The sequence below is a fragment of the Populus alba genome, chromosome 4, assembly GCF_005239225.2.
Source record: "Populus alba chromosome 4, ASM523922v2, whole genome shotgun sequence".
NCBI classification, from domain to species: domain Eukaryota; kingdom Viridiplantae; phylum Streptophyta; class Magnoliopsida; order Malpighiales; family Salicaceae; genus Populus; species Populus alba.
This window is the reverse complement of record NC_133287.1, coordinates 9762397-9824623: the sequence shown is the minus strand read 5'-3', so window position 1 is coordinate 9824623 and position 62227 is coordinate 9762397. Positions and strand designations below refer to the sequence as shown.

Genomic DNA, 62227 nt, shown 5'->3' with positions numbered 1-62227 from the left:
CAAGTCATTTGACTGGAGGAAAAAAAAAAACAAAGAAAAAATCAAAAGATATATGTTATTAAAATGTAAAATCATCATAACAATATTATTTAAACAAGAAGAAACAAATCAAAGAGGAAGGGCCAAACCCTTTCACGCTAATTAAAAAAATCCCTCTTTTTTCCTCTCCAATCTTCCCTTCACTTTGTTTTGGAACCGCCGCCACACACCTGCAAAGAAAAAACCCTAAACTTGCTTTCAATGGCGACTGATCCAACTCTGTTGCATCAACTCAGTCTCCTTCTCCAATAAAAAAGGAGAGATGCAAAGAGAAAGGGAATGGAGAGATGCATAGAGAAAGGGAGGGGGGAGGTATAGAGAGAGGGAGGGGAGAGAATGAGAGATGCATAGAAAAGAAGGGGAGCGGCGGCTAGAGAATGTAGAGAGCAAAGTTTAACTTTAGGTTTAGGGTTAGAAAAAGCATCCTATTTATAGGTGTTTTTTTTTTAAGTGCTGGTTTGGTTGAACCGGTTCGGTTTGGTTCGGTTCAATCGGTTTTAAACTTTGAAAACCGAAACCGAACCGAACCGAACCGGAATTTTTTTGTGATTTTTTAATCGGTTAGTTCGGTTTTTTTTTTCGGTTCGGTTTTTTTTGTTATTTTTTTTCCGGTTTTCTCGGTTTAATCGGTTTATCGGTTTTTTTGCTCACCCCTAATTGTAGTTGTGAAATGATCCCATACCAAGTCCATATACCATCCCACTGTGTTTTGAAACTCAAACAGGACATAAGGTTTCTTTCTTGAAAACCATTAAACTTGAGAGGTGGGTGTATCAGTATATAGAGGACCTTAGCTTATCTGGGTCCATGTTCTATTTAGATGAATAATATTATATTAGTCGCCAATACTATATGCTTTTCAAGAAAAACTCAGTCCATGAGATCCCTTCTATCATATTTTGGAAGAATATATAAAACAATTTCATTAGCATACAATTTATAATACATCCAATACTAATATACCTTGTGACCATGTCAGTTGTCCATCAGTTTTTTCCTGCGTGCTTGCACGACATCTGGCTTAGATCTTTTTCCTAACCTGGTGGTATACTAGTATGTAACCGATATTTTATTTTTATTTTTAACTTTTAAATATCAGTTAAGAGTTTCCAGTTAGATGATAATTTTTTAAAAATCCTTTTTACTTGTAGCTTGTTTTAATATTCCTGCAATAAAATAAAAGTTCCACTAGGGGATTTGGGAATTTATATCATTGAGATTATTTTACTATTTATATCATTGAGATGATAGATGTTAGGGTAATTTAAGTTGCTATTTGTGAATTGAAATCATGGTTATTAAATTTGATATAGTTGAGTTAAAAAGGTTAAATAAATTTTTATTTTTAAATGTCAAAATAATATGGTTTTGAATTTTTTTCTTTAAAAAATTAAACAGTTTTTTTAATAACTTAATTCTCCTATATTTATTGAGAAATGTAACCTCGGTCTAGCCCTTGACCCAGTAAATGATGTCAAAATTTATTGCTTGTTTGAGATTGTAATAGCGGTGGTGGTTTAAAGTATTTTTCATTTTAAAAATACATCAAAATAAATTTTTTTTATTTTTTATAAATTATTTTTGACATCAGCATATTAAAACGATATGAAAATATAATTTTTATTTAATTTTATATAAGAAAACATTTTAAAATTTTTTTAAAATCATGATTTATACTATATTTCCAAACACTCGCTTAATCAAGGCTAAAATTGTTCATAATTAGGTTTACTTTGTCAGAGCTAGCATATTTTTAATTAATCACTTTAGGGCTATAACCTCAAGTAAGTGGTGAGATATAATCTTCTCATGTATATGTATCTTTAATCGCTCTGTAGAGAAGTAGATATTGGTTTTATTGTGCGAATTACTAATTTAAGGATGAGAGATGTTAAATATTAGAAAAAACACCATTAAAAAAGCTTTAAAAAACACACACGAATCATTATGTCAATGAAATTCATCATTGTGTTCTGCTTTAAAATCATGATTGAAAATCTTTCTTGTTACTTCTTGTTATATCTCGAGCCATAAAACTGATAAACAAAAGGCAATTTTAATTAATTTGATAAAACTGAACACTTTACTTGAGGATTATCTAACCCTTTCAGCGGATAATTTTGCTTCGGACAAGCAAGTATTGGAAGCATATTCTACTTCAATGGGTTCTTACTCTGTGCCCCTTTAATAATCTGTTGTTTCAAAGCAAAATTCAGGCAAAGAAATTACTCCAAAATGAAAGAAAACTAGTCTTTAAATGTTTAGATCATTAATAGATCACTACATATATACATCATATGCATACATACATACATACATACATATACATACACACACAGCTATCAAACCTGGGATGTCTTAGCGGGTCAATTCAAGAATTGACGTGAGTTGTGTTTTATAAATCTAAATTGATTCATGATTCGGCTAAAAGTTAGTGATTTTTTTTTTAAAAAAATAATATATAATTTTTTAAAATGATATTATTATAATTTTAATTTTTTTATGTTAATTTAAATTAACAAACGATCTGTTACTCAATCTTGTGTTGGGTTAACAATTAGATTGAGTTTAATAACTGTGCGCATGTATATCATGATGTATTGTTACAAATAAATACGATCTCAAAGTTGCTAGGAAAAAGTAACACCACAATCATAATCAACGATTTTAATTGATTAAGCCATAACTTCATTATTCATAAGGTAGAAAATGATGTAAATCGCAAGCATGCTCGACACTAGGAAGATTATGGGAGTGAAGTTATGGTATTGTATCCATGACCCAGCAGCTTAGCCATGGAAATAAAGAGGACAAAAGGAGGTAATTATGTGACAGCTAATTAAATATTTTCAATAAAAACATGCTTAATTAACAATTGAGAAACAAAACCATGAGACACACACACACATTGTAGCAATTCAACACATGAGAAGAGAAACTCAAGAACAGTAGTGATCATCAAAAAGCATAAGTCTTGGTGTTTGGCGAATCAGCAATTTTTAATGTCTCCTCAATGAGCTTCCTGGCCTTCCTGCTTCTCACCTCAACTCTCATGCTCTCACTCTTCTCAATCTTATCATAACCCTTCTTCATCTTCAAGAACCTTATCTTGGAATTCAAGATCATCACCAGCCTCCTTATTCCCATCATCACCATGGCCACCGTGCTAGTAGCTAGCTAGCTACTTAAAACTTCCTGCTAATTACTGAAGAACGAAAAGGATCAATAAGCACAAAAATGCAAGGAGACTGACTACCTTGAGGAATTACTAGCAAGAAGATATATATAACTTGTAGGCAGGTTAATTAGGTAGGAAAATCAAGAAATTAGAAGGAAATTCTACTGCGATGGAAGGACTAAAGTCAAGGAGTGAATGGTGGCGGCACTTGAGAGAGGGGCTAATTAGTGGGAGTGAAGGAGACGAAAAAAGTGAGAGAGATGCATGTAGCTGGCGGAGACACAACACCCAAATTCCAAATACTTAAATAGCCAAATTCCTATACGTTTAAATTTAGTCCCTGTATTTTCAGTGATTGATAACTCTGGTCCTCTAATCTCAGACCTAACTCTTTGATTTCTTATACCAGATACATCTTTTAAATCTCTGTTAATTAGTTTTTTAGGAAATGATCAAACTAGCTCCAGGCTTCTTCTCTTTCAGTTTATATATATAAATATATATAGTCCAATGAAAGGGTATTTTGAAGAAATAATAATTAAATTGCTTGCAGCTCACCATGCTGTTAACAAACATTTACTGAAAGAAATAAGTTATTAAACAGAAATTAAAAATAATAATTGAAATGCAATATAGTTAAATACTTAAATGAGAATGGCTTGATAATTAATTTGCTAAAAATAAAGGAACTAAATGAATATCTATTCAAATTCTTATATTTGGAAATTACTTCTTTCATGGGAAGCCTATCGTTTAAAATTTATGGGACTCATGCTTATCATTTACAAATTGGTACTTCATATTTGTACGGAAATAATATGAAATTTTTTTTTGTCAATAAATCATTTATAACATTTATAATACGTGACATTTATTTAATAGAATTTAGGAGAAGTGTTTTTTTATTTAAAAATATATTAAAATAATATTTTTTTTATTTTATTTTTTAAAATTTATTTTTATATTAGAATATTACAATGATTAAAATAATTAAAAAAATATGAAAAATACCTTTTAAAAAAAATAAAAGTAAAAATACAGCCTTAATGGGGTGTTTATTTTCGTACTAAAAATTAGGCATGAGCTTGGCGGAAGAGACGGCCTAATCATTAATGTGCAAAGCCAAGACAATGAAATTTCAAGTTCTAAAGAGGAAAAAGGTAAAATCATTCGGTTTGACCTCCACAGGGTGTTTGCTAATGGAGGCATGCCATTAGCTTAATGTTTTTTTTTTTTTTAAAAAAGAATTAATTCAAGAGGGGAAATTATTGTTTCCCTCCTCACATACTATTCAGAAGCAACATTTTTTTTTTTTGTCTTTTTCCTATTTTTAATATATTTTTATATTAAATTTATTGAGAATTAAACTTTGCTAATTTTTTTTTTATATAAGTTATCATGATCTTGAAAAAGTATTTTGGTATTTAGTTATATTCAGATTTACAATTATCTATTTTTTTTTATCATATTATTAAATAAAAAATAATCTAACATATTGTTAATTAAAAAAAGAAATTAATTGAGGAGGGGAAATTATTGTTTCCCTCACATGTTACTATTCATTGGAGCAAAACATGTTTTTTTTTTTTTTTCTTTTGCTTTTTCCTTTTCTTTCTTTTATATTTTTTTATTTTTTTTTTTCATATTGAGTTTATTGAGAATTGAACTTTGTTATTTATTTTATTTTTTTATAGGAGGCTATCATGATTTTAGAAAAACTTCCTGATATGTGATTGATGCTTAGTTTTATGATCATCTACTTTTTTTACCATATTATTAAATAAAAAATAATCTAAAATACTGTTAAATTAAAAATAATTTTAAAAAAGAATTCATTGAGGAGGGGAGATTATTGTCCTTTCCTCACATGTTACTGTTTATTGGAACAATAACATGTTTTTTTTCTTCGTTTTGCTTTTGCCTTTTCTTTTTCTTTCTTTTACATTTTTTTTTTATTTTCATATTAGGTTTATTGAGAATTGAACTCTGCTATTCATTTTATTTTATTAGATGGGGTTATCATGGTTTCAGAAAAATATCATGATATTTGGTTGATGCTCAATTTTATGATTATCTACTTTTTCTATCATATTATTAAATAAAAAATGGTCTAACATATTGTTAAATAAAAAATGATTTTAAAAAAGAGCTAATTGAGGTGGGGAAATTACTGTCCTCTCCTCACATGTTACCGTTCATTGGAATAATAACATGTTTTTTTTCTTTTCCTTTTTGCTTTTGCTTTTGCTTTTTATTTCTTTTATATATTTTGTTATTTACATATTTCCATATTGGATTTATTAAAAATTAAAAATTTTCTATTTATTTAAGATTGTCTACCTTTTTCTTATTAGATTATTAAATAAAAAATGGTCTAACATATTGAAAAAAAGGGTTAAAAAGTGGAAGTATTATGAATTGGATTTCATGATTTATTTTGATTGACTTTCTATGTGGTTATCGCGATTTTAGAAAAATATATCGACATTCGGTTGGTGCTTAGTTTTTTGAGCATCTATTTTTTTTCATCATATTATTAAATAAAAAATAATTTCAGAAAAAAACATAATTATTGACAATTAGACCTCATGATTTATTTCAATTTATTTTTCATAAGGTTATCGTAATCTCATAAAAACATCCAAGTATTGAGTTGGTGTTTGGTTTTACAAGTGTCTATTTTTTTTCATCATATAATAAATATAAATAGTTAAGAAAAAAAAATAAAAAGTTATTAAACTCAATGGAGTTCATGATCTAGGTCGCGAGTTTAATGGGTTAACTTAGGTTAATCAAGGCTGATCTAATACGTCTTTATCTCAATATTTTTTTTAAAGAAAAGATGTCCTTTTGAAATATTTTTAAAGACAAATCATGTTTTTATTAGTCATCTAAATTTTCTTTAACCCACCAAGTCAAATGGGTTATGTTTAAACAACTTTTATATAGTTTAATTTGAAGTTTGAGCTAGAGAAGGAGTATGGTTGAGAGGTTTCAAATTTGACCATCTGAAAATTTAGTCCATAAATTACTTGTAGAACCAAATTAATTAACACCAAAATTAAACATTAAAACATGATTTACACTATTTACATGCCTTTAATTACTTGTAGCGCAACTATACATTTGAGATGATGATAACGACCAATAGAAACACTAAAAAAGTATAAGTTTGGTCTTTGGTGAATCTGCAATTTTGAATGTCTCTTTAATTAGTTTCTTGGCCTTCTTTCTTCCTATCTCAACTCTCATGCTCTTACTCTTATTAATTTTTTTAGCGTGCTTTTTATGTCAGTAAATCCATCGGTAATAATAATTTTTTTATATCCGACAAATGATTCATCGATTGAGCATTTTCGTTTATGATCTTGTTGATAAACTAATTACCAACAGAATGATAATATAAATACCGACGGAAAATTCCATCTGTAAATATAAGAATTCTAGTAGTGTTTATTGAATATGAAACAATTGAAAAAGAAAGTTTTGAGTTTGAAATAACAGAATTAGAAAGAAAAAACTGAGATAATAATCCCTAAACTAAATTTTCTGGGTAGATTCGAGGTAGCCCGAGCCTCCTTGGGTGAATGTGATTTGCTTTGAAGCAATTTCTTGCCTCTACTAATCCTCCCCTAGTGTTTATTAACTAAATCTTAGAATTAGAATTTGAATTTGAATTCAATAAGGAAACTGTCTAGCGAGAATTCTAGATTGATTTGTATGTTGACCACTTCTCCTATATAAACGATGTCATTACCTATAACTGATGCTTCATTGTTTGAGGGAAATAAAATATCATGGCATTCACATCCATGGATTTCATAGAAGGTTTACCGAATTCTAACCAATATTTAATAATTTTGGTGGTTGTGGATAGGTTTATCAAATATGCTCACTTTATTCCAGTGTCTCATCCTTATAATGCTATGAAAATAGCCAATTTGTTTTCACAACATGTAATAAAGCTTCATGGATTACTAGATAGTATAGTATGTGACAAGGATCCTACTTTCACTAGTAAATTATGGGGAGAGTTGTTCCAAGATCAAGGGGTTAAGCTATTGATGTCTACGACGTACCAACTACAAATTAATGGTTAGTCAAAGGTAACAAACAAACCCTGAAAGCATATTTAAGGTGTTGTGTGGGGGATAATCCCAAGACTTGGTCAAACTGGTTGACCATAGTCGAGTACTGCTATAATACCAGTTATCATGCTTCCCTTAGAGCCACTCCATTTGAAGCAACCTATGGCTACCTGCCCCCAAGCCTTATGGATTATATTCCAGGGTCTACTAATAATCAAGTTGCAGAGGAACAATTGCAACAAATGACAAAACAAATCGCAGAAATCAAGTTCAGTTTAGCTAAAGCACAAGAGAGGCAAAAGAGACAAGGGAAGAAAAGAGATCCAACTTAAAGAGGGTGAATGGGTTTACCTCTGACTCTAGCCATTAAGACAATCCAACATACCGAGAAGTGAGAATAAAAAATTAGCATATAAATATTTTAGGCCATTTAAAATCTTGAAAAAAGTAGGAGAGGTAGCTTACCAGTTAGATCTTCCAGAAAAAGCTCGTATTCACAGTATGTTCCATATCTCACTACCAAATAAATAGGTTGGGAAGAGTACCACTCTTGAACCAAGGCTACCTATTTTTTATTCTAAGCAAGAGACTTAACTTGAACTTGTGAAGATCCTTGACAAAATAAGCCAAATCTTAAAGAGGAAGGTAAGAGAAGAGGTGTTGTTAAGGTGAGAGGTACAACTTAGAGAAGATGCAGTATGGGTTGAGGAATCCTGGCTAAAAAGTGCTTACCCTCACATTGAGGCAAGGTTTTTTAAAGGGAGGGGCGTTGCAGTGGTTCAGTAAGGTACCTGGTATTTGTGGTCAATTTCTTTTGTTTTGCCAAAAGAGGTACAATGAAGAGTCTGCTTTGAAAATGAAGAAGACATAGTGGTTGAGAGACAAGAGAACCTGTAAAAAATAAAAGAGATTAACACGTGTATGGTCTGGATGCATGAATGGAACTGGAGACATACATGGAATGCTGGAAGAGACTCTTTCATCACTGGTTGACATGTGATAATGGTATTTTATTTCCCTCAAATAATGAAGCATAAGTTATAGGCAATGACATTGTTTATATAAAAGAAGTGATCAACATACAAATCAGCCCAAGATTCCTACTAGATAGTTTCCTTTTTGAATTCCAATTCAATTTGTAAGATTTAGTTAATAAATAGGAGGGGAGGATTAGCAGAGAGCCAGAAAATTCCTTTAAAGCAAATCACATTCACTCGCTGCCTCGAATCTGCCCGAAAAATTTAGTTTAGGGTTTATTATCCCAATTTATTCGTTATAATTCTATTCTTTCAAACACAATACTTTCTATTTCAATTGTTTCAGTTTCAATAAAGATATCCCACCAATTCTTGTTTTTTAATTCTCATCTTAAGAAACAATAATTTAGAATCATTATAAAATGGGACTAACACAAAGTTGAAAAAATTATGAGAGTGAATATATGGTTGTACAATAAGAATTAAGAGTTGGTGATTAGAGGGATTAGATTAGAAGAGGTGCGGGAAAGAAGAAGTGGAGGGGTTTGAGAAGAACACCAATGCCTTTCTTTGGCTTCCTAATTTTCCTATTGTATAGTTGTTGGAGGAAATTAAAACTTGTGTTAATGTTCTCTAATAAATACTCGACCTCTATATAATGTATATGAACACGGATGCCACCATATTATATGTCATTGTCCCATTATTATGAAAGCTTGAATTATTCTTAATTTTCTTGATTTTAATGAAAACCTGTATATTGCATGTGATGATCTATCAATAATTATTTAAGAATTTATTCCTAAATTATGTTTCCTTAATTAAAAAGTTCTAAATGTTAAATAATTCTTGCAATTTTAGCTTTTTTTAAATCTGGATTTATTTATGATTATTTGAAATCTTTACAAGAATTTCTTTTAAATTTTGGATTATGGTTTATTTTTTTATTATTTGAAAAGGATATTTACAAGAAATATTGGTAGTTAGATTCATCTTGCCAACAAGAAAATGGACCGTACCATATTTTAATACCTGTTTTTGCTTGATAATTTGCTCCCAAGTTTAGTTGGTTTACCTTTTGTTCCATCATGTTTTGGGATTTTTCTTATGTTTTAGTATTTTTGTTCGAGTTCAAAGATTATACACCCGAGTTCAAAGGCTTCCTTTATACTTCTTTTTCATTGATTCCCAAATTTGTTTGGAAGTATCCTTTACAAGGATGGTTTCCAATATCGTCCGATCTATAGCTTGAAAAAGATAATTTTTTATCTTTATTTCTTTCAGCTTTAACTCATCAATCCTCTTTCGTTGCATTTATGTTTGCTTTATGCCACTTTCAGCTTCAACATTACCATTTTCTATCAACCCCTAATATTCCTTAGAGCGCAAGAAATTCTCCATCAACATGTTCCAGGTTATAATGGCCATCAAAATGAGAAATGACTGGCTGCACAAAATTTCCTTCCAGTGTTATATTTCTTTGCTGCCGCAAAGGATACTCAAAGACTACTGCTTTGATTTAATTAGAGAGGCTCAGATACCACAATGTCATGAAAAGTGACAATAATACAGGATCAGAATCAATGATTTTTATTGAAGCAGAAGGTTGGCTTTATACAGCCTTACATAATATCAGCAGAAGAGATATTCACGTAGAAAATCATGCAAAATATAAACTAACAATCATATAAACTAAGACTTATTAAAACTAAATACAAATCCTAACTACTTCCTTAATATAAGCCTAAACTTTCTCTTCAAGAGGACCATACGCAGAGGCTAGAGGTGGAATACATTCACAGGTTTCCTTTCTCAAAGAAAAACTATCAGAAGGCCACTGTTTCCTAGAACAGAGACTAGACATAGGAGTGACCACAAAAGTCTATTTAATGGGGATTTTGGTGAAGATCATTGCTGCAATTTGCCAATACTTTAATCTAAAGTGATGGAAATGATTTATCTTTTTTCCGTAGGATTCCATGCAATGCTTGCATTCATTTTCTTGTCAATAAAGACATCACGGGATGGCCTATCCACACATAAAGGCAGGCTAATATGACAACATAAATTATTGCAAATCTTTGTTGAAGTGAGCATTGCAAAACGACCCAGACAGCTCAAGGGATTCCTTTTGAGTTCCACGACAAAGGATTTTTTTCATCATCAATTTCGTATAATCATAATTTTTCAACAAGAATTTGGGTCCGAGAAAGATGCCATGAGCTGAAGCTTGTATTGCTGTGGTTCTTGGATTCGCAGAAATAGTAGGAAACCGAGGCCCTTCAATTATCTCACATTTTAGGCTTCCTATTTAATCCAAATTCTTTGGATTTGGATCATCATTATCGTTGGACCTAATTTCGGTAATCTAGCCCTTAGAGCCCAGTATGCAATGCTAACAACAGCACTTTGTGTTTTGAAAATTTATTATGTTTTCGTTGACTTTTTTTTTTTAGAGGAGGGCCGTGGTTATGGTAAGTATTTTTTATTTAGAAATATATAATGAAATAATATTTTTTTATTATTTAAAAATTATTTTTAATATTAGCATATTAAAACGATTTGAAAATATAAAAAAATAATTTCAAACAATTTATTTCTAAAGTTTTTAAAAAACATGGTTTTAACTGTATTTTTAGATTATGTGTTATTCCTATAATGATGACGTGCATCAACGATGAGTCTAGATATATATATATAGATGATATAAGAAATCAAATAACTACAAAAAATAATAAAAACCACATCCCCTCCCTTAACTAGACAGCAGAGATGCCAAGGGGCATCGACTGGAAGAGGAGGGCCAAAAGAACTCTATTATTAGGAGTAAGAACCCATCAGAGAAAATCATAACCCATCAGAGAAAAAGCTGGAGAAATATAAAGATACGATGAATTCATGTAAGATTCGAAATTTCACTTCATTTCCTTGTTGTTAAGCCGACAGCCTGGCAGATGGAGCTGGACAATGGCCTGGCTAGATAATCGGCCGACGAACGTCACAGTGATTATGAAAATGAAAACCCAACTACATTTCTTGGATTAATATTAGGTCAAAATCATCAAGTATGATTGGCATGTAATACCAACTAGTGACGTGATGATTTGTATAGAGACAGATTTTGTGTATATAATGCGAGTGTGTGTATTTGTGTACAAAATCTGCCTCCACTCAGGGGCGGAGCCAGGGGTGGCAAGCAGGCCCGGTCACTGCAAAACATTTTAAATTTTTTTATTATTTAATATTTTTAATTTAAATAAATAAACTTTTTAATAATATATATTATTATATTAATTTTAGCCTCCCCTGTAAAAGACGCCTCGCTCCGCCCCCTGCCTCCACTGACACCTATTTTTCTACCTAAATTTTTTTATTTATTGTATTTGCTTGGTTTCTATGCAAAAAGAATGGAGAAGGATGGACTCGACTTTGAATCATATAATATATATATATATACACACTACTTTAAAACTTACAAAAAAACAAGAGTTTAAGAAAGAAAGAAAAAAAAGACACGGTCTAAAATCCTTTCTAAGGTGCTTTGATTTTTTTTTTTTCATTAAATAAAAAACATTGAGTGTGCCTATAGGTGATCGAATCTAATCATAGTTTAATTAACTATTTATATAATTCACGGTCTAAAATCCTTTTTGCATAATATCCATAACTATCAAATCCCAACAATCTATTCGAAAAGATTAAAAAAAATAAAATTAAAAAGGGTAAATTGTTTTAGGAGGTATTGAAAGAGCATTTTCCATAAATTGTTTTAGGAGGTATTGAAAGAGCATTTTCCAAATAAGTACCCTAATATAATTAAATGTGTTTTTGGTATTGATATAGCTTTTATACTTTGGTTTTAAAAAATAAGTTTTAAAAAATATATATTTTGTTAAAATGATAGTAAAATAAATTTTTATATACAAAATAAATTTTTAAAGTAGATCTTCATAAATAAAAATTAAGTATGTTATTTAAACTATCATAATACCAAATATTCTTTGAAGTACATAACATAGTAGATGTTAAAAGTAGTAGTTGAGGGCATGGAAATAATTATATAACAAAACCATACAACAAGATAGAGAAGATATAAATAAATTGATGGAATATGACATATTTATCATAAACATGCTATCTTTTTGTCATTCTTAGTAATAAATTTGTATAATTAGGGTAATGTTTAATGTAAATAATAGCTATAAAACTTAGTAGGATGTATTTGGTGACCCATCAATTCAAAGCACAATTTAGATTTTAAAAAAACTGAATTCATCCCATCAAACCGCGAACTACATCTTAAGCTATCGGGCCTTCAAATTAAATAAAGAAAACATTAGTATATCATTTCTTGTCTTGTAGAAAAGCTCATTCGATGAACACAAAGCAAATGAAATACACGGCTATATTGGCTCTTTTCAACCTCACAAGTTCCAGATGTGGCTGGCCCCTTCTCCTGCCATGAGAGCTATTCTTGAAGCTGATAGAGCTATTCTTTCTATATCATCATTTGCACGAAAAAAGAGAGAAAGAAAAAGTTGTATACTCACCTGTTGAGCTTAATTATTTTTGCTTAGCCCCACTCCACACAATCTAAAGTGAATGACAGTGAAAATGTATAATAATTAGATTGATACCTAACCCAAATATTAATCAAACGAAAGGAAAATAACCATCCCAAGGTAGCTTAAATTACCTAATCGCACAGTCCAGATATCACTTGAATCTGGTCCTTGCCAGCCTAGTATTAAGCTCTCCTCCAAATGGCAATGCTACACGTTAACGGCGTTGATCTTTCTTATGATGATCTGAATTAACCAACATGGTATGATCCAATCTCGACTGAATACACACACACACACACACACACACACACACACACACACTGTTTCATGGATGGTTATTTGTAAGAATTTGAGGTCGGAAGATATAACTTAGTTATCCTTAAAAGAACCACTCCCACTCCCCTTCACTAGTTTTGGTCTCAACTGTCCTACCTAGTCATTGCTTTTTGAAATAAACAAAGCCCTTATTAGTCAGGATTTGGTGATGTTTAGGAATTAGGAACCTCCTCAACAATTTGATTATGGCATGGTTAAAATTGTGTTTTAAAGTGTCTATGAAAAAAATTAATTTTTTTTGTTTTAAATTAATATTTTTATGATATTTTTAGATCATTTTGATATGCTGGTATCAAAAAATAATTTTTTTAAAAATAAAAAAAAATATTATTTTAATATGTTTTGAAATAAAATGTATTTTAAAAAATAATTAATACTACACTTCTAAACATATTCTTGTTTGACTTGCCCATCACTTACTTACTTGCACGTATATTGCATCTCATCATTTTTCTTTTGAGAGGTCACTTGAAACTTGGGATTCAAGATTTTAATCTCTTTTGAGAAATAAAAAACAAGTGAAAGAGTACAACAAAGACCCACCAGCAAACTATAGATTTGTTTTCTTTTATTTGTTCATTTTGAACTTATAATTATCATCTTATAATTTGATAATCAAGGAAGTTAAGCACTCCCAACAAGGCGAGCCACAGCATAATGTTGTGGGCTTGAATTTTGATCCACAAGGTGTTTTACCTAATGCTCACTGTCAATTACCTCATTATCATTTATAACTTTTTTTTTCCTTGCTAGCTTGAAGGGGGACATCCCTTTAACGTAATTATCAATTTAATAATAATAATGATAATAAAGAAAGAAAGAGTTCATGTGGATATAAAACACACCAGAAATTGAACGATACAAAATAAAATTTCCTAAAAGATGCATTAATTTAGTTATCAATTGCTAATATTTTACTCGACAACATGCATATCACACATGTTATAAGATCCTTCCAGGGATTAAAAAGGTAATTTGCCTTAAATATTATTGAATTAATTTACAAGAACATTTATAGCTGTACTTGTTTAAACTAGGCAGCCACAATATGGATAAATAGGTGAGCAAGCCAGTCTCTTTCCAAACCCTTGCAATCCCATTACCTCCCACCCTCTTTCTCCTTTTCTCTCACTAAAAATGAAGGTTTATGCCATGAATCAGCTTCCCTTTGGCAGCAAGCACCATGCTCTACGAAAAAGCACACCAACAATAGCCCTAACAGTAACCTTTACCCTGGTTCTTTTCACAGTTTTTCCTCTGTGCTACCCTTTGCTAGGGTACCCTCTATATTTGTTGAAAAGCTTTTCCAAGTCACAAATCTCAATATCATCTTATGTTGCTGTGAAGTATGGCTCAATATATGAGAATGAAAGTGAGCAGAAATGTGACATATTCACAGGAGAATGGATACCAAATCCTCATGCACCGTATTACACAAACACAACATGCTGGGCAATACATGAGCATCAAAATTGCATGAAATATGGAAGACCCGATACTGGGTTCATGAAATGGAGATGGCGACCAGATGGATGTGAGCTACCTGTTTTTAATCCTGCTCAGTTCCTTGAAATTGTTAGAGGCAAGTCTATGGCTTTTGTTGGAGACTCTGTGGGTAGAAACCAAATGCAGTCCTTGATATGCCTTCTATCCAGGGTACGCCTCCTTTTTTCTTTTTTTCTTTTTCCCGCACGCTAATTAATACTACAATTAAATATTATTTTGAATTTTTACAGATTGTTTCTCATTCTATTTTATTATTTGTAGTTTCAAGTTTTTCTTAAGAGGTTTTCAGGAGTATAGTAATGATTGCTTTTCAAAGCGCTTTTCGTTTAAAAATATATCAAAATAATATATATATATATTTTTTATTTTTTAAATATTATTTTTGAAATAAGCACATCAAAATATTTTAAAAATATAAAAAAAAATTAATTTTTTTTAAAATACTTTGAAACTATAAAAATAAGTAGATAATTAATTCAGGGAATACTATTACTAGTTGAGTTACAATTTCGCTAAATTCACATGATAATCACTACAACAGTAAGTCACGGAGCATTGTGCTTGGATTTATTGCTGGTTAGTACAAGAGATTACATTTTATTGGAAGTGGTGATTCGAAGAAAAAATAGAACAAATTAACTACTTACGTTGTGTCAATAAAAAGTTAGACACAGTTCAGTTTAACTAATCATGTTTGAATTACCAACGAGTTAGTTGACCTAAGGCATTATGTATCAAAGATTTGGTAAAAAGGATGCCTCTAGGCCCCAACACATCATATCTCTTGAATTTCGGCAACCTAATGTCCCTTAATAAATTAATCATGCTTTTTGTATATAAAAAATTAAAGATTATTGGAGTTCATTTTATTATAAACATTGTACAGAAAGGGAGAAGGAAATAGGTTTTTAAGTAAGCTAGTCTTGCCCTTGGAGACTTAAGCTCTCACGTAATCTAATAATTTGCCTACAAGAGCCGTCCTTCAGCCAGTTTTAGCCAAGAAAGTGACCATCAACTCATTATAATATAGAATCAAGAGAAAAACACACTGTGGGCTGGGTGGCGTGATATAGTACTTGAGAAATCAAGTAAACCAATGGCTAGTAGCTTGGTTTTGTTTGCTTACCATTTTAAATTTACTCCTCCAATTTCCTCTTTCAAGGAACCATCGAAGGGTGAATGTGTCTCGATGAAGCGTCATCGAACTTACTTGTAGAAGGAATTTTCTTTTTCAGAAGGGTTCTTGCTTTAACCCTCAGTACTTTGTGTTTGATTAGTATAATTCTTTGTTGAAAACAAGTAACCTCAGATGCCTTGTTATTAGAATAAAGAATAGCTTAGAGGTCTCTATCTTTCTATTCGAGACATTAAAGATCACGAAAGAGATAACTTGACATCCAACCAATCTTCATGAAGTGGATGTGTTAATTATGATTAGCACACTAAATCATCATCTTATTACACTCAAAATTAGACCTACTATTTAGAACATGAATCCAAGTTTGACTTGGTAACGAGAAGCTCCTCGTAATCTTAGATAGATTATCAATGTGGGCCAATTAGGTCATTTTCAAAAAAATTAATTAAATAAATACTTGATAATTATCTGGATATATGATCTATCTAGTGGCTACTGAACTTTGTACCTGCCATAGTGATCGATGTGCTATTTTATATATATTTCATTTAAAAAAGCTATCTAGATTAAGATTGCATTAAGATTGCCCCAATAATTTTGCCTCAAGAGCCCTAGTGGTCATCTCATGCCAATTATTTTTCTTAATTATTTATTTGATGGTAGTCTCTACTGATTTATTTCAGGTGGAGTATCCCATTGATGTTTCATATACACCAGATGAACACTTCAAACGGTGGAGGTATCCGTCATACAATTTCACCCTCGCAACGTTTTGGACACCGCATTTAGTCAAGGCTGAGGAGACAGATGCCTATGGACCGACTCACACTGGCCTCTTCAATCTCTACCTCGATGAGTTTGATGAAGGATGGACAGCCCAAATCGAGGAGTTTGATTATGTGATCATCAATGCAGGGCATTGGTTCTATCGTCCAAGCGTTTATTATGAAAATCGCCAAGTAGTTGGTTGTCGATTTTGCCTCCTAGAAAATGTGACAGATTTGCCTATGTATTTTGGGTACAGAAAAGCGTTTAGGACAGCTTTTAGAGCCCTTAATAGCCTAGAAAATTACAAGGGTATAACATTTCTTAGGACATTTGCACCATCTCACTTCGAGAATGGGGAATGGAATAAGGGTGGGGATTGTGTGAGAAGAAGGCCTTTTAGAAGCAACGAGACGAGTTTGGAGGGTGTAAATTTCGAGCTTTACATGACACAATTGGAGGAGTTTAAGCTTGCTGAGAAGGAAGGGAAAAAGAGGGGTTTGAGATTTAGGTTATTAGACACGACACAAGCTATGTTGTTGAGGCCAGATGGTCACCCTAGCATATATGGGCATTGGCCTCATGAGAACGTGACCTTGTACAATGATTGTGTGCATTGGTGCTTGCCTGGCCCAATTGATACATGGAATGATTTCTTGTTGGAAATGTTGAAGATGGAGGGTGTGAGATCATACGAGGAGAAGCTTGATTTAAGTGATAGAAAAATGAAGTTAAGATAAATTCATTTCTATTCTTCTCCCAAACAGAAAATCAGTCCAATCGCCCTTTGTATTTATAGGTTCTTTATTATATTATTGGAGTTGTGCATTGATTTATATATAAGACTTTATCGATGCCCTTTTTTTTTTTTTTTAATTTCATGTTCATATAAGTTTAAATACCTTGTAAACCATCGGTTAAACACAATTTAATTCTTGATTTTTCAATCTTTTGACTATATATTAGGAACATGGATTTCTTTTCAATTTATCTTGGTATATTGGCATTCCCTTTGAATGATAAATTAGCTTAGTGTAGCCCTTGACAATGACTTAACCCATCATGATTATGCATATAATAAATCTTAAGGAATACTTTATAAATAATTTTTTTCCATGATTTTGGATGTAAATTTAGAGAAGGAGCAGCTTTACGTGTTCTATATATATATATATATATATGGTAAATCATCGTAGTTATTTGTTTATTTATTAACTTGTGTCTCCCATGACTCCAATCTCCTCGTTGAATCATATTACCTTTGATATTCTATTATTTTGCACATCACTTCTATATAAATCATCATTTGTTAATTTGTTAGAGTGAGGAAAAATCATTATGCCAAAAAAGGAAAGAAATCTATATATAAAAAAAAAGTCTCACAAAAACACATAAATAAGATTTTATGGGGGAGATAATTAGATTTCGCAACATTAAGACATTTTTAAACATACCAAAAATTTAACTTTAAACAATAATAATAAAAAATACTCATATTCAATAGAAGCTCCTTCATCTTAATTTTCCTCGATAAATTCTCTTCAACAACATTAACATCAATAATTATCGAATCAACTATAAGTGGTAAGGTTATCAACAAAGAAAATCATATATAAAAAATCGATAATGCCTAATCAGGATATTAAAAAAAATATAAACACCAAATTTTTAAGAAATCCAAGTTCTAATCATGTAGATATAGATTTTCAAAGAAACAAACAAAGAAAACACACAGGAAGACATGATTTTTAAGAATGCCTGGTTGAAATAGTTTGTTAGCTCAATTTTGTCATCTATAGTTTGTCCCGATAACTTAATTTGGTAAGGGAAAAAAAAACTTTCATTTTTACTTCCTTTGTAACTGAGGCGGAAATAGAGTAAAATAAATAAGCATCAAGGAAATGACATCTAAATTATTTAGTATGGGTAAGCATTGTAATAGTACTGAAATAGAAGAGTTTTGCTAAGTTTTAGTGCCCGCGTATGAACCGCAATGCCATTTTTAAGAGAAAATTTTTGAAATTAAAAAATATTTTTTTTTATAAAGAAAAGAAAACACAAAGAACACATATGGATGCATGTATATAAATTTTCAAGTTCATTAGTGATTTATGTTTGTTGATTTATTTGTGTTGAAGAATCAACCTATGACACCTCAAACTCCTCAGACTTGCAGCAACCTCAACGATAAATTCCAATACTCTAAGAGAATAACTGCTAGCCTTTCAAATATTCTAATTACTTGCTGATAAGATATATGTATTGAGTTAGGAAACTAGTCTATATTTTTCCATCTAAGAAGAACTCTAGACTAGATAATAAAATATTGTACTAAACCATTATTTCTTATAAAGACTTCAAGGCATAAGGAAACTTTACATGGTAACAGAGCCACTCATAAAACCAATGTCCCTTTTTATTTTCTAATCCACAATGGCCTCTCCATCATTTTCTACTTCTAATACCACCTTTAATACTCCTGCTATTCCAACACTTTCCAATCTTCCCATGACCATCAATGTCAAACTTAATTTTTCAAACCACCTTGTCTAGAAAGCACAAGTTCTACCCTATTTCAAATGCCAAAAAGTTTTTGGTTGCCTTGATGGTACTATACCACCACCACCTCCTGAACTTATTGTCTCTTCTCCCACTAACAATATTGTCACTACCACTCATAACCCTGTTTATGATCTCCGGTTCTAGCCACCATTAACTCTTTTCTCACTAAAGATGTTCTCACACAAGTCTTATCCTACACAGCTTCTCTTGAGGTATGGCTTACCCTTGAACATAATTTCTTTTTTTTTTCTTGTGCCAAAACCATCCAAGCTTGCACACAACTTGCCAATGCCAGGAAAGGTGCTATGTCTGCTCACTCTTATTTCCTTCACATCAAACATTTGTCAGATGAACTTGCTCTTACTGAATAGCCCTTAACTTGTGATGATGTCACCACTTATTTGCTTGCTAGCCTCAGTTAAGAATATGATCCCTTGGCTTCAAAAATCTTTTCTTGTCTTGATCCTATTATGTTGGAGGAATTTTATTCCCTGCTTCTTCTCTATGAGTCTCGTATCACTCAAAACAATCATCCTACAACACTTGTTACCTTAGTCTATCTTGCTGCTAGATAACCTTTAGTGCATCCTTCATCTCAATTTCGATCATCTCATGTTATGCACACTTGTGGCCGTATTCCTTATCGTGGTCGAGGAAGAGGTGCTTAATTCTCCAATAGAGATATCTCTCAGTCCACTTATATTATCTGTCAGGTATGTTTTAAACAAGATCATATTGCCCATAAATGTTATCATTGTTTTAATGTCTCCTATTAGGATCAACAACCTTAAACCATGATCGCCGCTCAATTTCCATCTAATGAGAATGACTAGCATCCCAATACAAGAGCCGCCCATCACCTTACCAATGATGATAATAATCTTTATATTTCCATTGATGATTATTAAGGCTAGGATCATATTTCGACGGCTAATGGTGCAAGTTTGAAAATAGTAAAGAGTGACACTTCTAATTTTTCTTCTCCTTCCAAATCTCTTATTCTTAACTAACTACTTATTGTGCCTGAAATTCATAAAAATCTTCGTTTTTGTTCATCATTTTATCTTGACAATAATGTTTTCTTTGAATTCAATGCTTCTTTATTCTATGTAAAGGATTACTTGAGGAACATCCTGCATCGTGGACCACTCAGTTATGGTATTTACAACCTCTTTGCTTCTCTTGCACATCTTCAGCCACAAGCTTTCTTTAGTGTTTGCGTGTTTGTTTCTCTTTGGCATCATCGTCTTGGTCATGCCTCTCTTCTTGTCATTAATAAAGTTGTTTCTTTATTTGTAAAAATAACAATTTTTTCCATTTGTTCTGATTGTCAATTAGCCAAGAGCCATTCTTTACATTTTAAACTTATACATGTGTCTGTTTTAAAACCTTTGGAATTAATTTATAATGTTTGGGGACTGGCCTCTCTCTTGTCTACTTTTGGTGCACATTATTACATTAGCATTTTAAATGATGCTACCAAGTTTCTATGGTTGTTTCCTTTAAAACTCAAGTCTGATGCCCATCATACATTTATTCTTTTTCAAGCAGTTATGGAATGTCAATTTAATAGAAAAATTAAAGCACTCCAATCTATTGGGGTGGTGAATTCTGCAGCCTTAGCACATGTTTATACCACCAAGGCATTCAACATAGAATCACTTATCCTTATACACACTAACAAGCTGGTGCCATTAAAAGACATCACAAACAAATTGTTGAGATAAGTCTAGCTTTACTTGTTATTTCCCATCTACCCTAAATGTTTTGGGAAGATACATTTCACGTTGTTGTTTTTATCATTAACAAATTGCCAACCTCAATCCTTTATAATAAATCTCCTTTTAAAATGGTTCATCATTGTAAACCAGATTACAATTTTAAGTGCTTTTTGATGTGCATGTTGGCTTTATTTGCGTCTTTATAATTAATACAAAATGGATTTAAGTTTAAAAAATTGCATATTATTTGTTATAACATTGGTCATCGCGATTACAGATGTCTTAATGTTTCTACTGGCAAAGTGTATGTCTCTTGTCATGTTGTCTTTGATGAATCTATTATTACTTACCAAACTTATATACTAGTCCAGTCTCCTCCTCATACTCCTTTGGTTACTCTCCCTCATTAATTAAGTATGTCCTGGACTAGTGTTGCACCTTCTACAAGTACCATACCTCCCTCAACATCTTCATCATTTCCTTATGAATCCATCATCATGTCCAAACAATTTTATTCATATTACTATTGTTTCCCCCATCATAGATGTTGTTATTGCTGCATAATCCGAAGACCAACCTTCACTTCCATTATCCATCTCCTCACTTCAAACGACTCACAATTTTCATCTTATGATCACTCACAACAAAAACTACATTCACAAATCTAAATTGATTTTTGACTCCCACGTTCGCTATCCTTTTCCCAAAGCTCTCATGGCTACATTTTAGTCTAATGACTTAGAACCTTCCCGCCACTCTAAAGCTATCAAACATCTATATTGGCGGGAGGCTATAGACAAGTAATTTGATGCCTTGTTATCTAACGACACTTGGATTTTGGTTTCCAAACCACCTACTGCCAATATCATTAGCTGCAAATGGTTGTATAAAATTAAACATAAAGCTGACAACATAATCAACAAGTACAAGGCCAGGTTGGTTGCTAAAGGGTTTCATCAACAAAAGGGCATTGATTTTGGGGAGACTTTCATCCCTATTGTCAAACCAATTGTTGTAACCCATTTTTGGGTCCCCATGAAAAATAAAATAAATGGCCAAAAGAGTTTAGAAAAAATAACAGGAGGCAGAAGCGCTCAGAAAACAGTCAGAAAATTTGTCAAGGAATTTAAAAAATACAAGGATTGAATTTTTGACAATATATTCTTGAAGGATGAGGACCCTGGTGGATAAGAAAATTTGAATTTTGAGGAGAAAAGCCCAAATTTGAATGTTTATGGACTTAATTGGATTTTTGATTGAATTTATAGAAGATTTGATGGCAAGAAAAATTGATTTTTAAGTCAATTTGGGCTTTAATTAGAAGAAATTTAAGTTCTGGGGCCAAAATATATTTTTTAGGAATTTATTAGGTCAAATCAGGGGCTTAAATGCATAAATATTGAAGTTTAATGGCCAATTAGGGACTTAATTAAGAAAATCCGAAACCAGGGACCAAATTGGAAGAGGCGCGTAAATGGAGGGGCTGCAATTATTCGGTTCAGGGGCCTAATTGAAGAAATTGAAAGTTTATTAATCAATTGAGGGCTCAATTGCATAAATCAGAGGCCAAGGACTAAAGTGAAAAAGGCGGCCAACAAGAGGGGTGGGGACCGAATTCGGAGGACTGATTTGAAGTTTGCCCATTTAAATGAAACGGCGCGTTTTATCCAAAACGACGCCGTTTCATATATGAAAAAAAAAAAAAAAGAGGAAGACCAGAACGGTGTCGTTTTGAACGACACTGTTCATCTTCCTCCTTCCCCCCGAAGAAGAGCAGCAGAAGAAGAAAACCATTTTCTTTTTTTCAAATCTTCCCGCCTCTCTCTCTTCGTCCCCACCACCTTTAAACATTGGCCGACCAGCCGTTGCACCGCACTAACGATGGTCCCCCGCAGTTCTGACCCTATAAATAGAGAAGAAAACCGAAGAAAAGAAAAGAAAAAAAACCCGAAAAACCGAAGCCGAGGGAGGCCCGCCGCTCCCCGACAGCCGCTCCTCAACCCGCTCCTGGGTCCACGTCGAAATCGCGCCATGGTTCTATAAATAGAGAACCAAAAGGGAGAACGAGAGAGGAAAAAAAAAAGAAAAGAGAAAAAAACCCGAGAGAGGACCGGGAGAGAGAGGAGAGAGAGAGGAGACCGAAGAGAGAGAGCGAACCGAACAGCCGTAGCGCCGCCTAACGGAGCCTCCGCGCACGAGCCACACCACCGCCAGCGACCGCCTCCTCCACGCCAGGTACGTTTTCTTCTCCCCCCCTGTTTTCTTTGTTTTCTGCAAATATTTGCCTCCTGCATGCATTCTACATGCAGGAGGCGGGGGGGAGAAGATTAATTCCCCCCCCCGCTGGGCCTGGGGCCGCTGGGCCAGCCCGATGCTGGCCCAGCCTTGCAAGTCTGGGCCGGTCTTGGCCCAGACCATAGGAGCTTTTCGGGCAGAGATCGGCCCACTTGAGTTTGCGGGCCGAGATCGGCCCACGTTTGTTTGCGGGCCGAGATCGGCCCGTCTCTTTTTTGGGGGCTGAGCCTGGCCCATTCATTTGGGCCGGCCCAGCCCTATAATATATTATATTATTATAAATTATAATATATATGTGTGTATATGTTATATATATATATAAAAAATATTTATAAAAAAATCTGAAAAATCTAAAAAAAAATGTTGTTACTTTCCTTTCATATATATATATTTTTTTAGGGGGTTTTGTATTTTTTTTTATATTGTGGAGGCATAAATTCAGTATTTAAAATATCTGATTTTCGTCGAGGCACCCGAAATTTTCAAAGATAAATTTATTTTTTGCTTTAAAAAATTTCTAAAATTCCTTAAAAATATTGTTGATTTTTTTTACATCTTTTTTAAAATGACTTAATATTAGTTTGTATTTTTTATGCTGTGGAGATACAAATTCAGTATTAAAAATACCCGATTTCGTCAAAAAAAATATATTGTTTTAAAAAAAAAAAAAATATTTTCTTGCGTGTTGCATACGGCCAATACTCTAACATGTTTTGAATGTTCTTTTTATATAAAAAAATATTGGAAGTTTTGAAAATGTGTTTTCGCATAGATTTCTTAAACACAAATTATTTTCTTGCATTTCTGGATTTTACAACATGTTTGTAAAACTCCAAAGGGTATTGGCCAATATTCCAAAAACTATAAAAATCTTATTTTGGGGGAATTCATTTATTATTCACCGTTAATGTTTGGATAAAGAAATCCTTAAAAGGATGAATATCCAAAATATTATTGGGAGTAATAAATCCGCACACATTCTTGAAAGAAGCCTTGATTATAATCGAGGACATTTCAAAATTTAATTTTTTTTTTATTATTATCCCACGATTTATGAGTCGCAAACTCTTGAAATACTAAGGGAAAAATGAGCTTTCAAAGCACATGGAGTCTCCTTAGATTTCTATCCAAAATCAATTGACGAGCCTAGAAAATATCAACATCATAGCAATTATAAAGCAAACCAAACACCAAGCAGCTTACCTTAGGTAGGGCGTACTAGGGGTGCTAATACCTTCCCTTTACGCAACCAGTCCCTTACCTTTAGAATCTCTGAAAGACCAGTTCGGTTTCCTAGTGACCAAAATACTAGGTGGCGACTCCAAAGAACCAAATCAGTAAAACAGAACAAAACGAAAGTCGTCAATTGAATGTCGCAAAAACAAACTTTTTTTGTTTGATTATTTTTTTGGGGGTGCGACAGGATGGCGACTCCGCTGGGGACCCTTGGACTAAGCTTGATTTGTTTGTTTGTTTATGTTATGTGTTATTGGTTTTTGTTTTCTTATGATGCTTTGTTTAAAAGCTTTAACATATATCTTTACATTCTATCATACATGGCATAGTCATGCATCACTTTATTATTATTATTATTATATTTTGGAGTGCACACACATGTAACTCTAAGTTTAAGTGGGGGACTAGCAGCTTGCCTTATGACTTGAGTCAAGGTTTAAGTTTGTGTAAACCCCAACTCTTTGTTGAGTGTTTAGACTGATTGTGATTGGTACACGTATCATCCCACTATCTGCTAGACCTCCATATCGCCTTTACGAAGGTTGATCACTGGAACAGCAAGAGACCATCTTTTAGAGACCCAGTAGTAAACCTACCTTATGTCTCACGTAGAAGAACTAGAACCTATCCTTGCTGCATCCATACCCAATAAAAGGCTGTATCCATACCCAATAAAACATGCATTTTTCAATCATGCATCCATCACAATCATACATTTCTCTCATACATCTATGCACGCATCGTCGCAGATCGTGAAACATAGGTCCCACATCCAAAGTCCACCAAACCCGGTCCAGATCAAGAATGGAAAACGAAGAAAGAGCTCATTTAGAGTCGCACTACCAGACCGAGTTGGAATCTGTGAAAAATGAAGTTTCTAGACTGACCAATCTGCTTGAGCAACTTTTAAGAGTCAAGAACGGGGAGGGAACGTCTACCCAACCACCTATAGGAGCACCGTCAGGGATATATCAGAACTTGGGGGTAGATTCAGTGACGGGGTAGCACTTTGCGCCTGCCATTCCCATTCAGCCCCCTCAAGCTCACATCACTGTAGACGGGCCTTCCAATAATAGGTCCACTAGTTTTATGAACGATGACAAGATATCAGCTTTGGAAGAAAGATTAAGAGCAGTCGAGGGAAATGACTGGTTTGACCCCATGCGAGCGTCTGAAATATGCTTGGTACCAAACATCACGGTACCAAAATATTTTAGGATACCAGAGTTTATAAAGTATAGTGGGTTGGAATGCCCAAACACTCACCTTCGATCTTATTGCAATAAGATGACTGAGGTGATTCATGACGATAAGTTACTGATCTACTTTTTCCAAGACAGTCTATCGGGGTCGGCGCTAAGTTGGTACATGAGGTTGGATAATGCCAAGATCAAGAAATGGAAGGATTTAGTTGAGGCTTTCCTTAAGCAATACAAGTTCAATTTGGAAATTGCTCCAGATCGAACGAGCCTTATGTCAATGGAAAAGAGAAGCCAAGAATCAGTAAGGGCTTATGCGCAAAGGTGGAGGGACGAGGCCATGCATGTGCAACCCCCTTTGATAGAAACGGAGATGGTGACTTTGTTCGCCAACACATTCAAGGCACCCTACTATGAGCATTTAATGGGTAGCTCATCTCAACATTTTTATGATGCTGTACGCATAGCGGAAAGAATAGAGCAAGGGATTAAAGCTGGACGCATAATTGAACCATTGGAGACAAAAGGTTTTTTTTCGGGAGAAAATTGAAAGGTCCCGTTAACAACTTTGAAGGTGGGTCCAATGACAAGATAACAGATTCATATCACCCACAAATACCTACCTCCCATGTGGCCCACATAAACTTTAACAAACCTTTTTCCCCTAATCGAGCAAATGGCCAGTCAAACACCCAAAACAACCACCAAAGACCAAACACAAGATACATTTCAGAACAACTACCGCCATTACCCATGCCTCTGAAGGACATATATGCCAAACTACTGAGCATTGGACAAATAAATCATATCCCTACATTACCACTACAGCCACCATTCCCCATCTGGTATAAGCCCGAGCTGACTTGCGAGTACCATGCTGGTATTCCCGGGCATTGTCTTGAAACGTGCTATGGTTTCAAGAACAAGTTATTGAAGCTCATCAAGATAGGATGGGTGTCATTTGAAGACACACCCAATATCAGTTCAAATCCATTGCCTGGTCATGACAAAAGTGATAGGGGATAAAGGGTTGGAAAACCTTGGTCAAGAATCTTCGATAATGAAGAAGGCGAGATCGAAGGAGAAGACAAGGAAACGCAAGTAGGGAAGGAAGATGAAGCATTGCCTCGGTTCACTTTCCACATACTAGAAGAAGTTTCAGAACGGGTTGACCCAAGAACTTCTCGTAGTTTTCAAAATGTAAAACAACTTCATTTGCCTTAGCATGTTTTTGTCATTGCTTTTGTCATTGCTTTTATTTTCTCTAGTGAGCATTCAGGGCTCATATTGTCAGCCAGATTTTTGTGTTTGAGCCTACCTTTTTCTTTAAATAAATGATGAGATTATGCACTTTTTAAACAAGGTTTAGTGGTTACAAAGAATGTATCATAAAATCATTTGATATGAGATTTAAGAAAAGCTAACCCTAAAGTACAACCCTTCACTCACTAAAAAAGTTTATCACTGGCTGAATGAATTTCTTCTCTATATAAAAGCCTAGACTAGGATCACACCCCTACACTGGGGGCAAGACGAGATGTGTTATGAAAAGTCTTACGTGTTTAAAATTGGATGTAAGCTTATAGATTTGAAAACCAAGCTAAAGCATTTGACAAAAAGCATGACAAAAAGGCAAACACAAGTCATACATTTTGAGAAAAGGACTACTTGAAGAAAGTCAACGACTTCTTCTCCAAGAATATGATAGGCAACACGAGAAATGAATCCAGCATACGACTTCAAAAGCAAGTTCATGTTAAGAGGGAGTCTCATGAACTAGAAGAAGAGGATGGGACCTATGTTTCAAAACCAGGTACGAATACATGCATTGCATCTAATCATAAATCATTGCATGTATGTTTTTTTGGATCGTTACAAGAGGAGATTTTAGCGCATTCCAACAAGATTATGGACGGAGAAAGAATCATTGAGTTGATTCTAGAACAACAAGAAGAGAAGATAATATTTTTCAAATCCTGCCAGCAGGAAGAACGACATCGATAGCAATCAGTAAAAAGGAATCGCCAGATGGGATTCCAAGTTGTTTGGTGAAAAGAGATCGCCAGGAGGGATCTCATATTTCGATAAAGGTCGCCAAGAGGGACCTCATATTTCAGCTTTGAATAAAAGGGAATCGCCAGATGGGATTCCAAGTTGTTTGAGATCGCCAGGAGGGATCTCGTATTTCGATGAAGGTCGCCAGAAGGGACCTCATATTTCATGTTTGAATAAAAGGAATTGCCAGATGGGATTCCAAGTTGATGGAGATCGCTAGAAGGGATCTCGTATTTTGGTATTTGGAGGTCGCCGGATGGGACCTCATATCTCATGTTTGTTAAGAGGAATCGCCAGATGGGATTCCAAGTTGTTTGAGATCACCAGAAGGGATCACGTGTTTCGCTATTTGGAGGTCGCCAGATGGGACCTCATATTTCATGTTGGTAATAAAAGGAATCGCCAGATGGGATTCCAAGTTATCTGAGATCGCCAGAAGGGATCTCGTGCTTCGACATTCATCAAGGAAGGTCACCAGAAGGGACCTCATTTTGAAACCATTTCTTAGAAAAGCATTGGAGTTTACTAAGAATTCTTCCCCCTGGGTAGGTCACCCATACAATGAGACTATCATATTTTTCCTAGGTAGGTCACCCATACAATGAGACCACCATTTTCCTCTGGGTAGGTCACCCATAAGAATGAGACCATTCTCCATTTTTTTTTTACCTGGGTAGGTCACCCATAAGAATGAGGCCATTCCTTCCCCTGGGTAGGTCACCCAAAGAATGAGACCACTCTTCCTTTTTTCCTTGGGTAGGTCACCCATCACAATGAGACCATTATTTTTTCTGGGTAGGTCACCCATAAGAATGAGACCATTCTCCATTTTTTTTACTTGGGTAGGTCACCCAAAGAATGAGACCACTCTTTCCCTTTTCCATCGGGCAGGTCACCCATCATAATGAGACCATACACACATTTTTTGTATTGATTATGGGTAAAGGAATCGCCAGATGGGGTTCCAGGTTAAAGGAGATCACCAGATGGGATCTCGGATGGATTTCCATATTGATCAAACTAAAGTAAGAATTCAGAGGATCGCTGGATAAGGATCTCGAGATGACTAAATTTGGATCATAGTTTTTGGGCTAAAGAGGATTGTTGCAAAAGACAAGGTTTCAGATCAATTAAGCTTCGACCAGATCAGTTTCGGGAGTTCCGTTGTGGGTTTATCTTTATAACACTTACTGCGCAAAACCCATGCTCCGTAAGTATTATAAAGAGGGGGCATCTGTTGTAACCCATTTTTGGGTCCCCATGAAAAATAAAATAAATGGCCAAAAGAGTTTAGAAAAAATAACAGGAGGCAGAAGCGCTCAGAAAATAGTCAGAAAATTTGTCAAGGAATTTAAAAAATACAAGGATTGAATTTTTGACAATATATTCTTGAAGGATGAGGACCCTGGTGGATAAGAAAATTTGAATTTTGAGGAGAAAAGCCCAAATTTGAATGTTTATGGACTTAATTGGATTTTTGATTGAATTTATAGAAGATTTGATGGCAAGAAAAAATTGATTTTTAAGTCAATTTGGGCTTTAATTAGAAGAAATTTAAGTTCTGGGGCCAAAATATATTTTTTAGGAATTTATTAGGTCAAATCAGGGGCTTAAATGCATAAATATTGAAGTTTAATGGCCAATTAGGGACTTAATTAAGAAAATCCGAAACCAGGGACCAAATTGGAAGAGGCGCGTAAATGGAGGGGCTGCAATTATTCGGTTCAGGGGCCTAATTGAAGAAATTGAAAGTTTATTAATCAATTGAGGGCTCAATTGCATAAATCAGAGGCCAAGGACTAAAGTGAAAAAGGCGGCCAACAAGAGGGGTGGGGACCGAATTCGGAGGACTGATTTGAAGTTTGCCCATTTAAATGAAACGGCGCGTTTTATCCAAAACGACGCCGTTTCATATATGAAAAAAAAAAAAAAAAAAAGAGGAAGACCAGAACGGTGTCGTTTTGAACGACACTGTTCATCTTCCTCCTTCCCCCGAAGAAGAGCAGCAGAAGAAGAAAACCATTTTCTTTTTTTCAAATCTTCCCGCCTCTCTCTCTTCGTCCCCACCACCTTTAAACATTGGCCGACCAGCCGTTGCACCGCACTAACGATGGTCCCCGCAGTTCTGACCCTATAAATAGAGAAGAAAACCGAAGAAAAGAAAAGAAAAAAAACCCGAAAAACCGAAGCCGAGGGAGGCCCGCCGCTCCCCGACAGCCGCTCCTCAACCCGCTCCTGGGTCCACGTCGAAATCGCGCCATGGTTCTATAAATAGAGAACCAAAAGGGAGAACGAGAGAGGAAAAAAAAAAGAAAAGAGAAAAAAACCCGAGAGAGGACCGGGAGAGAGAGGAGAGAGAGAGGAGACCGAAGAGAGAGAGCGAACCGAACAGCCGCAGCGCCGCCTAACGGAGCCTCCGCACACGAGCCACACCACCGCCAGCGACCGCCTCCTCCACGCCAGGTACGTTTTCTTCTCCCCCCCTGTTTTCTTTGTTTTCTGCAAATATTTGCCTCCTGCATGCATTCTACATGCAGGAGGCGGGGGGGAGAAGATTAATTCCCCCCCCCCGCTGGGCCTGGGGCCGCTGGGCCAGCCCGATGCTGGCCCAGCCTTGCAAGTCTGGGCCGGTCTTGGCCCAGACCATAGGAGCTTTTCGGGCAGAGATCGGCCCACTTGAGTTTGCGGGCCGAGATCGGCCCACGTTTGTTTGCGGGCCGAGATCGGCCCGTCTCTTTTTTGGGGGCTGAGCCTGGCCCATTCATTTGGGCCGGCCCAGCCCTATAATATATTATATTATTATAAATTATAATATATATGTGTGTATATGTTATATATATATATAAAAAATATTTATAAAAAAATCTGAAAAATCTAAAAAAAAATGTTGTTACTTTCCTTTCATATATATATATTTTTTTAGGGGGTTTTGTATTTTTTTTTTATATTGTGGAGGCATAAATTCAGTATTTAAAATATCTGATTTTCGTCGAGGCACCCGAAATTTTCAAAGATAAATTTATTTTTTTGCTTTAAAAAATTTCTAAAATTCCTTAAAAATATTGTTGATTTTTTTTTACATCTTTTTAAAATGACTTAATATTAGTTTGTATTTTTTATGCTGTGGAGATACAAATTCAGTATTAAAAATACCCGATTTCGTCAAAAAAAATATATTGTTTTAAAAAAAAAAAAAATATTTTCTTGCGTGTTGCATACGGCCAATACTCTAACATGTTTTGAATGTTCTTTTTATATAAAAAAATATTGGAAGTTTTGAAAATGTGTTTTCGCATAGATTTCTTAAACACAAATTATTTTCTTGCATTTCTGGATTTTACAACATGTTTGTAAAACTCCAAAGGGTATTGGCCAATATTCCAAAAACTATAAAAATCTTATTTTGGGGGAATTCATTTATTATTCACCGTTAATGTTTGGATAAAGAAATCCTTAAAAGGATGAATATCCAAAATATTATTGGGAGTAATAAATCCGCACACATTCTTGAAAGAAGCCTTGATTATAATCGAGGACATTTCAAAATTTAATTTTTTTTTTTATTATTATCCCACGATTTATGAGTCGCAAACTCTTGAAATACTAAGGGAAAAATGAGCTTTCAAAGCACATGGAGTCTCCTTAGATTTCTATCCAAAATCAATTGACGAGCCTAGAAAATATCAACATCATAGCAATTATAAAGCAAACCAAACACCAAGCAGCTTACCTTAGGTAGGGCGTACTAGGGGTGCTAATACCTTCCCTTTACGCAACCAGTCCCTTACCTTTAGAATCTCTGAAAGACCAGTTCGGTTTCCTAGTGACCAAAATACTAGGTGGCGACTCCAAAGAACCAAATCAGTAAAACAGAACAAAACGAAAGTCGTCAATTGAATGTCGCAAAAACAAACTTTTTTTGTTTGATTATTTTTTTGGGGGTGCGACACCAATAATAGTCCATTTGGTTTTTTCCTTGGGTTTCACTAACACTCAGCTACCTAATCATATTTGCAAATTAAATAAGTCTCTTTATGGACATGATCATTCACTTCATGTTTATCATCATGGATCTATCACCATCTATTTATTAATCTATGTTGATAATATAATCTTAGTTGGCTCTAGTGTTCATTCCATTGGCAGTATTATTCATTTATTATAGAAACATTTTGTTGTCAAAGATATGGGTGCACTGGGTTTCTTCTTGGGCATTGAAGCCATACGAGAGGATTATGGCCTATTATTATCTCAACAACATTATATATTGGATATTCTTGTCCACGGCAAAATAGATAAGGCAAAGCCTTGTATTACCCTCAATGTCCCCATCATAATCTGTCATCATTTTTTCCAACACTTCATTTCATGACCCATAATTGTATCGCAATGTTGTTGGTGGCTTATAGTACTTGTCATTTACCTAATATGATCTTGCCTTTACTATCCACAAAGTGAGAAAAATATATGCATCATCCTATGGAGGTGCATTGGGCTGCAGTTAAACGAATCCTATGTTATTTAAAACATATTATACACCATGCTTTATTGATCTAGCCATTATATACTCTTCAGCTTCAAACCTTTAATTATGCTAATGAGGCAATAGATCATGACAATAGACGATCCATTGGAGTTTAATATGTCTATTTAAGCTCTAACTTAATTTCTTGGAGTTTCAAACAACAACACACAATAACTTGAAGTAGCACATAGGCAGAATACAAAGCTCTCGCTAACATTGCTGCAGAAACTCAATGGCTAAAGTCTTTGTTGATTGATCTTCATGTTTCAATTACTCCCTTTCTAATTCTATGGTGTTATAACATTAGGGCCACACATTTATCCAATAATCTATTGTTCTATACTCATACAAAGCATATTGAAATAGATTTTCACTTTGTTAGAGATCAAGTTATACGTTGTTAACTTCTTGTGAAATTCATCTCTACCAAAGATTAGTATGCTGATGCTCTTATCAAGCCTCTACCTTCTGTCCAATTTCAGCTTCTCCATGACAATCTTAGGGTTCGTTCCTTACCCTTTTGATTATGGGGGTGTGTTGAAGAATCAACCTATGACACCTCAATTCCTTTAACTTGTAGAAGATTCTTCAAGCAATAGAGCCCTACAACAATCTCAATAGCAGATTTCAATACTTCAGGATGTTAACAAATAGCCTTTCAAATATTCAAAATACCTGTTGATAAAATATATGTTTTGAGATAGGAAACTAGTCTATATTTTTTCTATGTAACAAGAACTCTAGAGTAGATAATAAGATGTTGTACTAAACCATTATTTCTTGTAAAGACTTCAAAGCATAAAGAAACTTTACAATTTGGAATCCTTTTTAGATTTAAAAAAAATAAAAAAATAAAAAACAATGATTGGAGTTTTGGCATTTCTTACCCATTTAAATTTATAAATTTAGAATCTATATGAATTTGTTGAGTTAATATTACTTAAATTGAAAGATTGAATTAGCAAAGACCACAAATTATAGCGGAGATAAGTTTCACAAATTATAATTAGAAATTCTTAAGCATACTAATTTTATTTTATTTTATCTTTCACCAATAAAAAAAATTGAAGAGATTAATATTCAAAAAAATCTCATTCATCTTGGTTCTTTTAAATAAGATTCTCTTAACAGCATAATTTGTACAAAGAACATCATTATTAGGTCTACCAAGAGAGGTAAGGTTGCTTGAATCTATATGGACAGCAAAATAAAGAAAACAATGTCAAGATTGAAGCATGATTGATCATGCAAATCAAGTATTTTATTGAGAAAATCTATGCAAATCAAGGGTTGTTGATTTTTTTTTCTCAATAATTAATAACAAAGAATCTTAAAATTCTTTATTTTCATCTCTATAATAAATAATGGAGCAAGAATAATAATAAATAAAATAGGGTGGGAATAAGACAAATAGCACCACCCTAACAGAATTTTGAGGGAAAATATATAAGTAGTCCCTTAACTAGGATGCGCATTTCGATTTAGTCAGTGTAAATTAAAACATAAGGAATTATCACCAATTATTCAAATTCAAGGAAATAGCGAGGAAGATTATTGGATCTTGGAGAAAAGGAAACAGTATACCTTGTGAGGTTTGGTGGAACATCTTGTTCCATCACACATCACACACATCAAGTAGCCTTCACCTTTCTTTCACGGCTATAAATTCAAGACTCCTAATTGAAACCTTCCAGCCTTGCATGACTTGTGTCATACTCTTTTTTCCTTTTCACCATTTAATACAAAGAAAGGGAAATATTGGGCATACATTTAACCTTCAGAGACATGATTAAGCTGTGAAAGGGAAGATTCGCAACTGTTGATTCATTATAATATTTGTTTTCAGCTTCCAGGCATATAAAATGAACTGATACATAAAAAAAAAAGATCAAAAAAATAAAAAGAACTCTCCGTTTTCTCTCTAATTATGATTCATGTACCTGAATTTCACCTTGGCAAAAACTTTTTAGACAATGGCATGACCAAACTTCTCATAACCCTTGTTCTAATAATTCTTGCCCCCATGATTCCTCTCTACATCCTGAATATCTCACCACCAATATGGCTGCCTTATAAGAGCTCTGAGAGCAGAAAATGTGACATATTTCGTGGGACATGGATTTCGTATCATAATATGCCATATTATAATAATGCAACCTGTCGAGAGATCTTTGATCAACAAAACTGCATGAAGTTTGGCAGACCAGATACTGATTTCATGAAATGGAAGTGGAAACCAGACAAGTGTGAGCTGCCTCGCTTCGAGGCGGAGCAGTTTTTGGAGCTTGTAAGAGGGAAGTCAATGGCATTTGTTGGAGACTCCTTGGGAAGAAACCAAATGCAGTCACTGCAGTGTCTCTTAGCCAGAGTAAGTGTTCAGAATTAGTAAAACATAAGTAGCTGTTCATTGAAGCAGGTGTTTTTTTGCATGATAAATTCACTTCTGTACTCACAGGTAGTCTATCCTGAAGACATTATTTCTTACACAGAAGATAAAAGATTCAAGAGATGGTTCTATGTTAACTACAACTTCACACTAGCATCCTCTTGGGCACCCCACTTGGTTCGAACCATTGACACGGATCCTAATGGCCCGACCAATGACCGCCTTTTGAATCTTTACTTGGATGAGGCCGACGATGCCTGGGCAGCTCAAATTGAGACGTATGACTACGTGATCATCTCGGCTGGAAGATGGTTCTATGGACCACAAGTGTTTTATGAGAATGGCAAGGTTGTTGGATGCCATCGATGTCTTAAGAACACCATCAAGAACCTCACAATGTTCTATGGATACAGGAAGGCTTTTAGAACTTCTTTCAATACCCTGCTCAGCCTTGCAAGGTTCAGTGGGGTAACATTTTTGAGGACCTTGTCACCGGCACATTTTGAGAACGGGGAATGGAATAAAGGAGGCAATTGTGTCAGGACGCAGCCCGTTTCCAATGGAGAAATGAAATTGGAAGGGGGTGATTTGGAGCTATACTTGACTCAAGTAAAGGAGTTCAGAAGAGCAAAAAGGGAAGGAAAACGGAGGGGCTTGGATTTCAGGTTGCTAGACATAAGTGCAGCAATGGTTGTGAGGCCAGATGGACACCCAAACCATTATGGACACTGGCCGCATCAGAATGTGACCATCGCCGATTGTGTTCATTGGTGCTTACCAGGCCCTATTGATACTTGGAACGAGCTCTTGCTTCAGATGCTGAAGCGGGAAAGGCACTGAAGAACCATTCAGTAGCAGACTACAAAATATTCAGCTCAATGCAATCTGATGGGTTTGGATCAGGCAAATGGTTGGGGGGAGTCATGTGGAGTGTGAATAGGCATGGTATCTGATTTCCAGTTTTTGTTGTTTATTATTTATTTCAAGTTGCCTGTCGTCTCCGAGTCAATATCTTCCATTTGTTTATGGTCCAAACTCCTGAGAGACGGACGGTAAAAATTATGAAAGCATCATTAGAATCTGTTGAAGGGATTCTACGCCCAAGTGCGATCAACCATCTCAATCAGGATGGTGTTGTTTCTAGTTCTAGTTCAAAACGCCCTGTTCAAATGCAGAAAAGATAGAAAAAAACAAAGAAACTGAGCACAAATTAATCACCGGGAGCTTTGTATTTTCACAATGAAGATGTTTAACTAGTATCTCTATAAAATGTTTTCATATTTTAGCAGTGAGCATCTTGCATAAGATCACTGATAGGCAGTAGCAACGTTTCCTGGAAGCAGGGGAAGAGGAGCAGGATTCTTCTTCTAGTTCTGCCCTTGGTCACTTACTACCTTAGAAATCATTATAGAAAAGGAAAAGCAGTTTCATGTATTAGATCTTAAAATATCGTGGTATAAGAGCAACCCTAGCAGTGATAATCAAAGGTTCTTAGCATACCCCAGTAACCCCACCGCTAATCCTAGATAATGCCAGACATGTAACCCTACTTCATCATCACCTTTTGACCTAAATTATTGTTCTTCTTAAATAAGCCAGATAATTAATTTTCTTAACATTTTCCTTACTGCTAAAATGTTTCTGTCCAGGTCATCACTAGATAAATAAATGCAGTCAAGTCTTGGACTTAAAAAATGCAGACAAGTCTTGGACTTAAACAACGCAGACAGGTCTTGCCTTGATAGCCTCCCTGGCCTCCTACCCGAGCTTGAACTTCCAATCTCAAACCTGTTCTGGACCTTGAAGTGGAATCGTAATAGCAAGATTTGTCTGAAATGAAAAAAATCAAGGGAAAAAAAAAGAGAGAGAGATCATGATCCCAATTGTGAGTTTTTACACGTTTATAAGGATTCTGGTGTGGTTAGACAACTATTCCTTCTAAATTCCAACTGCTAGTTCCTTCTTCTCAAATCAATTTAAATGGGAAAAAGATTTTAAATCACATAAAGGAAAGCATATAGAATAACCCAGAAGCCTCCGAAGTCCCACCAATCTTGATTGTCACACTAGGTGGGGGCGTGTAATAGGGTCCCAGCCGATATTTTAGTTTAGAAAGATGTAGGTAGCAGTCGACTATCAAAGCAAAAGGTTAGCTTACCTTTCCTCTAAGAAAAATGTGTTGAAATGTGTCCAATCTCACAGAAGGTGTTGTTTCTAGTTCTAGTTCAAAACGCCCTGTTCAAGTGCAGAGAAGACAGGACAAAAAAAAAAAAAAAAACAAAGAAACTAGGCACTAATGAATCACCAGGAGATTTGTATTTTCACAATGAAGATGTTTAACTAGTATCTCTATAAAATGTTTTCATATTTTTATTATCTTCTTCCTCACAAATTCAACTCAAAGCCTTTTGTGATCAGTCACAGGTTATTGCATATTTCTTGGAGACTCTCTTATTTCTTGGAAGTCCAAGAAACAATTTGTTGTTTCTCGCTCCTCAGCTGAGGCAGAATACTGTTATATGGCCTCCACCTGTTCAGAACTCACTTGTCTTCGATATCTCCTTCAGGATCTCTATATTTCTCATCCCCAAGCTGCTCAACTTTACTGTGATAATCAGGCTGCTCTTCACATAGCTGCAAACCCAGCTTTTAACGAACGCACAAAACATTGAATTGGATTGTCATCTCATTTGTGACAAGATACAGGAAGTCTCATCACCACTGCTCATGTTGCTTTTCAATGTCAGCTAGCAGATATTTTTACCGAAGCTCTTTCTTTTTCTATTTTTCAGCAGCATTTGGTCCAACATGGGAATAGTTAATCTCCATTCTCCATCTTGTGGGGGATATTAAACACCACATCAGCAGCATGCCATTTAGAATAGCCAGCACCACACCAACAGAAGAACATTAGCACAACTTGCTGCAACAGAATGAATTATTTGTAATTATTCCTTCTTTGTTTTTATTTAGTTGAGGGCCTTTTGTCATAAGGAAAAAGACAAAATAGTTTGATAGATAAGCTGTGTATAAATGATATTGTACACCATTGTTCATTTTAAGCAGAAAACTAAGAGGTTCCCTTATCCTTCGTGTAAAAGCTCTCTCTCTTCATCATTTTATTTTTCCTCCAATTTGTTACAGGTTAGACAACTATTCCTTCGAAATTCCAGCTGCTAGTTCCTTCTTCTCAAATCAATTTAAATTGGAAAAATATTTTAAATCACATAAAGGAAAGCATATAGAATAACCCAGCAGCCTCCGAAGTCCCATCAATCTTGGTTGTCACACTAGGCGGGGGCGTGTAATGGGGTCCCAGCTGATATTTTAGTTCAGAAAGATGTCGGCAGCAGTCGACTATCATAGCAAGAGGTGCGCTTACCTTTCCTCTAAGAAGAATGTGTTGAAATGTGCCCAATCTCACAGAAATGCGATTTGCAATCATGCGTAACTTTCCTCCTAAGCCACGCCTGTGTCACTTGGCACTGAATACAACCAACAGAGCATTCCTGTACTTGTATTTGAAGATACTCTTTTTCTTTTTTTCTTTTTTTTGGATTTAAGAAAACCTCACCCTGAAGTGCACTTTGTGGGCTCAGGTGAGCGAGTAAAACCCAGCTGTCCCAGGCTCTTACAAGAAGTGCACGCCCTGACTCGAACTCGAGACCTGGTATGTAGATTTCATGTCCTTTGTCATTACGCTGCGCCTCTTGAGATTTGTATTTGAAGATATCCCATGTGTCCCTAGACAAAACTGTGCACGCATTTCTGTGCCTAGAAAATAAGGAATGAGAGCAGCTGCAGAAAGGAATGCAGTCCATTTCCACCTCTATTTCAAAACTTGGCTGGAGTCATTTCCAGCTTCCAAGTTCATCAAAACTGTGTCATAGCAAATTTAATAGACATGGCTTTGATTTCCATTATGATTTTTTTCTGGTAAATACGATTAGGGCACGTTTATTAGACAAACAAACTAGTAATGAAGTCTGTACAGGCAATATTATCAGTATCATGATGCTAACATTTTTAGGTACAAAGAAGGCTGCTGGAAAAATATAAAATGACAGAGAAAAGTAGTGCTCAATTATGATCACGATGGTTAACCAAAACAAAGGGCATTTACATCATGATTGTGATTTAATACTCAAACTTCAGCTGTATTAAGGTTGGTAATGACAGAATTGATTGGAAAACGAAAAGGTTAGGAATTTCCAAAGCTAGCATTCATTGTAGATAATGATGCTACACCAAAGACAAAAGGTGTATTAACTGTGAACCAGCAAGAACTCTCCAACCTCGGCTCTAACAGCTGTTACAACTAATAATTGGTCAACGTTTGATACATGTCCAGAAACATTATAAAACCCATAACAATTGCTCCTATATGGTATTCACTAAATGCGAAGTTACTTGTTTCACTTCACCATGAAGTTTAATGACATTGAGTTTTCCAAAGAAAAGAACTCACAGCACGGCACCTCCAAAAAGTTGCTGCTGCTAGCCTGCAGTCTACTTTTCCTCACTATAATCCCTCTCTACCTGTTTTCAACTTCACATTCTCCACTTTCATCTCCTAAGATTGATGTCGGTGATTTGAGAAACATAGGAGTGGTGAAGGAATGTGACATCTTTAGTGGAAAATGGATTCCTCATCCTAAAGGGCCTTACTACACTGATGCAACTTGTAGTCTAATCATCGACCAGCACAATTGCGTGAAGTCTGGGAGACCTGATACAGAGTTCATGAAATGGAGGTGGAGACCAGACGAATGTGAGCTACCGTTCTTTAATGCAAAGCTGTTCTTGGAACTTGTTAAAGGGAAGAAGATGGCCTTCGTCGGAGACTCCGTAGGTCGGAACCAAATGCAATCATTGCTGTGTCTCTTAGCCAGTGTAAGTGCTCAATCACTGCTCATAGCATATATCCATAGATAAGGATTGAATCACCAAGAAACTCGAGTTATAAACTCCATGTTGTAATAACCGACACCATTAAACTTAAATATCTTAAAATTAGACCAGAATTTGCTAGGATGTAGTTATTTTATTTACCAGACAATCAGTATCAAGAACTCGACAAGCCAAATTAGAGGCACAAAATTGAGCAGCTTTTCTAATATAAATTTGATTCTCATTCCTGATCTTCATCTTTCAGGTGACCCAGTCCGAGGATATTTCTCATAGATATGCAGTAGACACGGCATATTTCAAACGCTGGTTCTACGCTGATTACAGGTTTACCCTGGCGACTCTTTGGTCTCCATTCTTGGTTAAGTCCCGTGATGCAAACCCCAGTGGTCATTCCCTCAACAGCCTGATGAGCCTTGACTTAGACCAAGCTGATGAGGCATGGGCTAGCGAGATTGAAAATTTCGACTATGTGATCATCTCAGCTGGACATTGGTTCTTCCGTCCTCTGATATACTACATGAATGGTCAGGTTGTGGGTTGTCATAACTGCTACTTGGACAACATTACTGCTATTACAAAGTACTTCGGCTACAGAATGGCATTTCGAACTGCCTTTAAGACCCTTCAAAGCCTAGAGAACTACAAGGGCATTACATTCTTAAGGACGTTTTCTCCTTCACACTTCGAAAATGGAGCATGGAATGAAGGAGGGAATTGTATGAGGACAATGCCCTTTACAACCGAGGAAAAGAAGCTTGATGGTTATGAATTGGAATTCTACCTGACACAAGTTGAAGAACTAAGGAAAGCACAGAAAAAAGGGAGGAAGAGTGGCTTGAAATTTGAGCTGCTAGCTACAACTGAAGCAATGCTGCTGAGACCAGATGGGCACCCAAACCATTATGGGCGCTCACCTCATAGCAATGTGACTGTAGCTGACTGTGTTCACTGGTGCCTGCCGGGCCCCATTGACACTTGGAATGAGTTCTTGCTTTATATGATGAGGAGGGAAGCTCGGGGATCTTTCAATGTGAAGCTACAGAAAAATATTTCACGAAAAATATGAATACAATGGTATATTATCAACACCATCCATTTATTATTCTTTGTAATCTTTGTTTCTGTAATTATTTATCATTTACAAGTAAATGAAGTTGTTAAGTTCCCTCACATTACTCAGAAGAATAGTCACATCAATCGGAGAAGCACCTGACACTGTCAAATAACTGCATTTTGAGAAGCCATGGACCAGCATATTTTGCAAACAATTGAAAAGCACAGGCTTCTAAACCTTTTGAGTTTGGTTTTTAACATAAGAACAGAGTACAAATGAGAAACTAATTTTGCTAGAATCAAGATCTTTATTCCTTGACCCGGACCCGTTAATCCTCTTCGTCATGTTTTACCCACTGTACTTCACTGATTATGTCTCTCTACTTGAGATAATGATGAATGTTTTGGAATTGGATGACTGTCATGATTCATGAAGTTCACATTCAACAACGTTTTGCATCTCGTAGGTCAATCTCAATTTGAGAACATCAAGAACTCTACGCATGGCAGCTATAACGTTGTTGTTTCCTCCCTGTAATGCCATTATCTCATCCTTTTCCCTCAATGGTCCACCCCCTGCTCATTACTTTCTTGTCTTTGTCCAGGTGTGCTGTACCCTCTCTTTACTAGATAGTTTTATCTCTTACCCTAACATTTTCAACAAGTATATTCTTTAGAGCCACTGAATTCAGCAATTAGCAGAATCATTAACTTTGGAAGTGGTAAGCTTCATTGTATATATATTTTGGGAATTTAGTCCATATTTTGGAAGTATTATATTATTTGTTTCTTTACAAATTATGAAGATAGACAACGAAATTATCTCACGTTCACCAAAATAGTTATTTTATGAAGACGACCAGCAGTTTCTCTTGATGCTTCTCAAAATGAAAGTTTGATTAAGACCACAATGTTCAAGAATAAAATGTACATAACAAAAGCTGACCGCAGAAGCATGAGTCTCTGTTGGTGCTCAGTTCGGCCACCAGTGGAACAAGGTAGCTTGTCAACCATATAGTCTGTAGAAGCAGAACCCTTCTCTGAGGTGCTTCTTCCAAACCGATTCCTGGCGGTATTGCCCTCTACATTGCTACTCTCAATCATCCTCCACAATCCTTTCAACCTTTCTAGCTCCATCTCTTTCAAATGAATTTCACCGACCAGGCCTTCTGCTTGTGCCTAAAAACAAGACAGCATTTAGAAAAGTTGGTGTTTATGCCATGAGATATCCACTCCACATAGATCCAGAAGTCACAAGTAGCAGTCAATTTGTAATAAATTGTAAAATCCACCTGTTTTACTGCTAGTTGCTCCATTAGGCTATGAAGCTGTTTATCCAATAACTTCTCTCTCTGAGCTGTGGCAAAATTACTTTCATGTCAAATTCCGTTGAGCAAGTGACTACTTCAAGAGAGGGAATTTTTCAACTAAATACTGGTTATAAAGGTTTTCTTCTCACTGGTTACAACAAGGTATATGTTTAACAATTGAAAATTAACAAAACTCTGCTAGGAGAGTTATTGGAAGAAAGATCATTCAACAACCAACTCAAGAGCTCATCATGGAACATCTACTGTAGACAAATAATCTAACCCCACCAGCAGGGTGTAATCCTCCCTGCAGCCTCACATACATAACTCTTTCCCAAGTGTCGTAATCCTATTCCAGTGAAAGCCTAGCCTGTAATATATGTTCTCAATGGCTGACACCTGAAAAACAAACTGAAGTTTGTCCCTTTGACAACCTTCCAGAAAGCAAGGAAAGAAATGTAAACTAGAATCTAATCTCAGTTCCCTCTTTTACTTTGACCCACCCAAAAAACAAAAAGGAAAAGAAAAAAAAAATGAAGAAAGAAAGAAACTCAAACTTTAAGAAGATTGATAATATTAGAAACCTGGAGTAGGCTGCTTCAGTTCATTCTCTTGAACTTGCACCCACCTTTTCTCTAAATCTTGAACAATTTCTTCCATTGAACTCTGAGAGAATTAGGCAGATTTTCAAGACCAAATAACAAAAGGAGCCGGGTTGAGGAAGAAAGCTTGAAAGAGGCAAAGAAAAGCAAATCTACCAATTCTTTTTTCTTGTTATCCAACTTCTCTAATATAGCAGACTTCTCAGCTTCTGCATCTGGTCCAGCTTCAGCTGTCATTTCAGATGCAACAACTGATTCAAAAGACTTTCCACTTTGCCTGGCATCCAATGCAGTTTCTGCATTTTCCAGCTCCTCCATCAAAGTTTGCTCAGTCTCATCCATTTCCTAACATTAATTCATAAAAACAAACATCAAATTGCACAGCGAACATAGGAAGTGAATGGAGAACCAGGTCTCTTTCTTGAAACAGAAAATACACCACAAGAGATTATTGCTTACAGAAATATCCTAGGACTCCTCTAAGATATGTGGTTATGACAGTGACTGGAGCAATACAGGAAGAAAAAAAAAAACACGTTACTGATCAGAGTAGCATTAGATGTGGAAGTAAAGCCTGACCTGTAGCTTCTGAAGAAGTAAATCTGTTTCCTGCATTCGCTCCTGTAGTTTATTTTCACAATTTAATATAGCCTTTTCATATGCAGCATTTTCTTCCTGGAGGGTCACCTTTCTTAATTGGGCCTGTCACAAAAATAGATTTCAAGTACTAGTTGGTGAAAAGGTAACAATCATATAATGTTATTTAATAGAAATTAGATCAGCCTTCAGACCAGAACTCGTCCATGTTCCCAGAAATGAATTAGAAATCATGGACTCACCATCACAAATTAACATTACACTAAAAAGGAAATTTCTTTTTAAAATTTTATGCTGCTTCTACATAGATTGGTCTTGTCAAGTAGAAGTCATAGAGGTAACAAATAGAATTGATAAAAGTAGCAAACTCTCTGTGTTTACGGATATTCAGCAAATGATAATGCTTAAATTAACAAAATTCTTTTACAATTAACCATTTGAAAAAAAAAAATGTTGTGCAATATTAAGGACATTACCCAGTTATGGTCTCACTAGATTAGATTATTGTGAAAGAGAATTTGAAGACTATCCTACCAATGTCCTTTCTTTACATGGATGAATGCACTCTTATTAAACAAGCCCGAGACTTTTATGATTCCATCATGCAATGGACATCAAAATTTCCTATTGTCTCGCCACTGATGCCTCCTTCTAATTGCACTTCTTCTAAATAAAAGAACTAAGCTCTAATGACGTCTTATGAGAGATACTTCCAATTGAACTTGGTCTAGATAGATTAAAAAAGAAAAAGAAAAAAACAAAGCCAAGAGTCAACTGAAGAATGGCTTTCAATTGCAAAATAATTGAACACAACTTGAGCACTTATTCACGTAGTAGTGGAACTTTGCATGTCCAATTATCATTTATCATGCAAAACTAATTTGCACATGCTGCATATTCACATTTTACTTCAGAAGCCACCTAGCGGTTGGAAACTCTCTCTCCGACACTGCCACTACTTAATAGATTAGAGTAGCAGCACTCCTTCACCCCAACCCAAAAGAGTTTACATGTGCTGGAGATTACACTGTGTCTTTGAGCATGCAGATTAATCCCACCACCAACTTCACTGATCCCGAACAATTTCTCATCATGGATCTCAATCTCTGTTAATACCAAATAAAGTAAGTGCAGGCAGTAAACCAATTAACATTACCATAAAAAACTAAAGAGTTAGGCAGTTAATCGTTTCAATTGTTGTAGCTCCACACTCAAGGCCTTGATATTTTGTTTTTGTTTGCTTGCTTTGATCAATCTTTTGAAAAATTGTTAGGATTTTCTGTTTTCTAAGAGATTAAGACTGGAGAGACTGTAATTGACAATGAGGAAAAAAGAAAAGGCAGCCCTTAAGAGAAGAGCAGAAAATTCAGTTGCAAAATCCAAGGGGAGGAGAGAGGGGTAAAAATAAAAAGAATATAAAATGGTTGTCAACGCCATGTCGTGGCGAGGTAGCCACCACATGCTACCATGGGGGAAGGCCCCGTCAAGAAGATTCCAAAGACACCAATAAAGACCACCTTTCAAGGCTAAAGGAAGTCACAAGCGTTGCCCCAGTCCGGTGGCTCTCCTCACATGCATTGCAAGTGCCAGACTTTTTTTTGCCCCCTTTGTTCAATTTAGTCTATTATTCTATAATAACTCGAATCCTGAATCTCATTTCACCCAAGCCCAAGCCCTCTTCTTTTAATTTATCCCTCGACTCTCTAATAAATCTTCAATATAATATTAAATTTCATCCAACCTAAGCCCCAGTAAGGTTCGATCATGGAGAGAATAAAGGAAGGGGGAAAAAAAGAGATGTTAATGCATTTTAGTCATGTCCATGACCCGAGTAAGGAATTTAATGGTTAGCCCTAGTTGACCGAGTGTGATCCAATATATCATTGTCTCAATATTAAACAAAAAAATATATATCATCTTGATTTTTTTTTAAATTGACCCATGTTTTTACCAGTCGTTTGAGATACTTTAGGAACTGCCAGATCAAATGGGTCACATCATGACAATTCCCTTACATCTTAACTTAAAACTCGGGCTAGACAAGTAATCAAGTCAAGAAGTGTCAAGATTGACATGATGAGTCGAGTTTAGTGACACTATCAAAGAGTTTTCCATGACCTACTCAATTTTCTTTACGTTTAAGAAAACATCACTTAGAAAAAAAAAATTAAAAAAGGAGTCTGGACAACTTCATCTTATGTTTTTTTAGTCAGATCAAGTTTCGACTAGGTAAATTTGATATGTTATGAGTTTACACTAGTTGTTTAAGAAAAACACTCACAGGAATGATCCTAGCACCTTGAATCCATACCCACATCGAAGAGCGGGAGAACAAAACTAGTGTATCCCTGTGTAGACTCCCCAACCCCCAAACAAAGTACAAAGATGATCACCTATTTCGTTACCAAGTAAACGTAACAAAATCTCTTTAGTATAGATCATAAATTCATATAATCCAAAACAACTATATCGAAAATCTTAGGCATATAAGATTCAAAACCTTCACTTGAAGAGATCGATAGCAAAACAAAAGCTAATATACAATAACCCCTAAGCATTGCATATTGCAATACAATGAGAAACACCTGAGGATGATCGTATTTGTACCACAAATTTCTATATTTATCAAAAGAACTATCCATAAAAACTAAAACCAATGTTAATATTCCAAATGAGAAAAACAAGTAAAAATCTAACCTAAGACGTAAAAGCAAGACAAAAACACCAACAGATAATTTTTGCAAACCATTATTCAAAAACCTCAGATAACAAAACCCATTGCTTCAACCATATACAAAAACACAAAAAACCCAGATGCCAAAACCCAGAAACACAAACTAAAAACCACTCAACTCAACAACAAACCCATCACAAACAACCAAAAAAAACAACAACCCAGATACCAATAAACCCTAAATTACCCAAATGATTGCATCTTTACCTGCTCTTTAGTAGCAGAATGAGCATTCAACTGGAGAGCAAGAGCAGCATTGGAGGCAAGAGAATGAGCAAGAATGTGCGGTAGACGTTGAGAGATATCAGGTGAAGGCAATCTAAGCCGTAGACCTTGGATCGAACGGCTCAAAGATGAAGCCTTTGAATCTAATTCTTGAACATACTTTTGTTGATCTTCGGTAAACACAATTGGGATTCTATCTTCTGATAATTCATGGTTGTTTCCATGGGCTCCTACTACATCTGCTGCCCACGCCAGCAATCCCGCCATGTCTGTATTCCTGTACAAAAATCACTAAAAAACTGTAATGTCTCAGCGGAAAGAAAATACTGGAAATTGAAGAACAAGAAGGGAGGAGGAGATTGGCGTGGGCTGATTTTAGGAAGACAAAGCTGAATGGCTTATGAGCCTAGATTTTCATTTTTTATTGGGCTTTCAGTAAAAACTATGGAATAATTTGGCTCGACTCCATGATTTGATCTATAATTGAGCCGAGCTTTAAAAAAAATTGAAAGAAAATTAATTAAGTTTAAAATAGCTAAAAACCTACGCTAACTTATGTTTCGGTTAGACCGAAAAAAATCCAATTAAAACTCATTTTAAAAAAAAAATGGTATTATTTTGATTTTTTTATAAAATAAAAAAATTTTAATTGGCTTAAATTAACTCAAATCAAACCTAGTCAGTCGTGACCCGATCATTGTCTCTGTTTAACTCAAGCTTATAAACAATATGAAAAACCTAGAAGGCCTAATCCCAATAATTAAAATATCAAATGATGAAATAAAGAAGACTAAAGGATAAAGAAATTGTAATTAAAAGAATAAAGATCGCATTAAAAAAAAAAAAAAGAAGACAAAAAAAATCTTGAATTGAAAGATAAAATTGCAAAAAAAAATCAAATTAACAAATGAATCCAAAAAAAAAACAAAGAATACCAATTTTTAATGAATTTAATGATTTTGGATGAATTTTTAAAAAAAATAATAAAAATAATTGAAGTTAACCCAATTCAATCCTTAAAATTTTATAACATATATCATGAGACTGGATCACACCATAAAAGTCTATCATGAAAAAATAACAATATAAAATTCATAACCAACCAAAATATTTAGGGATAAACTTGAAAAAATAAATTAAAAAAAAGAAGTGATTTAAAAAATGTAGATTTAAAAAGAAAGATAACTAAATTTGACACAAAAATAAAATAAAATCAAATTATAAGGGATGAAATTGAAAAATAATTTCAATCTAGAAAAGGATAAAAACAACTAAAAATAAAAATGATCATATATGATATAAAAATAAAAATGTCAATGGATAAAATTCAAAAACAAATTAGTTCAATAAAGGATTCAAGACTAAATACATCACAATGAAAAGAATGAAGACTAAATCTAATAAAAAAAATCAAGTGCAAAAGGATGAATTTAAAAAAAATATATCACTTGATAAATAATTCAAGACCAGATGCACTACAATTAAAAAAATATAATAATCAAATCTGATATAAAAATCAATTGTGAATAGATTAAATTGAAAAAAAAACTCAATAAATAATTCAAAACCAAATATATCACAATCAAAAGAATGAGCACCTAATCTAACTTAACAAACAAATAACCAGATTTTTTTTTTCAATTGGGAGCACAATTTTCTAGGAGAAAAGAGGGAGGGAAAACCCATCGAGCGGAGCTTCTCCGCGCTTTGCCTTGGCACACGCGCCTCGCCACCATGCTTGCGGTGGCGAGCCGCTTCGAACGCCACCCCAGAAGGTGATGTTGGTGTTGTTTTGGCACTGCATGCGCCACCTCATTAATGTAGGCGATGCCCATTTGTTGGTGTATACCTATCACATATCTACTATTTTTTAATATAAACAATAATTTATATACATAAAAATATTGAAGTATCCCTGACCCCATATGATATCCACAACAAAACCATATTAAGATGATGAAAATACCTTTTTACACGCAGCCTTATTTTTTTTTCAAAATCCAAGGTTAATCTTGTATTTTCGTTGTTTTATAAAAAAAAATAAAGGGATTAAGAAGCCCTCAATACATATATTTTTGTTTCCCTTTTAAAGGCTTGACTTTAACTTCATTATTTACTTTGATTAACATTTATTGTGGTTTTCCTCGTCAAATATTTGTATTAACATTAAATTGATGGATTTTCTTTGTATAAGTTTGTGTTCAACTACCTTGCTTGCTTCTGCATTATATCAAATCATCACAACCAGAAACATTATTCATACCGATTGAATATCTTGTCGCTGTAAATGATGTGTTTTCATCTGTACAAAAGGAATGTGTAATATTATAATGCGTCGTCCAAATGCAGGCCCAACGTAGACTGTGGTGCTTGTTTCTTAGAACTGTCAGCTAAAGCTTTTTGCTGTTTGAGAGACATTACTGTTAGAGTATTAAATATCATAACAATCTCAACAAAATCAGGAGCAGATTCAAGCATGGGAGAAAGATCAGAGGAAGATCAGAAGAAGATGAATGAAGATAATCTGTTATAGTTTCAAATTCAAATACTGTTATAGTTTCAAATTTTAAATTCTTTCACTTATCTTATCTTTAAGATTGTACGCTTATATATATATATATATATATATATATATATATATATATATACACACTATAAGTAACAAGTAATGCAGTGAATATAATTTTCTTCATCCTGTGTTAGCTTTCACTTTGTTTTAATTCTTTCATGGTATCAGAGCAATCATAGGTTAACACCTGATTTGCCACAGCTTCCGCACATTAAACACAAATCCACTCTTTCTTCTTTTTCATCATCTCAACTATGACTTCATCTGATTCTACAACTCTTCCCCTGTTCTCTTCACCCCAAAAGATTCAATCCAATTCACAACCAGTCAGCCAAAGACTTGAAGGACATAATTACCTGCCATGGAGTGTTCAGTTTCAAGTTTTTCTTCGTAGCCATGATCTCAATGGTATGATTGATGGTTCTGAAGAGCCACCAACCAGAACTCTTTCAGATCATTCTTCTAATCCAGCCTACGCAATTTGGTTCAAAAAGGATAATTGTGTTCTCAGCTGGCTACTTGCTTCCATTTCTGAGAAGTTAGTTTCTACTGTCTTTAATCTAAAGACTTCCAAACAAGTTTGGGACTCTCTTCAGGCACGATTTTCATCTACCTCAAGATCCCGTATTGCTCTTCTTAAGAGGCAACTTCAGACTCTTGTTCAAGGCAACCGACCATGTTCTGCATTTCTTGAAGATGCTAAACTGTTGGCTGATCAACTTGCTGCTGCAGGCAAACCTGTAGATGAACAAGACTTCATTACATTTTTAATTGGAGGACTTCGTCCCAACTTTACACCCTTTATCACGTCCTATAATTTTGCTTGCCGAGATAAGGATCTATCTTTGGATGATTTTCAATCTGAACTCCTCAGTTTTGAAACATTACTTGAAGCCTCCACTCACATCCAATCTCATAATTTTGCCTTTGCTGCAAAAGCATCTCATTTTCCAAAAAGGAAACCTGCACTTATTCCTGCTAAATTCCAGCCACATTCTGCATTACCACAATCTCGAGGCCCTTCCAGAATTCAGCCTCATAATGATCGTGTTTCTTCATATGACAGACCACAATGTCAAATCTGTGACAAAACTGGTCATGCTGCATTGGATTGCTTTCAACAGTTTCATTTTTCTTTTCAGGGCAGACGACCTCCTTCTGAATTGGCAGTCATGGCTGCTAAAGCCAATAATACTTTTGAGCAACACACTTGGTATGCTGACAGTGGGGCTAATGCTCACATTACTGCTAATGTAGCCGATTTAACAACCCTGCAGCCTTATGATGGTATGGATACTGTTCAAGTTGGGAATGGTTCAGGTTTGATGATTCAAAATACTGGTTCCTCCTCGTTACATACATCACATAATTCCTTTCGTCTAAATAATGTTTTGTATTGTCCTCAAGCTGCATCTAACTTGTTGTCCATTAATCAATTCTGCCTTGACAATAATTGTTACTTCATACTTACTGGAACTTCTTTTTTTATAAAGGAAAACAAGACCAACCGACTGCTGCTCCAAGGGCTGGTTGAGAATGGCCTTTATCCAATCACTAGGAATAAGAATTGCACCAAGCAATTTCGTTGCTTTACCTCTAACTTAGGGACCACAACCACTAGAGATCAATGGCATCAACGCCTTGGTCATCCTTCCGACTCAACTTTAAACTATTTATCTTCTTTCCTACCAATAAAAGAGTCACCTAGCAAATCAAGTATTTGTTCTCCCTGCCAGTTAGGGAAATCTAAAAAGCTACCTTTTAGTGATTCTCAAAGACAATCGGCCAGACCTCTAGCCTTGATTCACACTGATGTCTGGGTATCTCCTGTTACTTCAGTAGGGGGATGTCGATATTATGTTCTATTCATTGATGATTTTAGTCGCTTTACATGGATGTATCCTATGCGGTTCAAAAGTGATGTTTTTTCCATATTTCAAATCTATAAAGATCTTGTTGAAAATCTATTCTCCTGCACAATTCAACAACTACAATCTGATAATGGTGGAGAATACTTATCAACAGAGTTTCAAAATTTTTTGGCTAAACATGGAATATTTCATCGCTTGACATGTCCCTATACATCCCCACAAAATGGAATTGCTGAACGTAAACATCGCCATATTCAAGAAATGGGATTAACCCTCTTAGCCCAAGCTTGTCTTCCAAACTGTTATTGGGTAGATGCCTTTTTTACTTTAGTATACCTGATTAATCGTTTACCAATGAAAGTCCTTAATAATATCACATCTTACTTTGTTCTCCATAAAACTATGCCTCGCTACTCTGACCTGCGCATATTTGGTTGTGCATGTTATCCTTATCTCAGACCATATGAAAAACATAAGTTAGCTTTTAGAAGCAAACAATGTATTTTCTTAGGATATTCAAATCAACAAAAAGGTTATCGATGTTTAGATTTTGCTACAGGCAGGGTGTTTATTTCCAGGCATGTTGTTTTTTATGAAAACACTTTCCCTCACTTGGATAAAAGGCATTCTTCTGCCACTCCTGCGAGCAACCAGTCTTCAGGTACTACTCTTCCTTCCAATTTAGTTCCTTTAATTTCTCATGCTCAGCATTTCAATTTTACTCCACCCGTTTCAATTTCTTTTGCAACCGAAAGTCCTTCTTCCACTGAAGGTCTATCCTTACAACATTCCACAATTGCACCTTCAATTCCTACTCCTTCTTCCACCGATCATGTGTCATTATCTGATTCTAGTTTATGTCCTGCCTGCATCCCTGTCATGTCTTCCCCAATATCTCCCATATACTGCCTTCTCCCACAGATCCTGTATCCTTACCTGATCTTATTTCTTCTCCTGCATTGTCTTTTATACTGCCTAGACAAATGGTTACTCGATCTCAAACGGGTAGTCTTAAAACCTAAAAGAGTTCCCCTGGTTTTAAAACTTTTTATTCTACCCGACATCCTCTAAGAGTTTTCTCCAGTATAGTCATTGAATCTGAACCTACTTGTTTCACAAAGGCAGTATCCAATCCACATTGGAAAGCAGCAATGGGACGTGAATTTGATGCGCTACTGGCAAATAACACATGGTCTCTCTGTCCTAGACCTTCACATACACATGTTGTCAGAAATAAATGGGTGTATAAGCTAAAGAGACATCCTGATGGCAGTATTGATCGCTACAAAGCGAGGCTTGTAACCAAAGGGTTTGAACAAATTCCTGGTATTGATTACTTTGATACTTTTTCACCAGTAGTAAAACCAACTACCATCAGATTAATCCTTTCTCTTACAGTCTCATTCAAATGGAATATTCGGCAGTTGGATGTTTCTAATGCCTTTCTGCATGGTATTCTCGATGAAGTAGTATACATGGAACAACCGAAAGGTTATGAAGATCACATCTTTCCTGATCATGTATGCTATCTACACAAGTCTATTTATGGTCTCAAACAAGCTCCTCGAGCTTGGTTTAAATGCCTCTCACAGCAGCTGATTGACTTTGGTTTTTCAGAATCCAAGATGGATTATTCATTGTTTACATATAATTCTGACAGTTTACGTATGTTTGTGTTAGTATATGTTGATGATATAATAATCACAGGATCTGACAATCAAGCAATTCATTCTTTTATTGATCAACTACAGACAGTGTTTCCAATTAAAGACTTGAGGGAATTAAGCTTCTTTCTTGGTGTTGAAGCCATTAGAAACCAAGCTGGTTTACATTTGCGACAGACAAAGTATATAACTGATCTGCTCAACAGTACCTATATGCTTGGTGCAAGGCCTCTTCGTTGTCCATCATCTTCTGGCTCAAAACTCTCATCTGCTGTTGGTGAACCGTTAGAGAATCCCACTGAATATCGACGAGTTGTAGGGGCTCTTCAATACTGCACAATCACAAGACCAGATATTTCCTACTCAGTAAACCAGTTATGTCAGTTTATGCACTCTCTATGTGCACTTCACTGGATAGTTGTTAAGCGTGTCTTACGCTATCTTAAAGGTACTGTCGAGTTTGGTCTTCTTTACACTCCAGGAACAATCACAATGCATGCCTACTGTGACTCTGATTGGGCAGGCAATCCTGATGACAGGCGGAGCACCACTGGTTATGGTGTGTTTCTTGGCTCTAACCTCATATCTTGGTCCAGCAAAAAACAGAGTGTTGTCTCTCAATCTAGCACAGAGGCTGAATATAGAAGCATGGCTCATACAACAGCTGAATTGTACTGGCTTCGCATGCTTCTTCAAGAATTGCAAATCACGTTGTCTGCTGCTCCAAGCTTATGGTGTGACAATGTCAATGCTATTGCATTAGCTTCTAATCTTGTCTTTCATTCACGCGCCAAACACATTGAAATTGACTACCATTTCGTCAGAGAAAAGGTGGTTAATCATGATGTTCAAATTCTGTATACCTCCACACAAGATCAAATTGTTGATATCTTTACAAAGAGCCATACTGCAAACCGGTTTTGTTTTCTCAGAGACAAACTCTGTGTCTGTCTTCTTCCCCACAGTTTGAGGGAGGGTGTTAGAGTATTAAATAGCATAACAATCTCAACAAAATCAGGAGCAGATTCAAGCATGGGAGAAAGATCAGAGGAAGATCAGAAGAAGATGAATGAAGATAATCTGCTATAGTTTCAAATTCAAATACTGCTATAGTTTCAAATTTTAAATTCTTTCACTTATCTTATTTTAAGATTGTACGCATTATATATTATATATACACACACACTGTAAGTAACAAGTAATGCAGTGAATATAATTTTCTTCATCCTGTGTCAGCTTTCACTTTGTTTTAATTCTTTCAATTACAAGCTGGCTACAATGGGTTTAAAGCAGAATGCGGACCTAGTAAAAAAGATATGGTTAGTATTGTGGTAACTATTGTGATTGTGATTAAAAAAAAATTGTTTTATAAAAAATAGTTTAGTTGAGATTGGTTTAAAAAAATAAGTATTTGATTAAAACTGTAGTTGAAATTAAGATTGAATAAAAAGTAGTTTAATGTGTTTTGGGTTAAGAATATTTTTGAAAATTGAGGTTATAAATAATTAATATATATATATATATATATATTGATGATTTTTAATTTAAATATTGTAGATTAATTATTTATTATTACATCATGAAATAATAATACTTTAATATAAAATATTTTTATTGTTCCATTAAAATATCTATAATTTCATTAACGTATAAAATACATCCGACAAGGACTGCAGTTTTTTTTTGATTTCTTAAGCGCGTAATAACATTAGGTAAAATATAATCAGGAATAAAATTAGGATTACGATCAAATTCTGCAAATGCTACATAATCAAGTGATATCTGTTTAATTTATATAATGTCATTGGAATAATGTTTAACACTAGTTTTTTCAAATAAAACACACAATTAAAAAATAAAAAATAATTTTTATTTTAACTGGGCCGGACCTGGTTTAATGCATTTTAAGCTTTGAACTAGAATCGGTCCAACCAGAACAAGATATAGCTAGTTACACTGTTCATGCTAATTAATTAGCATGAACAGTGCATAAGAACCATAGTTCACTGTTGAAACAAAAACAGTTGGGAGCTGCTTTACATGGGTTACTAACAGCTATCAAAGGCAGCAGCGGTTCTGCAGATTCAACTGGTTTATTGTCTTTATTGTCGTTACTGGCAACAAAGGATTTGCGGTTCTGTGATTTCTTTCTCAGTTGAAGCGCTTAGGCTGGGTTTCTTGGTCGCAATTAGCTCTGGCACCATAGAATCTGCCCGAAAAAGTTTTGTAAACTAGAATTGCAACAGTACTCTCGGTCCCCCCTGAATCTGATCGAAAATGTTTAATGCGAGATACCAAATTGTGTCTCAATCATGTTCATAAAGGATTTCACAAAGGGCAATCAAACTAGGCAAATCCTCAGCAATAAAGTCAATAACATCCATGTCTACACCCATTCACGATCACCTTCCTAGTGCTTGTTGATCTCGAATCTGAACAATGGTTTTCTACAAGCTGACAACAGAGTTGTTGTAGAATGATCAATGATGGCTTGGGTAGGGAGTTGAGATTCCTCACAACAAGCTTAGAAAGAACCCCATGTGGATTGAAGAGTATTTGAGATTGTGGCATTAACGGTGATTCAAAGTAAAAAAATCTGCTTTTCACTGGTAGAGCCCACTAAAAATTTAAAATAAAATCAAGGTTCAGGAGAAGCAGCATTTTTTGTTGCTTTTCCTGATGGAAAAAAGCTGGAACAAGTGAAACCATGCTCCATTGTACAGTACGAGTGAATTAGTTTTTTAAAAAATAAAATTGAAAAACCAGAAAAAGTTGAGTTTAGTTTTTTCTTTTTTCCCTGAAAAACCACTGTAGTTAAGTGATTTTACTCGCATTATTCATATGAATGTGAACAATATTTTTTTTTTGGTTTTTTTAAAAAATTAGTTTAAGATAAATTAAATTTACTCGTACTGTAATCTCAATTTTATTCTTGATAATATTTTACCTAATTTTATTGCATGCTCAAAAAATCATGATGACGTAGCATTAGTTAGAAGGGTATAACATGATGATGTAGCATTTGTGAAATTTGATCACAATTCCAATTATGTTCTTGCCGTGTCCGACCCAGTTAAAAAAAATTTAATTTTTATTTGTATTTTAATTTTGTTTTATTCAAAAAATTAGAAGGAGATCACTTGATGACGTAACAAAAAAAATTAGTTTTTGTTATTGCGTGTTTTAAGAAACCATGAAAAATATAGTTATTGTTGAATAGATTTCGTATATGATGACATTGCATATAGTTTAATACAATAATAAAAAATATTTGATATCAATATTATTTTATTTCATGATGTAATAATAGTAATTAATCTACAATATTTAAATTAAAAGTATTTTTTAATTATTTTATATAATCTCAATTTGAAAAGCATTTTTTTTAACCAAACATTAAACTATTTTTTGTTCAATCTCAATTTCAACCACAGTTTTAGCCAAACATATATTTTTTCAAAACCAACCTCAACTTAGGCGCTCATTTGGTAACGTGGTTTGCGGGTGAGGTTCACCCGCAGCCACACATAATTATGTTTGGTAAGTAAAATATTCTGCTTTTTATTGGTAGGGCCCACGAAAAGTTGAATTAAAACCGTGGTTAAGAAGAAGCACCATTTTGCTGCTTCTCTTGATTTTAGAAAGCTGGAACAGTGGAGCATGGCTCCACTGTTCATTGAACAATGGAGCCATGCTCCTCTGTACAGTGCGAGTGCATCAGTTTTAGGGTTTTTTTTTTTAATTTTGAAAAACCAGAAAAAAGTTGAGTTTAGGTTTTTTTTTTCTTCTGAAAAAACCAGATAAAATTACATGATTTCACTTGTATTATTCATGTGAACGTGAACAATATATATTTTTTTTTTTAAATCATGAAAACTGTAGTTTTTGTCGAATGAATTTTGTACGTAATGAAATTGTAAATTTTTTTTTTAAAAAATGAGTTTTAGTTGAAAAAATAGTATTTAATATTATTTAATAACACTACATAAATTAGAAGGGTATAGCATGATGACGTAGCATTTGTGAAATTTGATTCACAATTCCAATTATGTTCTTGCCGTGTGTCCGACCCAGTTAAAAAAAATTCAATTTTTATTTGTATTTTAATTGTGTTTTATTCAAAAAATTAGAAAGGAGATCACTTGATGACGTAACAAAAAAAATTAGTTTTTGTTGTTGCGTGTTTAAGAAACCATGAAAAATATAGTTATTGTTGAATAGATTTCGTATGTGATGATATTGCATATAGTTTAATACAATAATAAAAAATATTTGATATCAATATTATTTATTTCATGATGTAATAATAGTAATTAAATCTACAATATTTAAATTAAAAGTATTTTTTAATTATTTTATAATCTCAATTTGAAAAGCATTTTTTTTTTAACAAAACATTAAACTATTTTTTGTTCAATCTCAATTTCAACCACAGTTTTAGCCAAACATATATTTTTTTTCAAACCAACCTCAACTTAAAGATACTTTTTATAAAACAATTTTTTTAAAATCACAACCATAAGAGCAACCGCAATACTAAACACATCCTAAAAGAGTGTTTGAAATTGTGATATTGGTGGTGATTTTAAAGTTTTTTTTTTATTATTGTTTATGAGTTTTATTCAAATTATCAGATCTTTAATATTCTGATACTTATTTGAAAATATAATCGTAGCAAATAGTTTTCAATTTGAATTATCATACCTTTCATATGCTGCAACCTTCATTGTCATTTCCTGGCAATCTCGTCTTTTCCATGGATGTTATTTCCATTACAATGAAGCATATTGCATCTCCAGCTATTTTTGACATCTGTTTACATCCACTTTTTATCTCCACGTGCGACCTTCACATGGCCTAAAGTTGCCCGTGAAGATTCTTCACGCGGGCAATTAATCTAGTCAGATACTATTTACAATAACCCTTTTATCATTTAGAATTAATTTATGGTTACAATCATGTTTCATACTATTAAAATAAATTATTGGCTGCATATAATTATGTCCATATCAAATAATATTGTCAAATCTTGAATTTTTTTTATCTTCAAACTAGTTTTTTAATATTATTATTTTGATATACTAATATCAAAAATATTTTTTTTAAAATATATATATAAATAAAATTATTTTTAAAAATTATTCATACGGATTGAATATCTTGTCGCTGTAAATGATGTGTTTTCATCTGTACAAAAGGAATGTGTAATATTATAATGCGTCGTCCAAATGCAGGCCCAACGTAGACTGTGGTGCTTGTTTCTTGGAACTGTCAGCTAAAGCTTTTTGCTGTTAGAGAGACATTACAAGCTGGCTACAATGGGTTTAAAGCAGAATGCGGACCGAGTAAAAAAAAAAATGTGGTTTAGTATTGTGGTAACTGTTGTGATTGTGATTAAAAAAAATTTATTTTATAAAAAATATTTTTAGTTGAGATTAATTTAAAAAAATAAGTATTTGATTAAAATTGTAGTTGAAATTAAGATTGAACAAAAAATAATTCAATGTGTTTGGTTTAAGAATACTTTTGAAATTGAGGTTATAAATAATTAATATATATATATATATATATATATTGATGATTTTTAATTTAAATATTGTAGATTTAATTATTGTTATTACATCATGAAATAATAATACTTTATATAAAATATTTTTTATTGTTTCATTAAAATATCTACAATTCCATAACGTATGAAATACATCTGACAAGGACTACAGTTTTTTTGGTTTCTTAAGCGAGCAATAACATCAGGAAAAATATAATTAGGAATAAAATTGAGATTACAATCAAATTCTGCAAATGCTACTTCATCAAGTGATATCTGTCTAATTTATGTAGTGTCATTGAATAATGTTAAACACTAATTTTTCAAATAAAATAATTTTTATTTTACTTGGTCGGACCTAGTTTAATGCATTTTAAACTTTGAACTGAATCGGTCCAACCAAAACAGGATATTGCTGGTTACATTATTCACCTAGACAGTGTAGCCAAGCTACACTGTTCATGCTAATTAATTAGCATGAACAGTGCATAAGAACCATAGTTCACTGTTGAAACAAAAACAGTTGGGAGCTGCTTTACATGGGTTACTAACAGCTATCAAAGGCAGCAGCGGTTCTGCAGATTCAACTGGTTTATTGTCTTTATTGTCGTTACTGGCAACAAAGGATTTGCGGTTCTGTGATTTCTTTCTCAGTTGAAGCGCTTAGGCTGGGTTTCTTGGTCGCAATTAGCTCTGGCACCATAGAATCTGACCGAAAAAGTTTTGTAAACTAGAATTGCAACAGTACTCTCGGTCCCCCCTGAATCTGATCGAAAATGTTTAATGCGAGATACCAAATTGTGTCTCAATCATGTTCATAAAGGATTTCACACTGTAACAGACATCAGGCTTAGCACATATAACATATATATCCACGTATATCTAGTGAGAAGGATGAAGTTATTTATAACCCATGCGAGATATCTGCTACAGGTGATGGACCTCAAACACCACCATGTACCAAGTCAAAAGATGAAGTATAAATATACATGGAGTTGTGGCCTAGTGGTTGAAGGGACTTGTTCCCTTCCTTCATACCAGGGTTCAAGCCTCACTTGTGTACGTCTGTCACCCCCGCAGTGCCTTACATGCTCACTGGGCTTGCAGGATGTTCAGTGAGCCTGGGGATTAGTTGTGGTGCGCGCAAGCTGCCCCGAACACCCCGAGTTACCAAAAAAAAAAAAGATGAAGTATAAATGCACATGAGGTCTTGGTCTAACGGTTAAAGGGACTTGTTTCTTTACTCTGCATCCTGGGTTCAAATCTTACCGTGCACGCCTGTCATTCTCGCGGTGCCTTACATGCTCACTGGGTTTGCAGGATGTTCAGTGAGCCGTGTAATTAATCGTGATGCGCGCAAGCTGTCCCAGATATCCATGTAAATCTAAAAAAAAAAAAAAAAAAAATGAAGTGTAAATTGTGAAACTTTCAAGAAAGCACAGCTTTGACTATTCATGTATTTAATAAATTTTAACATCGGGTGGCCGAGACGACGGCAGCACAAATCCCAAGTTCTACTAGAAAACTAAAAGGGCAATCAAACTAGGCAAATCCTCAGCAATAAAGTCAATAACATCCATGTCCACACCCCTTCCCGATCAACTTCCTAGTGCGTTGTTGATCTCGAATCATGTATCCAGCTTGTGAAAATTAAACTAAACAATGGTTTTCTACAAGCTGACAACAGAGTTGTTGTAGAATGATCAATGATGGCTTGGGTAGGGAGTTGAGATTCCTCGCAACAAGCTTAGAAACAACTGCACGTAGATTAAATAGTATTTGAGTAGTATTTGAGATTGTGGTATTGACAGTGATTCAAAGTAAAAAAATATGCTTTTCATTGGTAGAGCCCATTAAAATTTAAAATAAAATTGAGGTTTAGGAGAAGTAGCATTTTTCTACTTCTCCTTATGGAAGAAAGCTGGAACAGTGGAGCATGGCTCCACTGTACTGCGAGTAAATTAGTTTTTTTTTTTTTTTAATTTTGAAAAACCAGAAAAAGTTGAGTTTAGTTTTTTTTTTTTTTGAAAAACTAGTGCAATTAAATGATTTTACTTGCATTATTCATGTGAACGTGAACAATATTTTTTTTTTTTTTTTTAAAAATTAGTTTAAGAAGAATTAAATTTACTCGCACTGTAATCTCAATTTTATTCTTGATAATATTTTACTTAATTTTATTGCATGTTCAAAAAATCATGAAAATTATAGTTTTTGTCGAATGAATTTTGTACATAATGAAATTGTAAATTTTGTTTTTTTAAAAAATGAGTTTTAGTTGAAAAACTAGTATTTAATATTATTTAATAACACTACATAAATTAGAAGAGTATATAGCATGATGACGTAGCATTTGTGAAATTTGATCACAATTCCAATTATGTTTCTTGTTGTGTCCGACCCAGTTAAAAAAATTTAATTTTTATTTGTATTTTAATTGTGTTTTATTCAAAAAATTAGAAGAAGATCACTTGATGACGTAACAAAAAATTTAGTTTTTGTTTGTTTACGTGTTTAAGAAACCATGAAAAATATAGTTATTGTTGAATAAATTTCGTATATGATGACATTGCATATAGTTTAATACAATAATAAAAAATATTTGATATCAATATTATTTATTTTCATGATGTAATAATAGTAATTAAATCTACAATATTTAAATTAAAAGTATTTTTTAATTATTTTATAAACTCAATTTGAAAAGCATTTTTTTTAACCAAACACATTAAACTATTTTTTGTTCAATCTCAATTTCAACCACAGTTTTAACCAAATATATATTTTTTTCAAAACAACGCTCAACTTAAGATACTTTTTATAAAACAATTTTTTTTAAAACCACAACCATAAGAGCAACCGCAATACCAAACACATCCTAAAGAGTATTTGAAATTGTGATATTGGTGGTGATTTAAAGTTTTTTTTTATTATTGTTTATGAGTTTATTCAAATTATCAGATCTTTAATATTCTGATACTTATTTGAAAATATAATCGTAGCAAATAGTTTTCAATTTGAATTATCATACCTTTCATATGCTGCAACCTTCATTGTTATTTCCTGGCAATCTCGTCTTTTCCATGGATGTTATTTCCATTACAATGAAGCATATTGCATCTCCAGCTATTTTTGACATCTGTTTACTTCACTTTTTATCTCCACGTGCGACCTTCACATGGCCTAAAGTTGCCCGTGAAGATTCTTCACGCGGGCAATTAATCTAGTCAGATACTATATACAATAACCCTTTTATCATTTAGAATTAATTTATGGTTACAATCATGTTTCATACTATTAAAATAAATTATTGGTTGCATATAATTATGTCCAATATCAAATAATATTGTCAAATCTTGAATTTTTTTTTATCTTCAAACTAGTTTTTTAATATTATTATTATTTTGATATACTAATATCAAAAATATTTTTTAAAATATATATATAAATAAAAATTATTTTTAAAAAATTATATTTATCATTGTATCATTTTGCAAGATAGTGATTAGGATTTCTTTCCTCGAGGAAGCTACCTGCTACTTTATAGGCTATAGCCTCACGAAACAGCAATACTTATAACCACTTGTATAAGGTTGGAAGGTGAATAAGGTTTGCTTTTATATTTACTTATTTATTTTAAATTCAAATATTAAATTTAGTATTATAAAGAATTTATTTTTCTTAAATTTATTATTGATGTATTTTAAATAATTATAAACAATTATTAATATATTTTAAATAAAAAATGCTTTAAAAATTTATTTTTTATACTATTTAGAAGGTTTGATTTCTTAATTTGGATTTTATTAAAAATAATAATGAGAATGATACTTCCTTTTTAGAAATCATAATTGTCGTACTTCTAATACGGTGATTAGTAAGGGAAACTTGGAAGCCACATAATTTCCAATAAAGGAAACTTCCTATTTGCAATTGGGAAATTAAAAAAACCTCATTGATAACTTCAATTTAGAGTTTAGAATTGCGTTGATTAGATTAATCCAAACTCCCCCAATATCTTTAAACTATTCCGGTGACTTCCTCTCTTCTTAAGCTTTCCAAAGCCCCAATTCCTTATCCCTTCCTTTACTCTTTCCAATTTCATCGGTAGAAGTTTACGATGGTTTATTTATGTATTTTAAAAATATTTAAAAATATTTTTATTTTTTTATTTTTAAATTAATTTTTTATGTATTTTTATATTAATTTACTGATATTAAAAATATTTTTTTTAAAATATAAATATTATTTTGATATTTTTTCAAACAAAAAATACTTTGAAAAACAAATATTCTGTACTTCCGCACTTTGTAATTTTTAAAAATGCATATACCTTTGAATGCCTTGCAATCCTTACATGTCTTGACCCCTCCAACTTCACTTCCAATTCAACATTCTTCATCTTCTTCATCTTCATCCTCATCCTCCTCCATCTCCATTTCTTCTATAAAACCTCTCATATGCCCCACGCCAGCATACAACACGCCTAAGTTAAGGCAAAACTCTCATAACTAAAAAACAAACAAGTCAATACCCTTTTGTCTGTCTTATCAAATCCCACCTAATCAAATC

General features: G+C 34.2%; 5 protein-coding genes across 7 annotated transcripts in view; 4 read left to right on the top strand and 1 right to left on the bottom strand.

The window, feature by feature from the left end:
• The first annotated feature begins 14219 nt into the window (after positions 1-14219).
• On the top strand, positions 14220-17446 carry LOC118056053 (protein trichome birefringence-like 19). The gene is made up of 2 exons (XM_035068160.2): positions 14220-14839; positions 16511-17446. Exons 1-2 carry the CDS (start codon positions 14321-14323, stop codon positions 17330-17332), a joined length of 1341 nt encoding a protein of 446 aa, XP_034924051.1. The 5' UTR covers positions 14220-14320; the 3' UTR covers positions 17333-17446.
• Positions 17447-34051: 16605 nt separating this feature from the next.
• LOC118056059 (protein trichome birefringence-like 19) lies at positions 34052-35659 on the top strand. Its single transcript, XM_035068166.2, has 2 exons — positions 34052-34553; positions 34641-35659. Exons 1-2 carry the CDS (start codon positions 34113-34115, stop codon positions 35409-35411), a joined length of 1212 nt encoding a protein of 403 aa, XP_034924057.1. The 5' UTR covers positions 34052-34112; the 3' UTR covers positions 35412-35659.
• Positions 35660-38905: 3246 nt separating this feature from the next.
• LOC118056018 (protein trichome birefringence-like 19) lies at positions 38906-41289 on the top strand. 2 transcript variants are annotated; one of them, XM_073408816.1, is made up of 3 exons: positions 38906-39464; positions 39727-40556; positions 41003-41289. In XM_073408816.1, exons 1-2 carry the CDS (start codon positions 38970-38972, stop codon positions 40546-40548), a joined length of 1317 nt encoding a protein of 438 aa, XP_073264917.1. In that variant the 5' UTR covers positions 38906-38969; the 3' UTR covers positions 40549-40556; positions 41003-41289. The 2 variants fall into 2 exon arrangements, with proteins under 2 accessions (XP_073264917.1, XP_034923992.1); XM_035068101.2 differs by lacking the exon at positions 41003-41289 and having other exon boundaries at positions 38907-39464; positions 39727-40652.
• Positions 41290-41342: 53 nt separating this feature from the next.
• LOC118056019 (uncharacterized) lies at positions 41343-46464 on the bottom strand. The gene is made up of 6 exons (XM_035068104.2): positions 45986-46464; positions 43027-43149; positions 42604-42792; positions 42430-42511; positions 41828-41892; positions 41343-41714 (listed from the first exon to the last, which is right to left on the bottom strand). Exons 1-6 carry the CDS (start codon positions 46268-46270, stop codon positions 41418-41420), a joined length of 1041 nt encoding a protein of 346 aa, XP_034923995.1. The 5' UTR covers positions 46271-46464; the 3' UTR covers positions 41343-41417.
• A 15694-nt stretch (positions 46465-62158) lies between these two features.
• The window catches only part of LOC118055959 (glucan endo-1,3-beta-D-glucosidase), a 3647-nt gene continuing 3578 nt past the window's right edge, over positions 62159-62227 (top strand). For both annotated transcript variants that reach the window (XM_073408793.1, XM_035068008.2), the window contains exon 1: positions 62159-62227. This exon is cut by the window's right edge and continues 2368 nt beyond it. The gene's annotated coding sequence lies outside the window, so the exon portion shown is untranslated.

Bases quoted from the DNA above. Each gene is read 5' to 3' on its own strand.
- LOC118056059 (XM_035068166.2), top strand. From the start codon at position 34,113: ATGATTCATGTACCTGAATTTCACCTTGGCAAAAACTTTTTAGACAAT. The intron at 34,554-34,640 runs GTAAGTGTTCAG...CTGTACTCACAG, and splicing joins TGCAGTGTCTCTTAGCCAGA to GTAGTCTATCCTGAAGACAT.
- LOC118056019 (XM_035068104.2), bottom strand. From the start codon at position 46,270: ATGGCGGGATTGCTGGCGTGGGCAGCAGATGTAGTAGGAGCCCATGGA. The intron at 42,793-43,026 runs GTCAGGCTTTAC...AATTAATGTTAG, and splicing joins TACTTCTTCAGAAGCTACAG to GAAATGGATGAGACTGAGCA. The intron at 42,512-42,603 runs GTAGATTTGCTT...TAATTCTCTCAG, and splicing joins ATAACAAGAAAAAAGAATTG to AGTTCAATGGAAGAAATTGT.
- LOC118056018 (XM_073408816.1), top strand. From the start codon at position 38,970: ATGCGAAGTTACTTGTTTCACTTCACCATGAAGTTTAATGACATTGAG. The intron at 39,465-39,726 runs GTAAGTGCTCAA...TTCATCTTTCAG, and splicing joins TGCTGTGTCTCTTAGCCAGT to GTGACCCAGTCCGAGGATAT.
- LOC118056053 (XM_035068160.2), top strand. From the start codon at position 14,321: ATGAAGGTTTATGCCATGAATCAGCTTCCCTTTGGCAGCAAGCACCAT. The intron at 14,840-16,510 runs GTACGCCTCCTT...GATTTATTTCAG, and splicing joins TGATATGCCTTCTATCCAGG to GTGGAGTATCCCATTGATGT.